The sequence below is a fragment of the Clytia hemisphaerica genome, unplaced genomic scaffold, assembly GCF_902728285.1.
Source record: "Clytia hemisphaerica strain Z4C2 unplaced genomic scaffold, Clytia hemisphaerica genome assembly, whole genome shotgun sequence".
In the NCBI taxonomy this organism is placed as follows: Eukaryota; Metazoa; Cnidaria; class Hydrozoa; order Leptothecata; family Clytiidae; genus Clytia; species Clytia hemisphaerica.
The window spans coordinates 302,203-374,291 of NW_027103871.1; the positions used below are offsets into that span (position 1 = coordinate 302,203).

At 34.4% G+C, this 72,089-nt stretch overlaps 1 protein-coding gene across 1 annotated transcript; it reads left to right on the plus strand.

Moving 5' to 3' along the window:
* The first annotated feature begins 3,319 nt into the window (after positions 1 to 3,319).
* On the plus strand, positions 3,320 to 30,230 carry LOC136808320 (uncharacterized). Its single transcript, XM_067064853.1, has 13 exons — positions 3,320 to 3,352; positions 5,059 to 5,109; positions 7,086 to 7,139; positions 8,079 to 8,102; positions 10,815 to 10,883; positions 12,199 to 12,246; positions 12,619 to 12,739; positions 13,010 to 14,014; positions 16,955 to 17,703; positions 19,784 to 19,970; positions 20,881 to 20,970; positions 29,443 to 29,629; positions 30,047 to 30,230. Exons 1-13 carry the CDS (start codon positions 3,320 to 3,322, stop codon positions 30,228 to 30,230), a joined length of 2,802 nt encoding a protein of 933 aa, XP_066920954.1.
* Positions 30,231 to 72,089: the final 41,859 nt, after the last annotated feature.

Below are 72,089 nucleotides of genomic sequence, written 5' to 3' on the forward strand. Positions count from 1 at the left end.
GCTTTATCTTGTTACGTCATAAAGTAAACATTGTACTTCATCGTAGTCATTTCAACTCATTTCACTTTTCCTTTAGATATCAAGATTTGAAAAACCTATTCGCTTGCACGAAGGGATGATTGACAAGCCGGTAATTTAGTTCTTTTTGGGGTAGTACTTAGGGAATTTCTAAATTTTAAGCTTAAACTTAAACAAAACTCTGAAATAGCTAAATGCGATTTCAAAAGTAGATACTTAAATTAGAATTAAAACAAATGTAGTCGGAACTAAGGAATCCCAAAAGAAAAAAACCTCCAAAAAATGAAAGGTTAACCAATGAGAATCTAAGAATCTGAGAAGTTTGCATGGGTAGTTATTACATGACTTCGAGTGCAATATTAGAGTCAAAAAGTGCCTAAAATGGGGTTTTTGTACTTAATGTGAAATTTGTTCTTTAGTTTTCCTGATTTTTTTACTACAGTGATACGAAATTGTAATCCTTAAAATGTAAGATCTTTTTAACAGAAAGTTTTTGATTTGTAGAAGTTATCTTTACCATGAAAGAAAGGATTGTTTTTGTATGTGCCCAAAACTTAGCATGGTTCCTTTTCAGCCAGTTCCTTTCAAAGCCAGTGTGGAACAAGCTTCATCTTTTCTTTTTTCACTCAAACATTTTCACTTCATTCAGCATGCTTCCGACTATCATAACATTTACTTAAGTAGCGTAAATTTTCCACCCAGAACATTCTTATTCCAATTCCTCTGCTTATTAATTATATGGAAAATATTTTTGAAAGTTCCCTCTTTTATTCTTAAAGGAAAAATTTAAAAAACTGTATTGTCCATCCATACCCATAATAAACTCTCTTCTGACTTTAAAAATGTGTATGGGAAGCTAATCAACAAAAATTCTGTGTTTCAGGCTTTTCTCATCCCACAGGAACAAGAACAAGATAGAAAAAAGGCATTGGTACCATCAAAGGTGAGATTCTTGACTATAAAATGGGGAAAATCGTCAAAGGGTTAAAGTTAAATAAAATATACTTTTGGACCTACCTACCCTTTTTTCATTTTAGATCATCGCAGAAATCAATGCCATCTTTAAGGTGAATATATTTTAACCCTATTAACCCCAAGCTTTTTTGATTTTTGTATCCCCAGGGGGGTGTCGAATCCATCAACTTCGATTATTTTTTATCTACAAGAGCTAAATGCCTATGATTTTCTACCTAATTGCTAAGATTTATAAAGTTGACGCTCTTTAATTCGAGTTTCAAGGGGAATTGTCGATTTTTATCGAATACAGGAGCGTATCGAATAGTGGGAAGTCTCCCCAATCCGATGAACACGAAGTAAAAGTATCTAATAAAATGGAGCTAGGAACAAAAAATATAAGCGAGGCTTGATTGGTTTAAAAGTGAAATCAGGAAAGTATCGAATGCCTTGTTGAAAACTTAAGTTTTATGGCAGAAAACTTTCAATATTTGCCCGTATTTAAAAGTTTTGAGAAATTAAATTTCGAAATTCTTTAATCCTCTGTTGGGAGTCGAATTGTCGTTTTTGATCAAAAATCTAATAAAAATGAGAAACTGAAACTGACTGAATACTAGAACTGACCTAATCATGGAAGGAAGACATAACTAACTAGTACATGAGAAATCGACGAAAAATCAGTTTGTTGCATTTCCAGTTCTATGTTAATTTATTGGACACATTCGAACCAATACACTCTTCTCGAGATGCATAAATTTATTGTTGTCCTCGTTTTCAAACAGATCTCATTGCTATAAAATTACATATTCACAATTGATAATTGTGTTGTTTACACCTCATGAGACATTTTGAATTTCAAGTACTTTTGTTTTAGAGTTTAAATGTATAATTTCATAGCAATGAAATCTGTTTGAAAACGAGGACAACAATAAATTTATGCATCTCGAGAAAAGTGTATTAAGATATTTACATTCTGTTTGAAGGTTCTAAAAGATAAAAGACTGCCCTTTAACATAATTGGCGGTTTTGCGTTTTTCATGAAGACTTTTTCTTAAAATCTATGCTGGAGATGAGTAAAATTTTCAAGATTTATTTTTCATTTTTCAAATCCACATTGTCGATGCCAATCACGTGTTAAATTTGAAAATCATTCAGAAGTTATCAGCGTTTCAAATTTATGAGTTTTAAGCGATTTTAGCTGGGCTTTATGTCATGTTTCACAATAAAGTGAATGTGTGAATCTCACAATAAACCTGATCTGGACGACCGGTAGCATCTACCCCCCCCCTCGGGGCTAATAGGGTTAATGAACTTGGCTAATGATTTTGTGTCTTTGTGGTCAATTTTGAGGCAATGCTTCCGATGATGTCATAATAATATTCTTGCATTTATTCTTCTATATAGGATGAAACGAAGAAAGCAAAAAAAGGTAATTTTCACTCCTCACTCCGCGAGCCAGCGAAATACAGTTTTAACCAATTTCAATGAAAAAATTTCAAAAATAAAGAAATGAGAGAATGTGTCCAAAAAAGGGCAAAACTTAAGCCTGTACGAAACCTAAAAGCTTTCGTGGTTTAGGAAAGTTATTTTTACATCGAAATTAGAAACAAGTTATAATGATAAATTTGATTTACAACTGTGGCAAAATTAATTTGGGGGAATGGACACTTAATTTGAACTACTTTATTATTTTCCAAAGGAAATGCGATGGTGGTTTCAGAAGGAGAATCAGAATCAGAATTATAATCGGAGGTATGTTTTCTTTTGGGATTTCGGGAACATTTAGGCATGGAAATGATTTTCAAATTGGGAGAGAAATGGATATCGATTGAAAATGCTGAGAAACATTGGGTTTTTCTAGAATTAGTCCGTGCCCCTCCCCCCCCTGTTGAGGATATCGGATATCCAGGGGGTTAATGATAATTGTTCAAAATTGAATATCAATATTGGGTTTAAATATCTACAAGAGACCGGGGTAAAGTTTCTTCCCACTGTTGAGGATAATGATTTTTATACTACCCACCCCCCCCTGGAATATGGTTGGTTTTTGGTGTCAATATTCCTCAAACTAATTTAATTATTCAAATGTTTATTTCATTCATCAAATTTTTATTTCATTCATTAAAAATAATTAATTAGATTAAATGAATAAAAATATCACCAGCCTTTCCAGAAATACCCCGTGCGCGAGCTCGAGTCTTCTGGTCTGGTTTTTATCATTGTAACACTCTCCTACGCGGCGTACATTAAACATGACGCTGGACAAGGCGCGAAAATTTTCTTTTTCTTCCACGAGGATAATGTCAGTAAATTACTTTATGCTGACTGACTGACTGACTTACTGACTATGTATGGCTCTGCTGTGGCTATTGGCCTTAGGGTAAGTTCTGGATAGGAAATTAAGTTGAGCCCTTCACTCCTTCTTGCCTGGCAATGGTTGAAGATTCTCCTCTAGCCCTTCAGCCTTTAAACTCAATGATCAGAGCAGATGAGATGGAGCGTTCATAAATTTACAGACCAGAATTCTGAATCACCGCGCGGTCTTTCTGAGCTACCGCGCGCTCTATCAAACAGCTTAGCAGCTAGATGGATGAAAAAATTCCGATGAATAAAACCTTGAATTTTAGGATGAATAAAAAATTATACTTGATGAATGAAAGATTACATTTGATGAATGAAAAATTACATTTAATGAACAAAAGATTGCTTTTTGATGAATGAAATACCTTAAGGGAACTTATTTTGGCGGGAACTAATTTTGGCGAGCAGCAAAAATCCTAAAAATTTTTAATTTTAGCGGGAACTTATTTTAGCGAATGGTGAAATTTTTTTAATTTTGGCGGGAACTAATTGTGGCGAATGACAGCGTAAATCTGTTCTATTTTGCCTTATTTTGAGCAACTTTGATGAATTTCAGGGTTTATTTAGGCAAGAAAAGAAAGAATTTAATTTTGGCGAGTGAGCAAAATATATCATTTTGGAGGGAACTAATTTTGGCGAGTTTTGTCTAAATCCGCCAAAATTAGTTCCCGCCAAAATAAGTTCCCTTGAAGGGATGACCAGATAAAAATTCAAATCAAGCCTAAAGATTCCTTCCATGGTCCATAACAATACCTCCAAATTTTACGGGCTGATTATTTTTAAAAGATGAGATATTTGGATTTGCTATTTTCAATTTCTGCTCAAAAACAATAGAATTTCAACGTGAGGTACTCTCGTGTGCCTAATAACCGTACAGACCAAAATAAACGTACAGGGGAGAGAATAAAATTGGAATTAATAAACGTACAGGCTGAAATAAACGTACAGGCGAGAAATCAGAGCTAAAATGAATAAACGTACAGGCTAAAAGTAGAACATCCAGGTCGAAACGACAGACTTAAGTATAGGTATATCTCCTATAGATCAATGACAAGTACTAAATACTGTAAATAAGCAAAACGTTTGAATTTACTCGTGTAACACTCGAAATCTCCCATAATACGTTCGAATGTAATTAACGGCCATTCAACATATCTTACTTGAACAAAAAATAACACATTTTTTGCAGTATGAATTGGGCGATATTGGGTGAAAATAAATAAACGTACAGGCGGGAAAATTCTTCAGAATAAATAAACGTACAGTTCCTAATAAGGTGCGTACAGGCGGGAAATTTGACAGTTGAGGTTGTTCTAAGGACCATGGAAGGAATCTTTTAGCCAAGTTTCATTTTTTATCTGGTTTTCCCTTTTTAAGGTAAAAATTTTATGAATAAAAACTTTAATTTGATGAATAAAATTGGTTTGATATTGACCCCAAAAACCAACCATAATCCAGGGGGGTAGTATACTTCGATACTTCGAAGAATCAATATCCTCAACAGTGGGAGTAAATTTTTCTGTAAAAGCCCGTTTCTATTTATATTGCTTATTTTAAGAATTGATCTACTTGCCTTGTGATTTTTTATTTAAATTCTCAAGATTCTCCAGATGGGAATTCATTTAGTGGAAATTCACCGGGGAATTTTTTATGAACAATTCGAATCAATTCTTTCACAACCATTTAAGTTTTATCTTTCTAAAATGTCTAATCTTTTTTTATTAGATTGCTTCTACCAGTCAAGGACGAGTTCGTAAAGAAGAGGTTAAGAAACAGGTAATTGACTTCTTTAAGATTTAGGATAACCGTTACTCTTCTGTGCTTAATTGTAGGGGGCGTGGAATAAGCAGGGGGTGGGTTAGGCTACGTCATATCTTCCTTCGTTTAGAGCGTAAAACTCCTACTCTTCGGGCTATGAGCACTGCTCTTGTTTTGAATATTGAAATTCTCCATATAAATCGCATGCGCACTGAGGTTTTAATGAAACAATAGAGAGTTTCGAAACCTAAGCCAATCAGCTGTGTTTTAAACTCTCTTATTTAAAATCTCTATTGATGAACATATTTTGTGAATGTTGTCTATTATGATTAAACCTATTAATAAACAATTCCCGGTGGGGGTCACTAGTGGCCGCCTATAGCAGTGCCTATAGACCAAGAGTAAGGCCTAAAAGCCTGGATCTGTCTATTGTGTAGACGAGGGGTGGGCACCCGGGAAGAAAAATCATAAAATGGGGGGGGGGGGTCATTTTGAGTGATTTTGGGGTGATTTTCGCAAAATACCCTAGGTAAATGAAGGTTTTGGCACTTTTTCAGGAAAATTTCATAAAATAGGGGAGGGGATCAAAAAATGCTGTGGGGTGATTTTAATTCTCCAATTAACAAACTATACTTGTATGGACATTTTTCATTTTAGGTACAAATCATAAAACTAAACCATTTGGAGGTAGTAAATAGTAATTTAAAATAACTTAAAAATCAAATATGAAAAATTTGATTGAAAAACGAAACCTTTAGACATTATTTTGGTTTAAAAAATATGAAAAAATAACCATATCTGAAAAAAGAAATAGGAAAACTAATATCCAACTTATTGTGATACACTTATAAAAAAGATCGAATTTGACCCATTTTCTCATAAAAACAAAGCCATGAACCAAAATCTTATGCATAAACACAAATATTCTTTAAAATTACTATTTCGTGAGCAAAAAAATAAAATACATAATCTCGACTAGAATTTGAGTAATTTGGTTAAGAACATTGACCTGTGCTTATAAATAGTGATTCTTATAGATAGAGATTTGGCTGAAATTTGCCCAAAAAATTCTTCCGAAAATCATGTTCGTCGCATCCGAGAGATTATAGTTACGCATCTTAGTACAAAAATTCAGAGAAATTGAACAAGCCAATATCGGTATGTGCTTATAAAAGAGATCGAATTTGGTCATTTTCTTATTAAAAGCACTTCTAGCAGTCGAAATTTCATGCCTAGACACAAGTATTCTTAATCTATGCTTGTTAAATAGTGATTCTTATAGATAAGCAAGTGTTTTTTGAGCCGAAAAACTTCATTTGCAAATATCTGTTTGAACAATCGTTTACCTATGATGGTAGGTAGTCTACTTTTTAGGCAAAAAATCAGAAACAATTGATAATCCAAAAACCCTTTTTAGCCGTTTTGTGGCCCTAATTTGCTAACTAACTATAAACTAACTAAGTAACTAAGTAACTAACTAACTATAAACTAACTAAGTAACTAACTAACTATAAACTAACTAAGTAACTAAATAAGTAACTAACTAACTAACTAACTAACTAACTAACTAACTAACTAACTAACTAACTATAAACTAACTAACTAACTATAAACTAACTAACTAACTATAAACTAACTAACTAACTAACTAACTAACTAACTAACTAACTATAAACTAACTAACTAACTATAAACTAACTAACTAACTAACTAACTAACTAACTAACTAACTAACTAACTAACTAACTAACTAACTAACTAACTAACTAACTAACTAACTAACTAACTAACTAACTAACTAACTAACTAACTAACTAACTAACTAACTAACTAACTAACTAACTAACTAACATGAGTTAATTTAAAGGACCTCCAGGTACGTCAAAAAAACTTCTCTGCAGTTTACAACAATATTGCAGCTTGTGACAGGCCATAAATCCAAACAGTAATTTTTAATGAATAAAGAGGATCTATTGCTTCCTTTTTTATGATAGGCGCGACGTTCACTCAAGAAAAGACTCCTTGATGACTATGACGATGAAGAACAGGTAACTTGAGAATAATAAATCATGAAAAATACTACATGTTTTTTATAAGCACAAAGCTTATTAGCATATAAGAAGGCTCGGATTTGCAGATTTCCTAAGCATTCTTTGCTGCGGAAAGACACGTGATGTACTTTTCAGCCAATAAGATTAAATAATTTCAAAGGGAAAACAAACACTGTGGTTTAACTCACTACAAGATTTTGTTTATTGAAAACACACAATTTTTCTTTAGTAAGTGTTCTGTTTTCCCCCAGTTCTGATGTCATGCCGTGGCGAAGAATAACATAAACACTGTCAGCCTGAAATATCTTTCATTTTTTTTCTGTTTATAAAGGTTTAGAAGTGGTCAAGTAAAAGTAAAGTGTATCTCAAAATAATTTGCAGCTGAGACAAGAGGTGGTTGTAACTTTTGATAGAATTCGAATCAAGTTGCGATTTTGTGCTCTTTGAAAAGATATTTGCGAGTGGAATATTATCAAGCAAAAAAAATTGAAAAAAAAAGAAAAATGAAAATGAAAAATGAAGAAGAAAAAATCAACTTCGTGTAGAAAAAGTCAAAAGTTACAACCACTTCTTGTCTCAGCTGCAAATTATTTTGAGATAAACTTTAAGTCAAGTAAAAAAAAAGACATTGTTCCCAAAACATGAATAAATTTACAAAATAATTCCCAAGATTTTTCGAAATTGGCTCGTGGTGAATTATAAGCATAAAAAATTATAAGCATGCAATTAACATGGGCTATGTCTGGATGCTTTGAGAGAGCTCAGCTTAAACATACATGAGGCCTGACTTAGGGGTAAACACTTGTTTATAATAAAAAACATGTAGTCATGTAGTAGAAAAGCTACTTTTCCTGGAAAGTTATTTTGAGGGTGAAGACTCAATGCGTGGAAAAATCTTGTGTTATACGTTTTTCAAATTGATTATTTTTTTTTTAGGATGGAAAGGTCAGTTCCGAAAAGGTCAGTTAACTAATTCGTCCTCATTTATAAGTTTTTAAAGCGTGAACATAAATTACTCCCAGATGTCTAAAGAAAAGGGGAGAATTGGAAAGACTTTGAAATATTAATAAACGGGGGGGGGGGGGCTATTTGTACTTTATAAACCCAAAAATAGGGTACAATCCAACGCTCATTTTCCCTAAATATGACAAAAGGGAGTTTCCCCAAATAAGAAAAACCGAGTTTTACGGCCAAAGAAGATTTTCCGGAAAAAACGGCTTCAGTCACTTTTTAGAGAACCTTGCCTTTTATCTTTATCCAAAAAAATTGAAAAAACTAATAAAGCAATTTCACACAAAGTCCAGAAAACCCCATTTTTAGGCACATTTTGGCCAAAATTTGCCCCAAAAAATTATTTTTTGAAAATCAGGCTCCATCAGAAATTAAATATTACCATATTACATCAAAGTACAAAAAATCAGAAAAAAATATCGATCAATCGCCAGAAACGCTCTTTTTCCCTAAAAATGACATAAGGGAATTTCCCCAAACAAGAAAAACCAATTTTTACGGCCAAAAAAATTTTCCGAGAAAAATTCCTTCAGCCACATTTTAGGGTACCTTGCACTCTATCTTTCTGCCAAAAATCAGGAAAAACTAATGAAGCAATTTTGCACAAAGTCCAAAAAAACCTTATTTTTAGGTATTTTTTGGCCCAAATTTGCCCCCCAAAATTTTTTTTCAAAAATCGGGCTCCGTCACTTTTCAGGCATTGCTATTTTGTATCATTGTACAAAAAATTAAAAAAAACTAATGAGCCAATCCCGAGAAAAGCTTGTAACAGACGAACGGACAACGGTCAAATTAAAGGACCTCCCGGTAGGTCCAAAAATGGCTTAGAGGGACAAATACTTCTTGGATTGGCTTGAAACATTTGTCCTTTGACTTGTTTAGTCTTTTAGCAGGCTAAAAAGTGCCATAAAGTTACAATTTATTTAAAGTTTGAAGTTTTACAGATTTTCTATTTTGTCAAGAAATTTTCGCGAGCATAAACTTTCGCGAATGGCCCTTCCTAGAATTTTTAAAGACATTTACTTTCGCGAAAAGGGCCAAAATTCGCGAAAATCGCGAAAGTTTCTGCTCGCGAAAGTTTGTACGCCTAAAGTACTCTTCTGTGCTTAACTGTAGGGGGGTCACTTAGCTATTTTTGGGAAAAAATCACCCCCATAAGATTTTATAATGACACCCCCCCTTTTTATGAAACTTTCCTGAAATTATCTTTTCAAGATAATCGATTTTATCACAGCTTTGAGATGACGATAAGAAGACTGGCTTAGTTTAAGGCTAGTCTCCACTTTTGTGCGACATAAGCGAAATCTTTTTGACGTTATGATTTTTAAGCGCGTTTAACTAGAGTTGAGAACTTAAGTTTTTACTCTGAGTTTTAACATGCGACTTAGCTTAGGATCTAAGAATTCAAAAGCTCAAAATTGTTTCGATCATGCTTGGAATGTAGGCTAGAAGCTACCGAACCCCTCCAAAATCAAAATATTCAATGGAAGAAAATGGAAGTGCTAAAACAGCAATTCTCGCCAGAACTTAAAATTCTGAAAAACGTTAAATTACACTAAAGTATCAACAATATATTTCGAGCACGATTGTAGCCCTTCAAGCTTTGAAAATCAATAAACGGGGAGGGGGTCCTAATAGGATACAAAAAACAAACGAAATTTTTATAATGGGGATGGGGCGTTTATTAGGCAACTGAGAGAGAATTGATTTTTTAAGAACTTCTAACAGCAAATTAACTTTTATCATTTTCAGCCATTGGAAAAAATTCGGAAGTTGAAATCGCAAGGTTTCTTTCAGCCTGTAAGTAAAACCAGTCCTACAGTCACACTACCATCTCCAACTTGAATTTATAAATTTATAAGTAATTAAACAGCTTAAGATTTTAATGCGCAAAACTTAATTAAAAAGTGCACTTTGTTTAGCTTGCTAATTTTTAAGATGCTTCAACTCTAACAAATTATATAACGTTGAAAATTTAATTCAGAGTACTAATTTTTGAGAAAAATATTTCAAAAAACTTTTAAGACTGATACACTTGTCAATATTAAATCAACATTTAAAAAATGGTACTATATATACCACCAGCCTTGAGTTATGTGGTTATGAAGTTGAGCACGATACATAATTTTCAAGGAGATTGGATTCGCCAATTTTTTCGCGGCTTTTCAGCAAAACCGTTAAACATGAATTCCCGCAAAATGCGAGCTTTTCAGATTTTTTTATAAGGTAGATCGATCCCGACATGATTTCAATAGTTTAAAGAAGCGTGGAAAAAACAAAAACTAGGATACTTGAATATCAACATTGTAATTAGAAATCGGTTCGTAGACTTCAACCTCGAACCTGTATACAGTAATAATAATAATAATAATAATAAAAAAGATTAGTTCATACTTAAGGCGAATGGACTTTTAATTGGCAGCAAGAAAGGACTTCTAACTTTTGATAGGATTTGAATTGAATTGTAATTTGCGCTCCTTGTAACAATATTTAAAAGACGAATGCTAGCAATCTTTGAAAAAATTTCGAAAATGAAGATAAAAAATCAAGTTTTGAACACTCAATCTTTAACCAAAGAACGATGAGAAAAATTTTTCAAAAATATTGACTTTAAAAAAGTTTATTAATGAAATCGAAAAAAAGTAAATCTAATTTTTTTAGGGACAAGAAATTGAAGATGGGTGGATGGATAAGGATGAAGATGGAGACGAAGCCTCGTTTGTGAACAAAGTAAGTATGGTCCTCTTCAACTCTTCAAAATTTTTAAATCTACATAGTGCTCAGCCTAAAATGTTTAAATTAATTATAAAAGAATTGCTTTACTTTTTCAAACTTTTATTGACACTCAATTTCGGAAAAAAATAAAAACTGAAAAAAAGAAGAAATAAGTCATGCTTGGACCTACCTGATAATAACATTTTTCATTTTAGCTGGACAAATTATAAAATTACCATTCGGAGGCAGTAAACAGTAAACTAAAATGACTTAAAAAATAAATATGAAAAATTAGATTGAAAACGAAACCTTTAAAACATTGTGGTTTAAAAAATATGAAAGAATAACCATATCTGAAGGAAAAAGGAAAGCTAATATCCAATTTATTGTGATATATGCTTATAAAAAAGATCAAATTTGACCCATTTTCTCATAAAAACAAAGCCAGGAACCAAAATCTTATGCATAAACACAAATATTCTTTCAAATTACTATTTCGTTAGCAAAAAAAATACATATATCTCGACTAGAATTTGAGTAATTTGGTTAAGAACATTAACCTGTGCTTATAAGTAGTGATTCTTATAGATAGAGATTTGGCTGAAATTTGCCCAAAAAAATTCTTCTGAAAATCATGTTCGTCGCATCCGAGAGATTATAGTTACGCATCTTAGTGCAAAAATTCAGAGAAATTGAAAAAGCCGATCTCAAGAAAAGCTAATATCGGTAATGTGTTATAAAAGAGATCGAATTTGGTCATTTTCTTATAAAAAACACTTCTAGCAGTCGAAATTTCATGCCTAGACACAAATATTCTTTTATCTTATGACTTCATGAGCAAAGAAAAACTCTATTTTGTCAAAAAAAAAAAGTGTTTTGGTTAAGAACATTAATCTATAATTCGTCCCTCACATGACTTAATGTTTAATCTCAAAATTAATTTAGAGTTTTACTGTGGTGGTTATATCTTTGAGATTGAATTTGCCTTTTTTTCATGTAGAGGAATAGTCGATGTTTTCATACAAAATTTTAGAAAAAAAGGCCAATCTCAAAGGCAGAACAGGATTGCAAGATTTCCAATTTTCCAAGACACTTATTTTGAGATTGAACCTTTAGTCATGTGAGGGACGAATTGTAAATAGTGATTCTTATAGGTAAGGAAGTATTTTTTGAGCCGAAAAATGAACATGGGTTGATTTACAGGACCTCCTGGTAGGTCCAAAAATGAAGACTTTACTTTAAGGCAATTAAAATACTTGGTGCTTTTAGGAGTGAATTGCGGCACTACACTAAACTGTTCTAAAATAACTATCAAATTCACTTTATTTAGAGCATTCCGTGTGATTCTGCATTGGCAGGCGACTTTCCTAGCATTGAGGTGAGTAACTATTTTAAAATTTCTAATAGGTTCTTTTCAAATGGGAAATAGACAGAGGTCGACACAATGTGAAAATCAAATTGAACATACAAAGTCTATCAAAAATTCAATTTCATAAACGAAATGGAACTTACTCCTCTCTGTTTGGTACTCAGAAATCAAGTGAAGGATCAATGGTAAGTGAAGCAATCCAGGGAAAGAGTTCTCCTACGCGCCCTCTCCTACCTTCGAATATATGGCTAATGAAAGAGGAGCTTTGAAGTCGCAGAGTTTCTTGCTTATTTACTTAGGAGTAGACAATGTTTGAAAAATAATTTTTTCTGGTTAAGACAGCGTCGGAATTTTTATCAAAACAATATTTGTAATATTTAGCTTACCCACGAAGACAATGATGATTATGATGGTGACGATGACGATGATAATGATGATGACAAGGATAATGATGATGATGTGAACGATCCTGACTTCATACCAAATGACAGTGCTGAAACCTGTAAGTAAAGAAAAAAATTCGGAACCTTTTTCGACTTAAATAATAAAGCCCTAAGATGCACACAGAATATATAAAAAAAGTATTGAAGGTGGAAAATCTTTTCAAAACAAATACTCATTTCATCTCATCTCATATCAAAAGTGAATTTCATATCTTTCAATTTTTTGACAGTCAATTTTGTTTGTGAAAAATATATATTTGTAATGTTTGATATGATTTAGGACATATCCTAAACAAACTTTCAAGAGCTCTTATAAAATGTTGTTTCAGCGGACGAGGAGGAGGAACAGGATAAAGATTTTGAAGTCACGTCTACACCGTTGCAGAAAAGTCAGTCACCAAGAAATTCAAATGAAGCAACGCAAATTTTCTCCTTTCACAATGACAGTCTTTCAGACAAGACAAATCAACCATATATTCCCGATGAAACAAATCCTACTCATTCAAATAAGTTGAATAATTCTGCTGATCATCAAATATTTGTAAAATCCACTAGCCATAAAAACGAAAAACTTGTTTGCGACAAGAAATACTACTGCCCTCTATGTCCGACAAAAAAATTCGTAAAACTTTATCGCCATTACGAGGACTCCCACCCTGAGACAAAGGAGGGTAAGCATCTGAAAGCTCATCAATATGAGAAAGGTGATTCGACTGCTACAAAAGCATATAAAAAAGCTGAGAGGGAACGGGTCATCGAGCCTTTGAGACGACGCGCAAACTACATCCACAACCTACACGTTCTTGAAACCAAAAAGGGAGAATTGATCGTTAAAAGATGCCCTGTTAAGGAGACAGACTATTCAATGTATCTGCCGTGCGAGTTTTGTTTACAGTTTTTTTACAAAAACGATTTATTCAGGCACATTACCAATTGCCCATTGAATAACAAGAATAACCTTCCGTCAAGAGTGCAAACTAAAGCTAGATTGCTCCTTCCACTGAGAAACGAAGCTAGTCTTGAACTCAACAAAATTCTGGTGCGCATGAGGTCAGATGATGTGGGCAATCTTGTTAAATATGACCCTGCAATAATAAAATATGGCAACACATTATGCAGAAAACATCTCAATAATGAAGACCAAGAATATCACATTTCAAATAAACTTAGAGAATTGGGTCGGTTTGTTATTGGGATGCGGAAGGAGTTGTCTCAACCGAAAGCCTGGCTTTTTGAACTCCTAAATCCACAAATTTTTTCTTCAGTGCTGAGCTGCGTAAGAAAAATGTGCGGTTGGAATGAAGAGAACAAGACTGTCGAGACACCATCCTTAGGTAAGATCTTTTTTGTTGATGATAAAAAAGAAAAAGATTAGATATTTAACATTCGTTTTCATAGGAAAGTCTGAATATCTGAGGCACAAATCATTGAGTTAAACCATTTAGTTAGGCTTCGAATTACGAAATCCAATGCTTACCTCATTACGCTTATTAACTACTCCAGTTATCATACCGGGTGCACCACAAAAAGGTTTCTCTCTTTTAAGTGGATTTTTTCGTGTTCGATGCATTTTTAAAGAATCAATCTTTTTGTATTGGAAAGAGGAAAGATAAACTCAAATTTTGAGGGGTCATTTATAAGATTTGGTTGATCGGATCAAAAGTTATGACAAAACGAACAAGCCACGTGCTGAATTGACCTACCTGACGATAAGAGTCAGATAAAAATAGAAAAATTGCCAAAAAATGCAGTGAAAAGCTTGAATAGATGTAGACATGAACATTTAAAGTCACAAACAGTTAGATGAACGAGCGAGCAAACGAGCGAGAAAAACTTCACGAGTAAATATTGCGCTCAACTGAAGAAGTGAATTTTCTCGAGTTCTATGAACCCTTAAAAGATCAATCCTTTTGCATTGGAAAGAGGAATGATAAACTTAAATGATAAACTTAAATTTCAAGGGGTCATTTATCAACTAGATAAAGGATTATGCTGGAATGAATAAAAATTTCAAATTGAAAATGCTCAAAAACGTTGAAAATCGACCTATCAAATTTTATAACCTAAAACTATTACTTTTTTGCAGGAATACAGAGTTTAAAATGGACACGAAAACAAAAGATGCTTGAAATAATTCTCTAAAAGGCTAAAAATTTTCATTTGGATCATTTCAAATTATTTTCTATGGAATTTAGCTTCAAGTTTTGGCTCAATGACCCCTAAAGTCAAAAGTAGAGCTGATTTCATCACTGTAGCCATTAAAGTCAAATACCTGTTGGATTTACAGGGCCGGCGAAACTGGGGGGGCCGGGGGGGCCATGGCCCCCCACTTTTTTGCTAAGGAAAGGCCCGTCGGCGCCAACCATGGTGGCGCCTCCTTAGACACTTACTATTTGGCCCCTCCACTTTCAAAATTGATTCGCCGGCCCTGATTTATCAAATTTTTCAGTTTTTCAGATATGTTTCTTTGTTTTATATAAAATCTTTTGATCCAGTCGACCAAATAATTTTTTATCCTTCCTCTTTGCAATGGAAAAGGATTGATTGTTTAGAAATTAATGAAACTCGAGAAAAAATTTTTCTGGGACACCCGGTATAAGGAAAAAGTCAGATGAAAATCTGCAAAAACAACAATTTTCGGCATTTTTCCAGCACTTTCAGCCGGAAAATTTTTTTCTCACAAAAATCAGACTCAGCTATGTTTTGGGCATTGCTAATACGCATCTTTGTGAAAAAAAACGTTTTTTCTGGCATATTTCTGGCATTTTTGCAAAGAGCTGGAAGAATTTAACTGGGATAATTTCTAAGATAAAACTAACACGCCCATATATAAAGAAGTTGAGCTTTGTGACGTTGGGATTATTTTTTTTATTCTTTTGACGTCAAAAATATCGTTTGAAAAGACAGATCAACGACTTCTTTTGAAGAGTTCTAAGATTTTTTTGGACGACGGTTTTGTTCGAAAGAAAAGCTGTTTTTTTATTTTTTTCCAATGAGAGAAAAAATTAAAGCATTTTAACAAATCATAACTGAGTTCATACTTTCGTTTTTCTAAAAAAGGTTATTATTTTTCTACATTATATGACTGGATTACCTTAAAGGAAGAAATTTTGGCAGAAAGAAAATTTGGCCGAAATCCCCCAAATTAAGTTCCCACCAAAATTAGGTAAAGGTAAAACCCTAGCTCTTACTGAAATGAGCCCCTGCAATACTGCCTGAAAAAAAACACATGACAGCACAGCTCCTACCATTTTGCGTTACACACATTTTTCATGAACTCATTTAGTATCTAGAGATGCTTCCTGCTTCCTGTCTAATCATGCTTTTTACATGCACAAGTGCTATGTTAGGTAGTTTCAAAGCTACTTCAAGACTTAAAGTTAAACAGATAGTGAAAAAATTGAGGACAGCTGTGTGTTTCTCTAGGAAAAAACAATGTGCAATAAAGAACCAAAGTGTCGTGCTGTAGGGCTGGAGGGGTTAATACACAGAAAACAAGTGATACTTTTATGGACCTACCTGGTTATCAAACTAATCAATGAAAATTGAAACAATGAAACACATAAGACATAACTGGTCAAAATACAAAAAAATTAAGAAAAATGAAAGCATATCTATTGGGAGAAACTATCAACACAATTGAAAAATACTTTTGAAAAAGAAATAAAAAATAAAAAGCTATTAAACGCTTTTCTTTATAAAAACAATCCACTATCAGAAAAATGCACAGCTTAATAAATAAGGTTTACAGAAAACTCAAACCATCGCACTCTACCGTGACATTTTCTCCCTTTAGAAATAATAATAACAATAAAAATAATAATATGGCTAAGAACTGCGGCACATGCAATGCAACCAACATTGAAACCTTTTCAAATAATAATGTTAGACAAAGTTTAATCATCGAACAACAACAATGTTGCATTTTGTTGTGTGTTGATTGATAAAAAAATAAAAGATAAAAAAAGTGCCACACCTTTTTATTTGAAACTTTGTGACGTTGCAGTACTTTTTTAAGAAAATTGACGTCAGAACTTTTTTCGTTTACAAATAGCAGTGTAGAGTCTTCTCTAATCCGAGTTTTTATATTGAAGATGAATAAGTCTTTCAGCCGCGGCGTTTAAATTTCAGAAACTTTGATACAATATATTATTGGGTTAGTGTGACATTTTTCCAAAACTCAAATAGTATATAAGATGAGGTAAAAAAAACTGTTTCTATTCCTAAAATTTGTTCTTAACGTGTCAAAGGTGTTTTCTTTAATCTCTCTTTAGGAATCAAGCTGGGCCAACTTCTGGTTAAAATAGCCTATATGGTAAAAGGGGAGGCATTGATGCAGGGAGACAATGATCAAAAAACCAAGACAGATGATTTTGTCTGTCTTATTGAGATGAAATGGAATGAGGAAATAAGTCGGGTTTCCAGAACAGAACTACAAGTGAGGAAATACAACAAGCCCCAGCTCCTACCCTTAACAGAGGATCTCATGAAGCTCAAAACCCATCTTGTAACAACTCGCCAGACCAGCTTCGATAAATTGGCTGCTGATAATTCAAATATTTCAGCTTGGAGGAGCCTCGCCACTTCAACTTTGGCATCAATAATCCTGCTAAACAGACGCAGAAGTGGTGAGGTTGCCAAGATGAAATCAGACCAGTTTGGTGACCATGCTACTGGCAACTTACATGGAGAAGTCAAGAAGTCTCTTTCTCCTTTTGAGGTGAAGTTGTGTGCAACTTTGAAAAGGATCGAAATAAGAGGGAAAAGAGGTCGGAAAGTCCCTGTCCTCCTAACAAAGCAAATGACAGAATCGATGGATATCTTGGAAAAAACTCGAGAAGATGTGGGAGTCCTTCCAGACAATCGTTATTTTTTTGCAGTGCCCACATCCCTCAGCTACCTACGTGGACCTGATGCACTGCGAAAACATGCCAACTTGTGTGATTTGCAATGCCCTGAGGCTGTAACTTCAACAAAACTGAGGAAACACATCGCAACCTTGTGTCAAATCCTAAACCTTCAGGTAGGGATTATGCAAGACAAATTTAATTCATTTTGTTCTACAGGAAGACTAAGAAAAATATGAGTTTGTTGGTCAGTATAATAATAATAATAAAAGTAAATATCAATGATCAATGAGCCACATTTCTGCTGTTTCCATTGCGATACTTTAAATACCTTAAGGGAAGAAATTTTCGCGAGAAGAAATTTTTGCAGAATTTAATTTCGCGAATCAGAGTTTCAAAATGGCAAATTTCGCGGAATTTAATTTCGCGAATGAGCCGATTTTAAAAGTTTCACGGAATTTAATTTCGCGATTGAGAAGAATTTATCAACTTAGATTAACTTTTAAGCATCACGGAGTTGTTTATATTTGTTTATATTTGATAAAAAATACACGTTATAATGCTTAAAAATCAATTGTGTCCATCTTTTTTGGTAATACCTGGTCAAAAACAACAAAATAAAAGAAGAAGAAAAAAAATAGAATTTCGCGGAAATTTAATTTCGCGATTTAACAATTTTGGTGTGTTTCGCGGAATTTAATTTCGCGAATTACGCCCAAATTCGCGAAATTAAATTCCGCGAAAATTTCTTCCGCGAAAATTTCTTCTCGCAAAAATTTCTTCCCTTAAGGTAATTAACTTTAATCAATTCATCTTAGTTCAGGAATGATTTGCTCTTTATTAACCCTTCGAGCATCTTGGGGGAGGGGGGGCAAAGGGACCGGTATGTAAAATACCAACCGCTCATTTGACTAAATTGAAATTTCGCTCTGCCTTGAATGGTCAATATCTGTCACTGGTGAAAGTCAAAAGCTCCAGTAGTTCCTGAGTTCCGGCAGGTGGTCAAAGTGTATTTTACAAACCAGTAAGCAAAGTACCAAGTATACTCAATATACAAAAAAAAATTTCTGTTTCTAGTCTCTTTTATTTGACAATTTAGCCTTCAGGAACAAATTTCAGTCAAACCAGTCAATCAGTCAATACATGATTTTGGTCAAGTGTACATTCTGGTAAAAGTCATAATACTTGTCAATTTTGAGATTTTAAAGAGGGCCCTCCAAGATGCTTCCCCTAGAAAAAAATATGAAGATGCTTGAAGGGTTAACTACAGTTAAAAATATCTGCAAAAAAACTTAAAGTTCATCCTCCAGATTTAATTCAATTCAATATTATTATTTCTTCAATTCTGGAAAAAAACAGGTCTGGTCGGGCCCGTAAAACAATTAATTGGTCATGCTTAAAGGGGAATTAACGTTTGGAATTAACCCTAAGATTTTTTTTCGAAACATTAAAGAGGAAGAAAAATGTGATCGAACAAAAAAAGAACCACTTCATAATGTCTTTTATTCATAGAGTTATTCAATCTTTAATTTCTCATGATTTTGACTCTACAATGGAGAAAAACTCCCCCTCTGTTGATTTTGTGACGTCACGTGTGTTCCAACTATTCTTACTGTTACACTACATTTGGTTGTAAAAGAGATAAAAAACACAAAAATTAATCTTTTTTAGAGTAGTTATAGCAAAACGTTGAAGAAATAATACTAGGAGAGTCTAGTTAGTATTCCAAAGGTGCAGTGAACTTTCTGACGGTAAAAAGAAACTCAAAAACTGCATTTTAAATCATCATTCACCACTCTTCCCTTATAAAAAAGAGAAACACAGGGCGTGTGCTACGTCACATTTTTTGTATCCATAGCAACGCAAGGGAATTTTCAAACAACTCTTATTCCGGATGTAGAAGAGTGAAGCCTTATAAACCATATATATTTGAAATTGTCTCAATGAGCTCTATTTGAATCTGTAATTTATTTGTTGACAATTTTGAAACGTTAATCCCCCTTTAAATAGAAATAATAAATAAGTAAATAAACCAGAATAAAACATACAGTTGATTTAATAATTTTAATTACATTTACAAATGGAGGACAGGAAGCTGTTTCTACAGTCTCCCTCCAAAGTAAAGCTTCATGTTTTGAATATTTATATGTTGGAAATAAGTTTGAGCTTATATTCGTCTCTTTAAAAGAATTAGCATTTATCAATTTTCTCCAATTCATTTATCAAAACATCTAACAAGAATTTTCTTTCCTACAGGAGAGAGAGTTGGAAATCTTGGCAGGATTCTTAGGACATGACGTCAAAATCCATCGCGAGTACTACAGGCTTCCTGAATCAACAACGCAGGTGGCAAAAGTAGGGAAGTTGCTCATGCTGATGGAAAGAGGAGAGGTAGGAGATTTTGCTGGTCAAACATTGGACAACATCGAAATGGATTTAAATGGTAATAAGAACTTAACTTTTCAGTTTAGAAGCTTCTTTTTTCCAGGGCTAAAGATGGGTTTGAGAAACCACTACTACTATTAAATTTAAGTCTGGATAACTTTGCCTTATCCCTGAATGAGAAACATTAATTGCACCCTTGTTCATCATCAAGAATCAGAAGATATCTTGAGAAACAAGTCATGTGTAAAATCCTTGATTGTTTTATCTGGTTTTATACTGAAGGAGTCAACCTTTAACTTTCAAAAACAATAACTTAAAAACAAAAATAATATATAGGTGATGAAAATTAATTGTCACAAGTCAAAATTCACAATGTCCGGAGGTAAATTTCCAAAAAATGTCATATCCTCCACCCCCTAATCACTTTTTTCAGGAAGAACCCATTGCTGCATCAAATGTGCAACAGATGATGTTTGTCACTCAATAAAAAAAATTAAAATTTCTAATATCAGCTTTGCCCTAAAGAGAAGCCACCCTCCAGAATATGGAATTCATGACAATCTACAAATCGTTTTAAACATTTCAAAAACGTTTTTGAAAAGTTGGAGAAAAAAATTAACTTCCTGGAAATTTTTTTTGTAAAATACAATATTTTTTTAAATGTCCTCACAAAATTTTATTTTCACGCAGTTAGTACCAAAATTTGGCAATTTTTTAGCAAGGGACCACCCTTCTTTGCAGTTAGTACACCTGAGTACTAAGCGATTTCATCCAATTCACGCCACCACGGTACTAACTGCTTGATATATAATGTGTATAATATTTCATAGTGATTTGGTTTTAAGAGGTTTTTTGACAGATTTTTCCATGCTTATGAATAGTTGTGAAGTTGAGCATCTTTTATTTATTTCAAATTATATGTACAGCTTAACAAGACAATTGCACTAAGAATAAATCTCTTTTTATAGAAATCAACTCTGAATGCGAGTCTGATGTAGATTCAACTGATGAGAGTGACCAAAGCGAAGATGAAGAACTTAATGAAAACAATGAAGATGGTAATTACTTTACAGTAAATGGCCCCAGAATGCATTAGCATTTGCTCTCAATTTTTGCGTTTTGCAAATAATTTAGATATTTCTTCACTAAGTTCAACCTAACCATCCAAAAAATCTTTCCCAAAGACTTTTTCCCCAAAATACCATTTCAAAGTGTCTTATTTTAATCCGAAAACAGGCTCAGAGCAGATGCTTAGGTCGAAAGCTAAATAAGGCTGAAAAAATGCTTGAGGGATGCTTATATCCTAACATAAATTTTTTGAGGATGCTTACAAAAGATAATGAATCAGTCTCACACAATATGCTTAAATTTGCCTATAGAATTCTTGGCTGAGTTAATGCCAATGATAAAAATTCAAATTCTACTTGAAACATTCGATTTGCTTTGCAATAGCTTCACAAAAAAAACAAAGTAGCTATACTACAAAGTAGCTTATACTTTTTTCATAGGCTCGAGGTAATGCTTAGCATATGCTTAATTTTTCCGCCTAGATATGCTTATAAGCGCAATGCTTATAAAAAAAACACGTCTCATCAGGGCTCGAAATAACAATATTTAGGTGGTCGGACACATTGTCCAATCAAAAATTGATTTGGGTCGGACATGTCCTAAGGCTTTTAAAGTAAAATGGGTCGGACATGTCCGATTGATTTTTATGTGGGGTACATTTCAAGTATAATACAAGCTTCTGATAGAATTTTACATTGATCACGAAGAAGCTAAACAAATGCCAATTAATGGTCAGAAGCCCATGATTTTTACTTGAAGCATGCTTTCATTTGTTGAGAAAACATTTTTTGTGTGTAAATAAAGAAGTAACTAATTCTATGTAAATTATAATTTCTTTTGGAAATTTCACAACGCATCTGACAAATTTTTTGAAGGAAAGTAATTGGGTCGGACATGATGTCCGACTAGAATCGATTTGGGTCGGACATTTCAACAATTGGGTCAGACAATGTCCGATGTCCGACCGTTATTTCGAGCCCTGTCTCATTATTTCTGAAGTCAATTTTATAAAAAATAAGTTTCCCCGTTGAATGGAGCCCAAAATTATGAACAAGAAAATGTACAACATCATACCCCTAGCTCGAACACAAACGGATATACAATGTTTCAAAGTTTTTGAAATTACCCAAAAATGCAAAATTCAGAATTGACATCAAAATCAGTACTTTATGTAAAAAAAAGGCCATAAAAGGAAATATAGATCACAATTTGTCATTTTTACGAAAATCGTAAGGTACAGGTACCCTCAAATTTGATATATTCAGAAAGCTGATGCATCAGTGCACCAGCATTCTGGGGCCATTCACTGTAGCTGTAGTAAAAAAAGCATGGCTTTACTCGCAAAATATTTGCATTGACATAAAAGCAAATCAGCCCTCGAATTTCAAAAAAATTTCTGTTGTCTTTTAACATTTTAGGTTGGCTTTAAGGTAGGACTTAGGTAGGATAAGGACTGGCAAATGCAGAGGCAAAAACAATTATTTAAATGATTTTTTGTGTTTTACAGTATAAGCACCTATCCATCTATATATTTCAGAAGTTAATAAAAAATCTCCCTACATAATATGTATAGCAGGATGCAATTTAAGAGTTTTTTATTGTCAAGTTATTTTTGATGACAATGAGGAAAATTAGACATGAAATTTAACTGAAAAAAAGAGTTAAGCATTCTTGATGACAGAAAATATGGATATTAGAGGGTGTGAAAGATCGGTCAATTAAAGATTTGATTCAGACTAAGGTCAAAATAATTATGACATAAATGCAGTAACAAAACAATTAGACTATTAAGAATTTCTCCAGCATAAATTTCAATGAGAAAATGATACATTGCCCTGTCTGTTTCTAGTTTAGCTGTGCAAGAAAAATATCCCTGAAAAAAATTACACTGGAGTAATGGGCTATTCCATTTTTAAACCATACAGAGCTATCGATGAACTTTTCCAGGGGTCTGAGCCTTGATTTTCCAAGGGGTTTTATTCCTTTTTCAGATTTTCCAAGGGGGTTATTGAAGTTTTCCATGGGGTTCTCTATTCATAAAACTGACATCAATAGTTATTTTCAAGCCTCATTTTCAAGAAATTTCACTTTCCAGAGGAGCCTACCCCATATTGTAAATTGTGGTAAATAGCTATTTTTATGAAAGTTGGAATTTATTAGTAAACGGTCACGGCTGTAACTATTTAGGACACTAGGTCCTATCGTTGTTACCAACTGAAAATAAATTGATAATAATAATAATAGGGGGTTAGTGAAAAAAGTTTGTGAATATACCCATGTATGTATAAATTTTTTTGGAATAGCCCAACAGTTATTGCAAGGATTAAATTTCGTGAGTTTCAGGAGAAGTGGGCTTATTTTTTTTTAAACAAAGGGAAATTTTGTCAAAGACTTAATTTCATGAATTTTGCCTGATTTTGCAAATCCAAAGGTTTTTAAAATTTTCATCAGGATTAATTTTCGCAAATTAACGTGGACCGTCAAAATTTAGAGTGTCCACTGTACAACCTAGAAAGAACAAAACGAACCTGTTTAAAACCCATTGAAATATACCCCAGAAATGGCAGCCTTCCCACCACATTCAGATCTGATTCGCTTGGACTCAACCAATCAGAATATCTGCATAAATCATCCTCAGATCAGAATGCAACAGATCTAGGTAAACCAGGCCGTAAACACAAGAACATAGTGTCCTCCAGGGTTTGTTCCCCCCACCAAATTCTTGATTTTTTTAAATCTCCCCCCTCTTTTTTCCCCCCTTATGACTTTTCAGTTTTTTAGTTTCCCCCCTCTTTTTTGCTTTCCCCCAGAAAATTCTGAAAATATCATTTCCCCCCCATATACCTGTATAAATTTCTCAAATTTCAACCTGACACAGACGTAAAATTTTGCTGCAAAAGGAATACTAGACAAAATAGACGAAAATTGGTTAATTTTCAATCATGATCTAATCACATGATATCATGTGGACTGACCTTGGTTGCTGAGATAAAATTGAAGTGATTTCACACTTCCCCCCACCAAATTTGCCAACTATCGATATTTTCCCCCCCTTTACTATTCAAATTTTCATTTTCCCCCCTCACCCATTCAAAACTGGAAAATTGATTTCCCCCCCCCCTTTATAAAGGGGGGGAAGGACACTATGAAGAAACATCAAAATCAAAAATAAGTTTACGGGCTGGATATCCAGGCTAATCCTAGCCAGTCACCAAAAGCTCATACTCATACAAAACCCTCCCACTCATTACAATTGATAGCATTTTCAATCGATGATCAATCGATAGATTGTCCTTTAGGCGATTGCGACGGACTATTGAATAAGTAATTCCACCAGCAATAATTATTTGCATACCTAATCCCACCAGCTTAAATTATGATACCTCCATACTTCAGTGGATGCAAGTGAAACCAGCGGGAAATTGGATATAACCTACAGATAGGATTTGTTCAAATTGGCACGCTAACAACTCTCTCGAAGTAGCACACGGTAATGTTGCAGATTTTCCCGCGCAGCGTGCCATAAAGTATTTATACAACTTTTTCGTAATACGGAACAAATGATTTCCGACCCACACGTCTTGGGGTAAGTAATTTATGCTGGTGGAATTACTTATTCAATAGACCGTCGCGATTGCCTAAAGGACTATTGGATATCTATTGGTTCGGATAATCGATAGGTAGGTAATCGATAATCAGGATTTTGAGGAATGCTTGATTAACTATTGATTGATTGATTAGTCATCAATTAAATCGATTAATTATCGATTGGCCTTTTGATGATCGATTAAAAAAGTACAATGTTACAATTTTAAATTTTTATAAGTTTTTAATTTTTTTAAGAATTTTTTGCAAGCAAATAATCTTTCGCGAATTGCCCTGTTAAGAATTTTCAAAGACATTTACTTTCGCAAAAAAGAGTCTAAAGTTGTAAAAATCACGAAAGTTTCTGCTCGCGAAAGTAGTTTTGTGATCCAAGCCACGATAAACTTCCAATATGAATATCGATAAACTCAAACTTATTTAGAGTAGTTTGTACGTTTGTCGTTTGCCGTTTGTACATTTGTATGCCTCTCCGCCAAGCTAAGCTCTAAATTGGCTCGTCTCCCTTTAGAGCTTAGCTTGACGGGTTGCCGCAACAAACGATAACCATGGAATTTGAAAGCCATTCGATGACAAAAACAAGTCGCTGGTCAATCAATCAACAATCAATAGCCTTTAATGACAAATTACTAATCAATATTTAATCGATGAAACAATCGATACACAATCGTTGAAAAATATCAATCGATTAAGTTATCAATCGGTAGTTTAAAAAATACACCTTTCCTGTATTTCGAAAAAAATATGCCTGCGCATATTTTGATCGATTGGTCATCAATACACCGTTTAGGAGTGTCGACTGCGCACGCGTCAAAACAATTTTTCATTGTTTTGATTTTAGTGACCGCTCTTATCTTTCCCGCGTAAAAAAAAGGTAGGTAAAATTCCGGTTCTCGTATAAAGGAAACCTAGCAGAGAAACGGTAGGTAAAGAACTCCTTTCAAACGACCCTGCCTATGCCCCGGACAGTCCGGGGCAAATGTCTGGGGTCTGAAATAAATAACTTTTTCCCCGGATCTACGTCCGGGGCTCCAATTTTTGCGCCATAAATTTACCCCGGACGTATATCGCCGAGCACACTTTAAAGAGACTTTTTTTATAAACTAGGCAAGGTTAATAAATTAATTAAAAATAAAAAAACTAACTTTACTTACCTTTCTCTGTCTGATCAGGATCCATTTTTCAGCTTTCGGTTAGATTTTAGAATTTGATTGCTGAACAAACCACGCTTGAGATTTAAGGTTCAAATACAGGCCTCACACACGAAACGCCAAAATCAGGACATTACAATATCTTTTGGAAGACGGCGTTTGTCCACGGAAGAATATTTCAATGAATTAGAAAAAAGCCCGTGCGGTCAGCAATTCTATAAAAAGCGACCGCGCGGGCTGTAGTCTCTCAAAAACAAATAATACGGCCCCCGGGCACGCATCAAAAAACCCCCGGACTGTCCGGGGCATAGGCAGGGTCGTCCTTTCTATCATAACTTCTTTTCCTCCTGCCTGATGAATTTTTGTGAAATTTTCAGGAGAGATTCATAAAATTATCATTGATATCATGTTCAAATATCTAAATCATTCTCTTTAAAGGAAAGAAAAAAATTGGCAATGTTTACATTCCTCTAACCTTCTACAGTACTAAAGTACTGCGCATTTTTACCTACCGTTTTCACGGTGGAACACAGTGGAGATAGCGAGACTCCTAAACGGTGTATTGAAAAGTGTTAACGATTATATCGAGTGGGAGGGTCTGGTCTAGAAGATTACAAGAGATCAATGGCATTGTTTACCTCCCAAAAATCTAAAAGATGACTTTTCCAATAAACAAGGTGTATCAAAATGATCGGTCGAACCAATCGAAATGATTGGTTGAACAAATCAAATCAAAGAAGGCTCGATTACTTATCGATTATCAGAACCAATCGATATCCAATCCATCAATTGGTTATCGATTGGTCATCAATTGGAAAAAGTTATCGATTGTATCGGGTGGGAGAGTCTGGTCTATCATGAATATGTATGTATATAAATTACAATATCACCTTTTTCTAATGACACTACCAACCTTAGTATATACATGAATTAAGTAACTTACCAGAAGAATGGGTTTTCTCTTTCTTCTCGTTCTCGTTCTCGTGTGTCTTCAATTGAAATTACTTTTTTCTTTGGGTAAAAAACACTACCAACTGAATACCGAAGTAACTGGATTCATGTCCACCATCTTGTCTCCTCTTCTCCACGTGGAGCCAATGATTTTTCAGGTTAGATTTTGTGAATTTCAAGGTTTGTCTATTGCTCATTCCGACATTTTAAATTTTCCGGGGGTTTTGTTGTTTGGAATTGCTTAGGTCAGGGTTGCTAGTAACGGCTTGTCACTGTGCCGGGTGCATACTCGGCGCCTTGGGCCCAGCAGGGTTGCTAGTAACGGCTCGAATTTCAGTCAGGTTAAAAAGGGGCAATTTTACCCATATTATAATAACATTACCCCCTTCTTTTTTGTCATTCTATATAAGCATTTCCAAATCTTATCTCTCGTCAACCGAGATTTCTTGTCTTTTAGTAATTCATCAAAACAAATGGAGACATGTTCTATCAAAAAAACTTGAATTTTCTGAGATCTTGTGTCTTCTCTAGAAAAACTAGGGTTTTCACCCGAAAAACCAGGTTTTTTACAGAAAACCCAGGTTTTTGGCAGAAAACCCTAGTTTTTCTCGAAATTGTGATTTTCGCTTGCCATAAACCTAGGCTTCACTTTTAGATAAAAGCCGCAGGGCTTTACAGATATCTGTGGATCTAGCCACAGATCTGTAAAGCCCGAATAGTTAGATATGCAACATTAAGCTTTCTCCCGCAAAAAAAAAGTGAAGCAAAAAATTGACTTTTTAAATTTCGTGCCCGCGGATAAGATCTAGCATTTTAATTGTTTTTGGAGCGCGAGATCAAAAAAAGTAGGCGGCAAACGCTATTTCACATCTCTCAAATTTTAGTCACGTGACTTTGGTAGGAAATCCTTCAAAACCTAGGCTTCACTTTTCGATAAAAGCCGCTATTCCGGGCAGATATCTGTGAGATAACTAACCTGAGATCAGATCCTGATTGTTTCGAAATATGGTAAAATGTATATCTGGGGGAAGGTACTTAGGCAAAAATAGGTGCTGGGTATGTAGGGATTTTTTCACCTTCCAAAGTTTCTCTAACATCTAACCTAAGGGTTACAAAAATCAGAAAATTTCAAAGTAGAACCATAGTATAAGAAAGCCGCGGCTGGAATATGTGCCACATTGTCTTTTCCAGTAAATTGCTGTTCCATCTCTGTCTCCGAGCTTTATAAGAACATCAACATGTAGTAGGGGGAAATTGTAAAGTCGCTCGATTTTTTTAGTCAAAGCAATTGTTATACATTTTTGGAAAGCTAAGGGGTAGGGGAATCAAAATAACTTAGGTGCCAATTTGTATTTGTAAGAGTTTTGAATTGTTTTAAAGCGCAGTAAATTTTTTGATAAAGGGGCATTTAGTGAAAGCTATGACTAGTTAGCTTACGAATTTCTCTTTTCATGGTCTTTCTAGTACCCTTAGAAAGACCATGAAAGGCAAAGATACAAACTTCGTTTTTTTTTCAGACAGAAAAATCCTAAGAGGTTTTTACTTTTTTTACTTAGTCCTACCGAAGAAAAGAAAAGTAATCAAGAAGACGAAACCAAAGACGATAACAAAAACCGCAAAAAAAGGTATTTATTCGGGCACTTTGTTAAAGGGAGCATTTTATTCTCGACAATATCTAACTCCGCGTTCCATTTTTGGGCTAACGCCAATTTTCCAACATATACCGGGTGTGTAAAAAAAAAAAACGCCCCTATTTTTCGATTTTTGACGTACAAATTTCTATCCAACATAGAAGTGAAATTTTCAGGGAGGATTTAAAATTTAATTTTTTACCCTTGGTGAGAATTATACATTTGTATGTTCATTTAAAAGGAATTTATGACGATTTGGCTGACTTACGTCAATTTTTCACTGTTCACAGATTTTGATAGTTAAATTTTCCCGTATGGAACAAGAAACCACAATACGCTTCGTTTTTACCTTCTTATTTTGTCTCACTACTTTTAAAATACCAAAATGGCATTATTTTTTTGTTTCATAGGTTAAGTTCTGTTCCAAGGTAATAATTGATAGATTCTAGCTAGTTCCAGTTAGGCCATTTTTAACGTCGATTGCGACGACAAAAAAAGACTCTCAAATCGTCAATGATGCAGAAACGAATTGATGTTATTTCCTTTTGTGCATGAAAATCCTTAGGTTTTCAATTCAAGTGTTTTGCAAAAAGGTAAAGAAGCAGAACAGAGTTTGTAGAATATAATATGATCGATTAAATAATGGAAATGAAACGAATTGATGAAATTTTGTTTTGCTAAGAAATGCTTTACATTGCCTTGAACACCTTGAGATGACGATAACACTGCAAAAAGATTCTCAAAACCCCTTTAATTTGAAAAAAAAAGATAAGTTTGACATTAAAAATGATTTTGGCTTAGTAGCAGTGTTCCCATCTACATCTCGCTTCAATTTCAATTTTACTTTAAAACTGTTTTTACAGCTGATAGGAAAGCTAGAATGTAAAGGTTTGACGTCTTCTTTGACCACATTTTCAGATGACGAAATTTCGCATTTGGTGATGACCCGCATCCAATAGTCCGGCAACCATAGCCGCAGAATATCCCTAATACATACAACTCTCTAAAATGCAGTACTGTTGCGTTGGAAACGAAATCATCTAGTTTTTTTCAACTGCAAAAAAATAGAAGACAGATAAATCCTGATTTTTCGTGAGAACCTATATTACTTTATCATCTATTTTAGGGACGACAACGAGGCGAACGACGTCAAGGGAAGGTATCGCCAAAGACAAAAAATTGATAGTGGAGCAAAGCGAATGCCTCCAGGAATTTCTTTTAACGTTCTCAACACCGGGCAAGGTTGATTGTGAAAAATGCATCAAAGATGCCAATGGTGCGTTGGATGAGTACAATTGGGAGCAAATCAAATGGTTCGTTTATAACCTCAATCGATCCAAGAAAAGAAAATTAACGAACATTGGAAAACAAGCAACCAAACAAAACAAAACAAAATAAGCAGTTTTTGTTGGGCTGAAGTCTTAAGTCTTAAGGTGGCACATGGGGAAAGAAGGTTTTTTTGCCACAAAATTGTTTATTTTCAAAGTGCTCTTCCACAAACTTGCATACTCTCAAAATAAGAGGAAAAAAAGCAATTTTTTGAAATTTTTCTGATGACGTCACTAATTATGCGCATAATTATGTATGCTAAAATCATATGGTATTTGTCAGCAAGGATATCTCTGGATAGACTTTTTCAATCTATGTAAAACTTTTGAATTTTGTTGCTAATAGGTAGATGAATGTTCTGTATGAATTACTTTTTGAAATTTTTGTCTCACTTGCTCCAGGTATGCAATCAAACTCGAATTTTCCAGGAAGAAATATATCAATGAATACATATTAGATTCTAACAGTGAAAATAGTAACGATTTCGAAAAACTGATTCATGCAAAACATGCTGAATACGTTGAAGAACTAATGTTGAAAATTTCAAGTCAAAAGCTTGAATTGTGCGGCCGCTATCTTTGCTAACGTCTCTAAAATTGAATTGGAGTAAATGACGTTTAAAGTTTTTTACTTCCAGTTTGCCTAAACTAATGCTTTTTTGTGCCCGATTCCAAAAGTCCAACGTACCATCAGTCATTAAAAGTTTTCAAAGTCACTTTGATCATAAACTAAAGGCGTGCCTTGTGAATTTTCATTTAATATCTGCACGGCAAATAACTGCTTGTGGTTGGCAGGGAAATTCCCCAATGACCATAAAAATTCCCCAAAAGCAAGTTCTACTTACAGGAAGTCTTTTCAGCTCAACTTTGAAATTGAGGTTTTTCCCCATGTGCCACCTTAAGCTAAATAAAGTAAAATCTTTTTTTTCATTGACTTTTAAATTTTCAGATTCAGTGCATCGAAATACGAAAGTATTAATTTTAGGTAAAACATCTTTTTTTTCTCGCAAATTTGAAAAAGAACTTCAAAATTTTTCAACTTTCTTTTCTTTTAAAAAGAGTTGATTGAAGTTAAAAAGAGAATTGAATTATTACACTTTCTATGCACGGATAAATTCTGTTTTTGCCAGTTTATTCTTGGTGGATAGTTTTGAGAATTTCTCTTTTATTTTTCTTCACAACAAATTCTTCGAAGGGTAAATCACTTGGAAAAAGGTGTACGATACTTTTTGACTTTTTGACTTTCATTTGACTTTTTGAATTTTTTCCGACAAAAACACCCACCGCCTTCGGGCGCCCAACATCTTCCGCCCAAATCTGTCCAAAAATGCCAACCACCCATAAATTTTGCTCCACCCATCCGCCCATTCAAGAAACTTTTTGACTTTTTCATTACTTTTTTCTGACTTTTATTTAACTTTCTGACTTTTTTCTAAGAATTTTGACTTTTTCTTTGACTTTTTGACTTTATTTTAGACTTTTTGACTTTTTCTTTGACCTTTTGACTTTTTTTTTGACTTTCTTGACTTTTTTTTTGACTTTTTGTAGAGGTGTACGATAGTTTTTCGAGTGATTTAGCCCTCGAAATTCTTGATTAGAAAGCTTTGAATATGGGCCCGATAAAAGACTAATTTGGAGATGTTTCAGGGGTATTTTGAGTAAATAATACTTTTAGCCAAAATTTAATTTAATAGCAGCTGTTAGTTTAAATATTTACTTTCAATGTTGTTAGTTTGAGGCACTTTATAATCTTTTGAGCCCAATCAGTTTTTGCTTGTTTATACACCCCCTTCTCACAGACCCAGTGGGCCCCTTCCCATTGGGAAAATTGGCCGAAATATCGTCCCCGGTGGAAAATTATCCTTCAATCTTTGCCCTACTGAAAATAATCAAATGAACCAATCCTCCCTGAAAAATATTATTCTATTTTTCCTAGCCCCACTGAATTTTCTGACTTCAAAACAAAAAATTGAAATCTCCAGCTATAGAAAATATGAGAATAAAAATTCTACCGGTCTGTGAGAAGGTAGTGTACTTTTATTTTAAATTGTTGACATTTTGACATAATGATAATTGTTGCGGGTGGGTTTACATCCTAAGCTTTCTCATTGGTTGAGATTTTATCACGGAACACAATTTTTTTCTCTACACGCTTTTTTTTCTAAGAATACCTTCTTCAAGAATATCAGGGTGAAAATTGGCCAAATCGTAAGAATACCTCCAGAGTGAGTTTCACAGAGGGTAGTCATTTTCTACTTGGTAACAAAAATAACTGGATTTTTTGTACGACTTGAATTGAAACTTTAAGGTAGAAATATAATTTTAGCTTAAAATATGCGCTAAATAACATGAAATTTACGAATAGGTCATTTTTATGCTTGTTTAAGTACATTAAGAATATTTCACCCTCAATTTCGGCAATTTTTTAAAGATACTTGACCCTCAGCCAAAGTACACTATTCTTATATCAAAAGGCATGTATCCATTCGACTTACGCATCGAATACTGTAGTTTGATTTTTAAAAATTCAATTTTCTACTCATTTAAAATGAATCTCATGCTCAATCTTTTTTTCCAAATCGATCTTCCCCTCGTTACGTACCTTGTCTTTATCAAAGAATCTACAGATGTAAACCCACCCTGTGATCTTAATCTACAAAAGTAATTATTTATTTATTTTAAGAACTATTTGTTGGTCAGAGCCTTTTAATATTTAGCGTTCCCAATTAAATTGTTTAATATTTAATATTTTAACAGAATTTTAACAGAAGTTAACAGAATTCATTTATTTTCATCCTGCTTTTACTCTTTACTTTTTACACCCTCGCTCCCTGGGCGAATATCATCGCCGTATTTATTTGGATGTTATTTGACGAGTTTCAGCCCTGGTCTTGGGTTTAAAAAAATATTATGTAATCACATTTCAAACACGCGTAGCTTATTGAAAATAACTGACTCGGGTAGCTTGATTCGAATAACAAAAAGAAAACCTTGCAGCCCTTATTAACCTCAATATTCAACAAGTTTTCACTACACTCCCAGCTGACACACAACGTTTTTTCAACGTTCGCCTAACGTTCCTAACGTTATATGAACGTTGAAACAACGTTGTGTGCCAGCTGCGCTTATCTGATATTCCGATTATTCATGACGTCATAATTTAAAAAAGTTGAATATCTCAAGAACTAATGCTCGAAACGTTATGAAATTTTAACCAATGATAGAACTCATCAAGAGGAGGAGAAATCTTTTTAAAAAAAATGAAAACTAGCTGATATCAGCATTTTATTGCAAAAATTCGAATTTCTGCAATTTTTGCTGTCGTCATCAATTTTGGGAAATACTTTATTAAACTTTTATCACTGGTCCAAATTTCATAAAGTTTTGGTTTATATTTCTTGAGATATTCAACTTTTCGTATTTATGACGTCATCAATTATGACGTCATAAGCAGGTTTTCTTAAAATATATCTAATTATACTGAGAAAAATCTTAATTTGTCGTTTCTGATTGTTTGATAACATAACTAGCCTGGATATTTAGACTGTGAACTATTTTATTGATAAAATAACATTATTATTATTATTATTATTAATGCCCTTAATTTTTCATTATATATGGCCCTTTAGTCAGTCTTCGACTGGCGGGGCCATAAATGAAAATTTGCGGGCATAAATAAAATCCGCATTCCAAGACACACCAAATTCTTCAGTTGAATTAAAACACATGATTGATCCTAGGCTGCATGCATCCCCAAATTAGTTTTGATATAGGGGATGCGAATCAGGCTCTAATATCGCTTCCGAGAAAATTACCGAATAGCTATGTATTTTGCAGAATTTTGGCGACTTGTATTTTTCAAAAAACTCGATGTGTATTGTTTGAGTTATTTGATGAAGTAAATAGAAATCAAATAAAGATTCAAATAAAAAGAACATATGGCTAGAAATCTCTCTTTCTCCTCTCTTTCTTTTTGTTTATCGAAATTAATTGAATTAGCAAACAAAACTCTCAAGATAACAAAAGACGACAAACTGTCAATCAAAGTTCTCTATCATTCAACTCTTTTTTTGGTTAGCAGATTTTTTGCTAAGTTCGGAACGGTTTTGTGAGCCTGATTCGCATCCCCTATATCAAAACTTATCAGAGGGGATGTGTGCAGCCTAGATTGATCCCGTTGTTGCTTTCTTGATCCCCGTGTAAAAGGTACTTGACATCGAATGTGTAAACCGACCTGAAAGGAACAGAAAGATTGATGTAGCATCTCATTTCAGAATGCTAAAACTACCCTTCATGATCGAAATAAAAAGGGTAGCTTTCCAATGATGTGTAAATTATTATTCTTTATTATAAGGTAAATGTGGAATTTGGTGTTGTGACGGGAATTGTGGGTTCGTGTTGGGGTCTTTGTATTGGGATTGGGGCCAGGGTTGAGATTGACGCTGGCGAGTTTGTGGTTTCAGACTGACACAGGGGTGTGAAGACTTACCGGGTGGTCCAGAAAAAACATGTCAAAAATTATTTTTTAAATTACACAAAAAGTTTTGTATGTAGGTCTACTAAAATTTGCACAATTAAACAATTAGACATATTCGAAACTTCGTGCAAAAAACTGGGCTTAAAGGATCAGAATTGAGACAACTACAAGTTTTTTAAGAAATAGTACAATTTTTCTATTGCAGGAAAATGATGAGAAATTAACGTCAAAAAATTTATGAGCGAAGCAGTTTTGCTATCGTGTGTGCGTACCTTTAACTATCTATCCTTTCGACTCTCTATAAGGCAGGGAGAGGGGAAAAACGTTTCGAATCTCCGAGTCGCGCGACACCAAAATATTTAGGGGATAAAATACAAAGGATATTCACCGAAATGGTAACTCAAATTACCTCCGTCATATCAAATTTGACGTATACGTCAGAATGATACGAAGAACGAGTCTACCCTCCGTGACCCGGTGAAGAATATCCCGGGAAATGATAAAACAAATTACCTCCGTTATAGTAAATTGTTATATTTGAATTTAGAACACAAATAGTGACGATCTATTAAAATTAGTCGTTTGTTTCTTATAAAAAAAACGTTAAGAAACCAAAATTTCATGCTCTTGAAATATTCTTTCATATTCAAGAATTTGTGGGAAAAAAAATTTCCATCTCATCAAAAAATTGAGTAATTTGGCTATGAACATTGATGTATGCTTATTAATAGTGATTCTTATAGATAAACATGCGTTTTTGAGCCAACAAAATTTTTTTGAAAAAATCTGCTTGAGCCATCTCTTTACCACTCTGACAACTGATGATCTCTTAATTCCAGTGTATTTCTCTATTTCCCGCGGTGACAAATGTGTACCGGGGTTGTCCTCTTGAGAACATAACATTCCATAACCTGGGTAATTGTGATTGCTTTCCATAACAATCTGACGAAATCGTAAGGACCACGTTCGTCTAAAAGGACTAGGAATGACAACAAAGTTGTGAATGAATAGGGCACCGTATCAGTTTTTGAGCTTCCGGCGCATAACAAGATTCTTGTTGTAGAATTTTCCGCGGGAGGATTATTTTCCTCAGATGTTTAATTTTCAAGCACCTTCAGAGGTTTACCGTCCCTGTCACCCTTGCACTGTTACTTCTGATCTTGTCTGTTATTGTCGGTTGTCTTTCATAACATTAATTGATGTCTACAAAAACCCCTGAGCAAGAAGGAAGCAAAAGTTGGAAAAACGAATCATATGAAAAAGTGCCTATATAGAAACGTCACCTTCTCAATCGATTACAAACACCAAAATATATTGAGGAAATATTGAAGGAATTAATAAAGGTTACAAAAATGGGCCATAAAACTTTTAACAGACAACATGGAGCATGATGAAACCTTACAACTGTTAAAACAAAAACACCCTGAACCTCTTGAAGTTGATGTCATAACAAACCCCCAAAAGCTTCTGTTCGACAGACATTATCAGAACCTCTGTACCTGGACCATCAGGATTGGACGGAGATGGATGGCGATAGAACAACTATTTCAAACTTTGCAAAAACAGTTTGTTCTGAAAACCACTCATCGAATTTTCTTGAAAGCCTTATGGCATCTTATCTGATCCCTCTGGACAGAACCCAGGTTTGCGTCCTATTGGGGTTGGTGAAGTACTCAGGAGGATGCCATGCGTTATGAACAGGGTGAATCCGAAGCAGTTTTATTGATTGACGCTGCAAATGCCTTCAACGCTGTCAATAGAAACATTTTTTGCACAACATTAAGGTAACGCTGTCAAAGTAATCTGCCCCCACTCTCAACTTTTGTTCAGAACTGCTTTCAGTCTCCATCTCGATCATTTGTTTTTGGGGGAAGGAGCTAGAATCAAAAGAAGGCACAGCCCAGGGAGATCCCATAGCTATGTTCGTTAACGCTATGGAAACAATCCCATTGATCATCAAACACGTATAGTCAGGATTCTACCGAAGAGCTGGGTATGCTGACGACCTCTTTGGTGCTGGAAAAATTAAGGAACTGGCCAAGTTCTTTGTGACACCGAAGTAAACCTTGATGCCCCCTGAGTATCGTGAAGAATTCATGACGGAAAAAGTTGAAAGTACTGAAAGTTCTCTTGAAAATAGCTAATTTCGCTCCTCGGGAAGCTTACACACGTTTTACTGCTGGATATAATCACAAATTAAACTACTCTTTGAGGACGATTTCAGATATTTTTGTTCGACCTTGAGAGAGTAGTCGAGATTATTTTGACAGAGTTTATCCCAGCGGTTACTAATGGTATTATTCCGACCGAAGTAGAACGAAATCTATTCTCTCTCTCCCACCTAGCAAAGGTGGCCTTGGTAGCCTAATTTCTAGCGAACAATCAGATATTGAATTCCAAAATTCCTGTTGAGTAATCGAAGCCCTATAAAAGGACATAATCGCGATCAAGACGCGCGGGGAGCCAGAAAACCGAACGAAAAGTCAAAACTGCGAAATCAAACATTAAACAAAGAAAGAAGGAGCTGATCGAGCGGAAGCTGAGAGACATTAAAGATTCAAACGAAATTTCAAAGTAGAAACAAAAGCGCTGATCGATCTGAACAACGAAAGTGGGGCCTCGATATGGTTATCTACTCTCCCGATCCAAGAAGAAGGCTACTTTAGGCGTACAAACTTTCGCGAGCAGAAACTTTCGCGAGGACGAAAAATCGTGAAACTCACGACATTTACTTTTGCGAATTTAACGGAAAAATATTTTTCGCGAGCATAAACTTTCGCGAATCAAGACATAAAATTGAGAATTTTCACATGAAAAAAAAGCTTAGAGGGACAAATACTTCTTGGATTGGCTTTCAAACATTTGTCCTTTGACTTATTAGTCTTTTAGCAGGCTAAAAAGTGTTTTAGCAGGCTAAAAAGTGGCATAAAGTTGCATTTTATTCACAGTTTGAAGTTTTACAAATTTTCTATTCTGTCAAGGATTTTTCGCGAGCATTAACTTTCGCGAATGGCCTTTCCTAGAATTTTTAAATACATTTACTTTCGCGAAAAGGGCCAAAATTCGCGAAAATCGCGAAAGTTTCTGTTCGCAAAAGTTTGTACGCCTAAAGTACTGTCTAGATAGACAATCATTCTGGGTCCTGATTAGAATTCGCTACGGGTATCAATTGTCACGTCTCCCAGAAAAATGTCCCTGCAGTGCAAATTTTAACCCTCTCCTGCAAAAAGGGAGGATTTGTTACCCAGAGGCGTAACGCACTACACAACGTTACCGCCAAACTAATGTCCGAAGTGCGTGCCACGACGTTAAAACAGAACCCTAGCTGAATGAACTCTCTGAGGAAAACTTACACGAACGTACAGCAAACGCTACATCAGAGGCTCGACTCAATATCTCAGCTCGCAACTCAGGTCACACGCCAAAGGGCATTCTTCGACATAAGAGGGTGTTTAACCCAACCACCCGGAGGTATGACAATTTGACTACCAAGAAGAAATACGAAATCAACAAACGTGAAAAGAAACGTCACTATAACGGGAGAGTTTTAGAAATCGAGCAAGGATCATTTAGCCCCAAGGTGCTCAAGAGAGAATGGTGTTTAAGAGACTGACAGATCTGCTTGCAGACAAGAGAAAAACAAACACCAGTTTGGTTGCCTTAATGGGTCAGAGGCAAAGTGAACTTTTCGATCATGAAATCGCTGATAAGTTGTGTGCGTGGGACAAGACACCCCTGGTACAAGGAGAATATTGTTTGGCACTATCCAGAAAGATGATCTCTAAGACGTTATGTCCAAAATCTCGAATTGAATTCGAACCCGGATAATTATTGATTCTATCTTTGATTTTTATTGATATATTTTTGTTCTGACAATGTACATTTTTATCTATTTTATCTACCGTTTTTTAAGACCAATTCGTCAACTGTGACCCTGGGAAATATATTGTTTCTACTCAATAAAAAAAGAAAATTATGAACAGCTGTTATCAAGTTAGCATTCCGACTCCGAGGACTTATGACACACCTTTTAACATGAACCTGCATTCCGAGGACTTATGATACACACCTTTGACACAAACCTGCATTCTGAGGACTCGTGACACACGTTTGATTTTAACCTGCATTCCGAGGACCTATGACACACCTTTGACATAAACCTGCATTCTGAGGACTTGATAACACATCGCTTGTTCAAGCCTACAATGTGAGGACGTCCTCACAAAGAAGGACTGAACAAGCGAAATCATTAATTTTGATATATTATTTACTGATGATTGATTAGAATTATAGATCAACTATTTTGAGTTAAATATGATTAAAAAGGAGCCTTCTACCTAAAAATTAGCAAAAATAAGAATTGACACAATTTGTGTCCAAACCAGCATACTAAGGACCTAACCTAAAAATTAAAGTAATAACAAAAATTGTCTTATTTACCCCTAAAATGAGGTTTAAATTCATTTTTAAAAAAGTTACAAAGTGAGGACCTGATCTCAGGTCCTCACTTTGCGAGAGGTCCTCACTTTAACGGTTACAACACACACAGGTCCTTGGTATGTAGGATTCGCTAACACACACACACACACACACACACACACACTGCCTTCCACTCTACAGCTTCCAGTTTCAAAATTACAAAAAGAAATTTTGCCGGCAATCATAAATCATAAAATAATGTAAGTTTTTTTTCCGGGGGTTTGCAAAAGTATTTCCAATAATGTAGATATTATATTTACAGTATTTAACCATAAACTGTGTATGTAATACACTTAGAATTATCTCATTTTACAAGAAATTTAGATATTTTAGTATCTTCTTGTGTTTTAAACGTCAAAAAGTATGCTTCAAATAGTCTTTTTGATCCCCGGTATTCATCAGTGCGGACTTTGGTTCGTAAACGTTCTGGCGCGTCCTTCTTTCAGCAACATAGAAAAACCAAGAGAAGTTCATCTTTCGAGAAGTTGAAAGACGTCGAAATACGAGCGTCGAAATTTTTGCTTTTTTTATAAGAAAATTTTGGCTCAGGCTGGGCTGTCTGGACTGTTCATAATTTTTCGAGGTTTTTAGGCTTAAATGTTCTTACGATTAGTTTTTTTCCTCAAGAAATTAAAATGGCTTAAAATCTCTTAAAACCCATTAAAATCAGCAAACTCGTGTTCTTTTAAAATTGTTCCTATAAAAAAGCGTGTATTTAAAAAATATTAAACATTAAACATTAAACGTAAAAGTGTAAAAGTTGGAAATTTCGAAACTTTTGAAATACAGAGAAGTTCATCTTTCGAAAAGTTGAAAGACGTCGATAAACGACTTTTCGACATCTTTTTGAAAAATTGAAAGTTCATATTTCAAAACTTTTGAAATACAGAGAAGTTCGTCTTTCGAAAAATAGAAAGTTGTTGGAAGATTAATTTTCAACAAAATTCAACAAACTTGTAAGTTCGTCTTTCCAAATCTTGGAAAAATAGAGAAGTTCATCTTCCTAAAAGTCGAAAGACATCGAAAGATGAGCTTCCAATATCTTTCAACAAATTTGAAACTTCATCTTTCGAAAATTTTGAAAATTTGTTGAAAGTTGATCTTCTCAACATCTTTCGAAAATAGAAAGACAAGATTTCGCCCAGTGAGTAGAACAACAGAGACTTTTGTCGAAGTTTTGACGTTGTTAGCAAGGTATTCCCAAGTGGTATATCATCAAAATCTATTGTTTCATTTTATGCTTTGAACGAGGCGGCAACGAAGCTAGATGTGTTATCTTCAAAAAGACAAAGGAGATGGATGTCCAGTCGTTTATATGTTCATGCTGAAACATAGGGCGCGTTCACACTGGAAAGTTTACTTAATTAAATCTATCAAAGTTAAACAAAGAGATTTATGATGGATGAATACACTGGTTTATTGCCCCCGGCCGCAGGAGCGCAGCGACGAGGAGGCACTCATAGTTTCACGCATAGATATTGGACTGGAATTTCGAATCTTTGCGCGTTTTGTTTTGTCGCGCAAGCCTACCCGTAGTTAGTCTCTTCCGTAAATGTTTCCGGGACGGCAGTTGCTAGCCTAAAAACTTTTTCTTTATAATAGCAGGCGCCGCGGGCATTTTACTCAGCTTTCGACAGTAGATTCTATTCCGCTTGTAGAATTTTGCCCGATTGGTCAACATGCAGGAAATGGAATGAAGAAGTTTCTGGAAGTTTTTTTAATAAATTCAAGCGCTGCAATCAAAATACTTGACACAATTTACTTTTGACTTTCGGATTAAGCAAGATATAGACATATACCAATCAGTGAATTTGCTGACAGTCAAATTACAATCTGTCTTCTGTCTTAGAATATGGACAAAAGTGATTATTGTATGTTGGCGGTTGAATTGGCAACGAAATTCCACTGTAACTAAATTTATTCGACAATCGTCATTCAACATACTCTACTCCCAACAAAATGCTTAAAAGATCTGTGTTATGGTACTTCGACAGTAAGTACAAATATTTTTTTCTTTGTGTACTTTTATAAGCCTTGGTTTTATTAATCTTTTATGTTTAGCCTGTGTTCTTATTGATACTTTCAGGCACTATTTGGGAAATTATTATCAAAGATTGAAAGAAACTTTTGTGAACTATTTTTGAGGAAATTTCAGTACACTCATCATAATATATAGGCGGTCATCAAAAAATTGTTCTATTCGCGTCACCCGCCCGCCCGCAAAAAAAATCTGGGAAAAGCAACAAATGTTCTTTTAAAGTATAGCTTTTTTCTCAATTGCTCTGACGACCATCGAAAAATTGTTTTGCTCGCGTTACCACCCGCCCCTGAGTTACTGGCGTGATAAAAAAAACCGGGAATGTTTTTGACCACCCGTTTGCCCGCATGCATTTTTAACACCCATTGCGACGTGAACAAAGCATTTTTTCGATGACCGCCATATCATCTAATTTCATGTTTCTTATTTTCCCTTTAAGCTTTTTATGAATGAGGATTCGTTTACCTTGACAACGCAATATTACCTCGTTTATTGCTACTATCATGAACTTCTAACGACTGGACGGAGAGCTCCTCATATATGCGCGTAGTTTTCATTGTTTCAAATAAATAGGATGATCACGTTCTGTTCACGTGATATTGCGTCAGAAAAAGTCGAGGTCTCGATAACCCAGTTGTTGTGATTTGTATGAATGTCGGGCAAAAAAACAATCTTTTTCGAAAGCACTCTGCCACAATCAGTGTGAAGTGGAAATTTTTGACATTCAAGCTTTTTCATCAAAATATTGACAACATCTATTGGAAGAAATCTTTTAAATACAGATTCACATCCAAATATAAAGGTAGGAGTTGGATGTTTATTTCTTTTTTCTATGAACAGTGCGTCACAAACCGCGATATTTCGATGGCACGGAAGCACTTCAAAACACCAGCTTTTTTGGAGTTTTGTCTCGTTTACCCAAACGCTTCAATCTCGCGTAGGCTTAGGGGTCAAGACTAGAACCCCCAATACGAGACATTTGCCTGACCGAAAAAAAATCATCATCATCAATTTTGTTAATTGTCAGAATCGTTTACTCACTGGAAATACGCAACTTTCTGAAGCATCGTTTTTTTTCGGCTGTGCTTCATTTTAAAAATAACGAAGATGAAAAGTTACCATCAATCTCGCGAGTAAAAGAAAGTATTCTGACTAGTCTATGAAAAATGCGCTCGCGCGGCGAATAGAATATCTCGCAAATTAATATATGCATAAAACTGACTAAATCCTTTCTTTTTTATGCTTAGGTGACGTCACCATCGATCCTGACTTGACAATGGAGAACCAGTTTGGCAATGCATAATTATTACGAGCGGTCGAGAAAGTTTGTGTGACGCAAAAATTGCGCGATAAACAAAGCGCTAGAAAAACGCCCACTAAAAATTGAAACTTGGAATTTATTGAATATTTCACTAATGAAGTATCAATTTTTTTGTTTTTGTAATTATTATAAATTCATAATTTTTAAATACTATTTTTTGAAAGTCAAAGGACAATAAAAAAGTGAATTTAAGCTGATTGGGTGGATATTGGGCGGGGACGGGCGTTTTGCACGTTCCGAGATCGGGAATTAAACGAGAGTAAAAGACGGGGGCGTCTTAGTATGTAATATTAATTCATTATTTTCTTATTTTTATTTTTCGCGAATGAAAAATGAATTTTTATATTTGAATTAGGGATATATAATATAATATATTATATTTGATTGTCAATGCCAAAAGATATTTCTTTACTTTACAAATAATCTGCTGTGTTCCTTCGCCACTTACCCCCAGATTGTTTTACTAGGCACATCGGTCACGTAAATAAAAACACGTGCATATGTTGAAGCCGACTGTGGACTGACCGAAATTGCAATTACATAAATTATTGTGGAAGTGAACGCTTTAGACGAATGTTTTGGAAATCAAAAAGACAACTTTTGTGAGAATGTTGAGTTTTGTTTATATGGCAGTTTGTGATGGACTGATGAAATGAGAGGGAAAAGTATGTTGTTGGAATGAGAATGCTGACAGGCTGATGAGGTTTCTTCATACTGACTCTCTAACTAAAATTATCAATTTTTTTTTGATTTTCACAAATCTTCCCTCTTATACATTACTGATAGTACAGGAAACAATTTAGCAAATGTGCGTTCGAAGAACTACTACCCTACTACCTTCACTGTCCTTCACTCAAATGTATAGAAAATTAAATATAGCTATACCAAGGTATACCTTGTCAAAATTGCTTTTTTAAAGAGAGTACATTTTTTTACATTTTTAGGATTCTCATTCTGTGGTGTCAACAACAGAAAATGGTTGTATCCACGACTAACATTTATTCATTGAACGGGATTTGTATGTATTGTAAGAGGAGCAGATGAGAGAAACTGATGTCAAGAAAGATGAATTACCTGTATTTACGATAAATCATACGTTATGATGTTTGACGTTACTCCCCAGCTGGATTGATCTAAATCAATGTCGTTAATCAACTGGTCAAATTCTAATAAAAAGCAAAGCTTTTAAGAAAGTTTGTTATTAAATCTCTCACACACGCAGAAAAAAATCGATATGCATTTCTTTAAATCATGACATTATAATGACAGGACTTATTTGGAAATGAATTTCTAAATTGAACATGTGATAGTTTGGTATATTATATATGACTTTCCTGAATATACTTTAAGTCAGATTGGTCAAACTTTGTTAAAATATTGGAAAATACACATGAAAGACTGAAATGGAATGATGGACTGAAATGGAATGATGGTCAGCTTTTTTGTTATTTTGTTTGCTGACAATATTGACACTCCCAGCGATGGTAAGGTCATAGCTGCACAATGACCAAAATTTGTATGTGAACATAAATTGGCAGTGACTCTGGAATGTAGTGGCAAAAATCAATTTTTATTTAGAATTTTTTTTTCAAAAATTTTGATTGGATTTTACTTATGTTATTTTTGGTAATGAAAACTTTTTTCTACTGTAATTAGGATGATTTTAATTTATTAGACTGAAACAAAGATTAATTTCAAAAGCTTTAGAAATATATTGGAGTCCAAAACAACAGTGCTGACATTCTGCAGAATGTATTTAAATTTTACTTTAATTTTGAGGTGGGATTTCGGTTAAGAAAGGGCTTAGCTATCTAGAAATTAGTTCAAACATATTTTAGCTGAATTTTATTGATTTACTAATTTTATGTACAATTTTTTTTAATGTTTACAGGATAAATCTCCATGCTGTAGAATTTAATCAAATTAATTTGATAAAAGTGTACACAATTTGATCAGTCTTTTTTTCACAAAGCAATAAATTACAGTATTTCAAAGACCTAAATCATGTGTGTGCATCATCTTTTTCAATTTTACAATTTCTGAAATGAAACCTGTTTAATACCACATTTCAACAACATTTCACAATTTTAATTTAGAAAATCTTTGGCCATTTGAAAAAAAAACACCTAATTTTTTCAGCAAAAGTACAAGTTAATTCCTCAAAATTTTTACTTTTTTAATTGAGCAAAAAGTTTTATGAATTTTAAATCTGAACAGGCAAAAGAAGTTTTCTTACGAGGCATTTTGGTACGCCTGGTGCTTAGAGTGTTATCAGTTTTTTGTTTAACCACTTGTTTAACCCTATTCGTACTAGGGGGGGGGGCTCTTTCTGTTCGGAGGTCAAACTATTGGTAATAGCTCCTGAAATAATAGAGCTTTTGCCGTGAAATTTTCTGTAAATTCCTAACTTTTATTTTGCTTCAAAATAAAAAAAAATTGACACCTAAATATTTTCACACCTTGAGCATGATGACATTTCTGACAGTAAGGTGTCACAAAAATTGACACTTTTCCAATACAAATTTATTTTGAATGTCAAATATATCGTTTAAACCGTAATTTATTGAATATTTAGGATAAAATAAGCATTTTAAACTCAGACAACTTTTTTCTAAAGCCTTTGTTAGAATACAATAGCTATTTATAAGAACAATGGAAAATTTCGGTTTTTGCTCACTTTGGGCATGATGAGTGACGTCATCAAAAAAAAAAATTGTCAAAAGTTACCTTACGTGACAAGGAGCTTGTGTGCCAAATTTCATCCAAAAAGACCCACTAGATCAAAAGTTAAGGGGTGGTACCGGAAAAGCCCCCCCCCCTAGTTCTGAACCGCCCCTAAAAGCCTAGTATGAATAGGGTTAACTGAATGCCATAAATATCTTAGATTTTATCATACACCCAGATAGACCTCGTAGTAGTAAGTACACCTAATATAAAATTGGCAATTTGTAATATTTCTACTGATTTTATGTATATAAGGGAGCAAAATTAATAACTTTTCCTAATTTGGGTAGAAAAAAGGAGTGACACAAAAACTGGCCAGAAATAAATGAAATTTTGAAAGCAAAAGTTTGGGTATGAAAGAGAAATCCCGAAATCAGACCAGACATTAAACTTGTTTTAATTTTTCTTTAGATGAAATATATTTACCAGGACCCTTATTAACTGGCACAAAAATCTTATTTAAAAATTATACAATTTTCCAAGACAATAATAATCATTTTAATATAGGAGCATGAGTCTGCTAATGTCACCCATTTTCGGTTTTGTCAACTTTTCAACTTTAAGGCTCCAGTGAAAAATCTAGGTGCATGCAATAATGATACCAGCTGATGTTTTTTATCAGTCTTGATACTGGCAAGCTTAAACAGTCATTTTTTCACTTTACAAAGTACACAATTTTTTTCAGGACAGCTTTTTACATCAAAATGTGAACGGAAAATGAGGTTTTTAGCAAATTGTCTAAGTTCATTATTTAATAATCTAGGCCAATCATGTCTGATCATACTTAATTTTTCTTTTTATTACAGCCAAGGGATATGAAAAACAAAATCTACAAAAAGATTTTTCAAAATGAAGTTTTTCCCAGAATAAATGCAAAAAGTTGCGGACATAACTTTTTCCGTTCACAAAGTTATGTCCGCACACAATTGATTTGCTAGAGAAGTGAAAGTGTTAATATCTATAGTTATTTGATTTTTAACCCTTCCCATCCATTAGAGAACCAAACCAAGTAACACTAAAATACCAGTTGTCCTTCATTGAAAAATATTCCATTTTGAAGTGAACAGGGTATGATTTCCGTTCACAATTTTGAGTTATGTCCGCACATTATTTTATCCTTTAAATTTTCAAAGGAGTTATTCTTACTCAGCTGAATCATTTTTCTATATCAAGGGTCATATTTGGGGTCATTTTATACAAATTTGAAGTCCCAAAGGCTATTGTTGGGAGACGGTGAAACAAATAGTTTCTCCAAAAATTAGTTATGTCCGCAACAAAAAGTTATGTCCGCAACAAATCATGAAGTTTTCTCAGCCCCCAAACACCATTTTTAGGTTTCTTTGACAAATTATTGCATTTGAGGTCATTATAAGTTGGTCAAAACCAGAAAAAGTCTGATAATTTTCCATTGGCAAGATTTCAGTTTTTTCACCTCATATCATATGTATTTCATGTTGCGGACATAACTATTTCATCTAAAATGTTGCTGATAAAGTGTATTTGCAAGCTGGCATGATGTTTTATTATATGGAAGTAGTGCTTAGGCTATTAGAAATAGAAAACAAATACTCTGATGCCAAGTTGAGGTCCAAAATTACAATTTTAACAGAAAAATAACCTTTTTGTTTCTTTGAAAATGATGGTTCTGAGCCTGCGAGCTTGAATAAAGGATAAATCGTGCATTAATTTGCATATTAAATTCATTGTGTAGTGTACACACAACATAATCTACTACACATTCACTTACAGACTGGTTAGAATTGCTCCAATTTGTTCAAAACAGAGTCATATTCTGTAGCAAATTGTATGTTGCGGACATAAATATTTAAAGTATTTTATCAGATTTTTGACCCCCTTAAGTGTCTTAAGCAGTTATGCTAACACTTTGACAATACTAAAGAGTTACATTTGTAAAAACCATGCATTTCCTTGTTTTTTTTTAATTTTTTGTGTCCTCTAGAGGGTCGTTCTTCTATTAGAAACATGAGAAAGTTCTAATATCATTGATAAGTCTTCTTTTGTTCTTTTCAAAGAAAAACATGTAATAACTGAAATCAAACCAAACCAAATCTTTTGGTTTTATATATATTTTATTTCTTAAAATACGAAAATGAGAAATACCCTTATAACTTATCAATGGATGATCCAAATGACATAACACTCCACTGATGTAAGGCACAGGTATTGACAGTTTAGAACACAAAAAATTGACTTCATATGCTGACGTCAGCAAATTCTGCTAGAACATTACTTAAATTACGAAAATGAGAAATATAATGAACCTAAATGGTATCTGCACGAAATTTTGCTCACAAACTTGTATTGGTAGGAGAAGGGCTTCTGAAAAATTTCATCTCGTTTTGCTGACGTTAGCACTTTTTATAAGAATATTTCTTAAATTCGTAATTTGAGAAATAAAATATTTCTCAAAATACTAATTTAAGAAATATGCTCGTAACTTTTGATTGGAATATGACAGCAAATTCAAATTTTGCAGTCTTGTACCACATCATACTCTGGAGTCTCGGTCCAAATTTGAAATCAATCCGATGACGTCATTGACTTATAAGGCAAAATCATCATTTTCGATTTATGCAGCCAAACGTGTACACTTGGCCAAAAGCTAGAAATGGCCATAAATTCTGAACTAGGAATAGCCAGTTGCCAAAATTTTGCTCACAAGCTGGTATTGATAGGAGGAGGGCTTCTGAAAAATTTCATCTCGTTTTGATGACGTTAGCACTTTTTATAAGAATATTTCTTAAATTCGTAATTTGAGAAATAAAATATTTCTCAAAATACTAATTTAAGAAATATGCTCGTAACTTTGGATTGGAAAATGGCAGCAAATTCAAATTTTGCAGTCTTGTACCACATCATACTCCGGAGTCTTGGGCAAAATTTGAAATCAATCCGATGACGTCATCGACTTATATGGCAAAATCATCATTTTCGATTTATGCAGCCAAACGTGTACACTTGGCCAAAAGCTAGAAATGGCCATAAATTCTGAACTAGGAATAGCCAGTCGCCAAAATTTTGCTCACAAGCTGGTATTGATAAGAGGAGGGCTTCTGAAAAATTTCATCTCGTTTTGATGACGTTAGCACTTTTTATAAGAATATTTCTTAAATTCGTAATTTGAGAAATAAAATATTTCTCAAAATACTAATTTAAGAAATATGGTCGTAACTTTGGATTGGAAAATGGCAGCAAATTCAAATTTTGCAGTCTTGTACCACATCATACTCCGGAACCTTGGTCAAAATTTGAAATCAATCCGATGACGTCGTCGACTTATATGGCAAAATCATCATTTTCGATTTATGCAGCCAAACGTGTAAACTTGGCCAAAAGCTAGAAATGGCCTTAAATTCTAAACTAGGAATAGCCAGTTGCCAAAATTTTGCTCACAAGCTGGTATTGATAGGAGGAGGGCTTCTGCAAAATTTCATCTCGTTTTGCTGACGTTAGCACTTTTTATAAGAATATTTCTTAAATTCGTAATTTGAGAAATAAAATATTTCTCAAAATACTAATTTAAGAAATATGCTCGTAACTTTGGATTGGAAAATGGCAGCAAATTAAAATTTTGCAGTCTTGTACCACATCATACTCCGGAGTCTTGGTCAAAATTTGAAATCAATCCGATGACGTCGTCGACTTATATGGCAAAATCATCATTTTCGATTTATGCAGCCAAACGTGTACACTTGGCCAAAAGCTAGAAATGGCCATAAATTCTGAATTAGGAATAGGCAGTCGCCAAAATTTTGCTCACAAGCTGGTATTGATAGGAGGAGGGCTTCTGCAAAATTTCATCTCGTTTTGCTGACGTTAGCACTTTTTATAAGAATATTTCTTAAATTCGTAATTTGAGAAATAAAATATTTCTCAAAATACTAATTTAAGAAATATGGTCGTAACTTTGGATTGGAAAATGGCAGCAAATTCAAATTTTGCAGTCTTGTACCACATCATACTCCGGAAACCTTGGTCAAAATTTGAAATCAATCCGATGACGTCGTCGACTTATATGGCAAAATCATCATTTTCGATTTATGCAGCCAAACGTGTAAACTTGGCCAAAAGCTAGAAATGGCCTTAAATTCTAAACTAGGAATAGCCAGTTGCCAAAATTTTGCTCACAAGCTGGTATTGATAGGAGGAGGGCTTCTGCAAAATTTCATCTCGTTTTGCTGACGTTAGCACTTTTTATAAGAATATTTCTTAAATTCGTAATTTGAGAAATAAAATATTTCTCAAAATACTAATTTAAGAAATATGCTCGTAACTTTGGATTGGAAAATGGCAGCAAATTCAAATTTTGCAGTCTTGTACCACATCATACTCCCGAGTCTTGGTCAAAATTTGAAATCAATCCGATGACGTCGTCGACTTATATGGCAAAATCATCATTTTCGATTTATGCAGCCAAACGTGTACACTTGGCCAAAAGCTAGAAATGGCCATAAATTCTGAATTAGGAATAGGCAGTCGCCAAAATTTTGCTCACAAGCTGGTATTGATAGGAGGAGGGCTTCTGCAAAATTTCATCTCGTTTTGCTGACGTTAGCACTTTTTATAAGAATATTTCTTAAATTCGTAATTTGAGAAATAAAATATTTCTCAAAATACTAATTTAAGAAATATGCTCGTAACTTTTGATTGGAAGATGACAGCAAATTCAAATTTTGCAGTCTTGTACCACATCATACTCTGGAGTCTCGGTCCAAATTTGAAATCAATCCGATGACGTCATCGACTTATATGGCAAAATCATCATTTTCGATTTATGCAGCCAAACGTGTACACTTGGCCAAAAGCTAGAAATGGCCATAAATTCTGAACTAGGAATAGCCAGTTGCCAAAATTTTGCTCACAAGCTGGTATTGATAGGAGGAGGGCTTCTGAAAAATTTCATCTCGTTTTGATGACGTTAGCACTTTTTATAAGAATATTTCTTAAATTCGTAATTTGAGAAATAAAATATTTCTCAAAATACTAATTTAAGAAATATGCTCGTAACTTTGGATTGGAAAATGGCAGCAAATTCAAATTTTGCAGTCTTGTACCACATCATACTCCGGAGTCTTGGTCAAAATTTGAAATCAATCCGATGACGTCATCGACTTATATGGCAAAATCATCATTTTCGATTTATGCAGCCAAACGTGTACACTTGGCCAAAAGCTAGAAATGGCCATAAATTCTGAACTAGGAATAGCCAGTCGCCAAAATTTTGCTCACAAGCTGGTATTGATAGGAGGAGGGCTTCTGAAAAATTTCATCTCGTTTTGATGACGTTAGCACTTTTTATAAGAATATTTCTTAAATTCGTAATTTGAGAAATAAAATATTTCTCAAAATACTAATTTAAGAAATATGCTCGTAACTTTTGATTGGAAAATGGCAGCAAATTCAAATTTTGCAGTCTTGTACCACATCATACTCCGGAGTCTTGGTCAAATTTGAAATCAATCCGATGACGTCATCGACTTATATGGCAAAATCATCATTTTCGATTTATGCAGCCAAACGTGTAAACTTGGCCAAAAGCTAGAAATGGCCATAAATTCTGAACTAGGAATAGCCAGTTGCCAAAATTTTGCTCACAAGCTGGTATTGATAGGAGGAGGGCTTCTGCAAAATTTCATCTCGTTTTGCTGACGTTAGCACTTTTTATAAGAATATTTCTTAAATTCGTAATTTGAGAAATAAAATATTTCTCAAAATACTAATTTAAGAAATATGCTCGTAACTTTGGATTGGAAAATGGCAGCAAATTCAAATTTTGCAGTCTTGTACCACATCATACTCCGGAGTCTTGGTCAAAATTTGAAATCAATCTGATGACGTCGTCGACTTATATGGCAAAATCATCATTTTCGATTTATGCAGCCAAACGTGTACACTTGGCCAAAAGCTAGAAATGGCCATAAATTCTGAACTAGGAATAGCCAGTCGCCAAAATTTTGCTCACAAGCTGGTATTGATAGGAGGAGGGCTTCTGCAAAATTTCATCTCGTTTTGCTGACGTTAGCACTTTTTATAAGAATATTTCTTAAATTCGTAATTTGAGAAATAAAATATTTCTCAAAATACTAATTTAAGAAATATGCTCGTAACTTTTGATTGGAAAATGGCAGCAAATTCAAATTTTGCAGTCTTGTACCACATCATACTCCGGAGTCTTGGTCAAAATTTGAAATCAATCCGATGACGTCGTCGACTTATATGGCAAAATCATCATTTTCGATTTATGCAGCCAAACGTGTAAACTTGGCCAAAAGCTAGAAATGGCCATAAATTCTGAACTAGGAATAGCCAGTTGCCAAAATTTTGCTCACAAGCTGGTATTGATAGGAGGAGGGCTTCTGCAAAATTTCATCTCGTTTTGCTGACGTTAGCACTTTTTATAAGAATATTTCTTAAATTCGTAATTTGAGAAATAAAATATTTCTCAAAATACTAATTTAAGAAATATGCTGGTAACTTTTGATTGGAAAATGGCAGCATATTCAAATTTTGCAGTCTGGTACCACACCACACACCAAAGTTTGGGTCCAAATTTGAAATCAATTCAATGACGTCATCGATTTGTATGGCAAAATCATCATTTTCGATTTATGCAGCCAAACGTGTAAACTTGGCCAAAAGCTAGAAATGGCCATAAATTCTGAACTAGGAATAGCCAGTTGCCAAAATTTTGCTCACAAGCTGGTATTGATAGGAGGAGGGCTTCTGCAAAATTTCATCTCGTTTTGCTGACGTTAGCACTTTTTATAAGAATATTTCTTAAATTCGTAATTTGAGAAATAAAATATTTCTCAAAATACTAATTTAAGAAATATGCTCGTAACTTTTGATTGGAAGATGACAGCAAATTCAAATTTTGCAGTCTTGTACCACATCATACTCTGGAGTCTCGGTCCAAATTTGAAATCAATCCGATGACGTCATCGACTTATATGGCAAAATCATCATTTTCGATTTATGCAGCCAAACGTGTACACTTGGCCAAAAGCTAGAAATGGCCATAAATTCTGAACTAGGAATAACCAGTTGCCAAAATTTTGCTCACAAGCTGGTATTGATAGGAGGAGGGTTTCTGCAAAATTTCGTCTCGTTTTGCTGATGTTAGCACTTTTTATAAGAATATTTCTTAAATTCGTAATTTGAGAAATTAAATATTTCTCAAAATACTAATTTAAGAAATATGCTGGTAACTTTTGATTGGAAGATGGCAGCATATTCAAATTTTGCAGTCTGGTACCACACCACACCCCAAAGTGTGGGTCCAAATTTGAAATCAATTCAATGACGTCATCGACTTATATGGCAAAATCATCATTTTCGATTTATGCAGCCAAACGTGTACACTTTCCCAAAAGCTAGAAATGGCCATAAATTCTGAACTAGGAATAGCCAGTCGCCAAAATTTTGCTCACAAGCTGATATTGATAGGAGGAGGGCTTCTGAAAAATTTCATCTCGTTTTGATGACGTTAGCACTTTTTATAAGAATATTTCTTAAATTCGTAATTTGAGAAATAAAATATTTCTCAAAATACTAATTTAAGAAATATGCTCGTAACTTTTGATTGGAAAATGGCAGCAAATTCAAATTTTGCAGTCTTGTACCACATCATACTCCGGAGTCTTGGTCAAAATTTGAAATCAATCCGATGACGTCGTCGACTTATATGGCAAAATCATCATTTTCGATTTATGCAGCCAAACGTGTAAACTTGGCCAAAAGCTAGAAATGGCCATAAATTCTGAACTAGGAATAGCCAGTTGCCAAAATTTTGCTCACAAGCTGGTATTGATAGGAGGAGGGTTTCTGCAAAATTTCATCTCGTTTTGCTGACGTTAGCACTTTTTATAAGAATATTTCTTAAATTCGTATTTTGAGAAATTAAATATTTCTAATTTAAGAAATATGCTGGTAACTCTTGATTGGAAAATGGCAGCAAATTCAAATTTTGCAGTCTTGTACCACATCATACTCCGGAGTCTTGGTCAAAATTTGAAATCAATCCGATGACGTCATCGACTTATATGGCAAAATCATCATTTTCGATTTATGCAGCCAAACGTGTAAACTTGGCCAAAAGCTAGAAATGGCCATAAATTCTGAACTAGGAATAGCCAGTTGCCAAAATTTTGCTCACAAGCTGGTATTGATAGGAGGAGGGCTTCTGCAAAATTTCATCTCGTTTTGCTGACGTTAGCACTTTTTATAAGAATATTTCTTAAATTCGTAATTTGAGAAATAAAATATTTCTCAAAATACTAATTTAAGAAATATGCTCGTAACTTTGGATTGGAAGATGGCAGCAAATTCAAATTTTGCAGTCTTGTACCACATCATACTCCCAAGTCTTGGTCAAAATTTGAAATCAATCCGATGACGTCGTCGACTTATATGGCAAAATCATCATTTTCGATTTATGCAGCCAAACGTGTACACTTGGCCAAAAGCTAGAAATGGCCATAAATTCTGAACTAGGAATAGCCAGTCGCCAAAATTTTGCTCACAAGCTGGTATTGATAGGAGGAGGGCTTCTGAAAAATTTCATCTCGTTTTGCTGACGTTAGCACTTTTTATAAGAATATTTCTTAAATTCGTAATTTGAGAAATAAAATATTTCTCAAAATACTAATTTAAGAAATATGCTCGTAACTTTGATTGGAAAATGGCAGCAAATTCAAATTTTGCAGTCTTGTACCACATCATACTCCGGAGTCTTGGTCAAAATTGTAATCAATCCGATGACGTCGTCGACTTATATGGCAAAATCATCATTTTCGATTTATGCAGCCAAACGTGTAAACTTGGCCAAAAGCTAGAAATGGCCATAAATTCTGAACTAGGAATAGCCAGTTGCCAAAATTTTGCTCACAAGCTGGTATTGATAGGAGGAGGGCTTCTGCAAAATTTCATCTCGTTTTGCTGACGTTAGCACTTTTTATAAGAATATTTCTTAAATTCGTAATTTGAGAAATAAAATATTTCTCAAAATACTAATTTAAGAAATATGCTGGTAACTTTTGATTGGAAGATGGCAGCATATTCAAATTTTGCAGTCTGGTACCACACCACACACCAAAGTGTGGGTCCAAATTTGAAATCAATTCAATGACGTCATCGATTTGTATGGCAAAATCATCATTTTCGATTTATGCAGCCAAACGTGTAAACTTGGCCAAAAGCTAGAAATGGCCATAAATTCTGAACTAGGAATAGCCAGTTGCCAAAATTTTGCTCACAAGCTGGTATTGATAGGAGGAGGGCTTCTGCAAAATTTCATCTCGTTTTGCTGACGTTAGCACTTTTTATAAGAATATTTCTTAAATTCGTAATTTGAGAAATAAAATATTTCTCAAAATACTAATTTAAGAAATATGCTCGTAACTTTTGATTGGAAGATGGCAGCATATTCAAATTTTGCAGTCTGGTACCACACCACACCCCAAAGTGTGGGTCCAAATTTGAAATCAATTCAATGACGTCATCGACTTATATGGCAAAATCATCATTTTCGATTTATGCAGCCAAACGTGTACACTTTCCCAAAAGCTAGAAATGGCCATAAATTCTGAACTAGGAATAGCCAGTCGCCAAAATTTTGCTCACAAGCTGGTATTGATAGGAGGAGGGCTTCTGCAAAATTTCATCTCGTTTTGCTGACGTTAGCACTTTTTATAAGAATATTTCTTAAATTCGTAATTTGAGAAATAAAATATTTCTCAAAATACTAATTTAAGAAATATGCTCGTAACTTTTGATTGGAAGATGGCAGCAAATTCAAATTTTGCAGTCTTGTACCACATCATACTCCGGAGTCTCGGTCCAAATTTGAAATCAATCCGATGACGTCATCGATTTATATGGCAAAATCATCATTTTCGACTTATGCAGCCAAACGTGTAAGCTTGGCCAAAAGCTAGAACGGCCATAAATTCTGAACTAGGAATAGCCAGTCGCCAAAATTTTGCTCACAAACTTGTATTGGTAGGAGGAGGGCTTCTGAAAAATTTCATCTCGTTTTGCTGACGTTAGCACTTTTATAAGAATATTTCTTAAATTCGTAATTTGAGAAATAAAAATATTTCTCAAAATACTAATTTAAGAAATATGCTCGTAACTTTTGATTGGAAGATGGCAGCAAATTCAAATTTTGCAGTCTTGTACCACATCATACTCCGGAAGTCTCGGTCCAAAATTTGAAATCAATCCGATGACGTCATCGATTTATATGGCAAAATCATCATTTTCGACTTATGCAGCTTAACGTGTAAACTTGGCCAAAAGCTAGAAATGGCCATAAATTCTGAACTAGGAATAGCCAGTCGCCAAAATTTTGCTCACAAACTTGTATTAGTAGGAGGAGGGCTTCTGAAAAATTTCATCTCGTTTTGCTGACGTTAGCACTTTTTATAAGAATATTTCTTAAATTCGTAATTTGAGAAATAAAATATTTCTCAAAATACTAATTTAAGAAATATGCTCGTAACTTTTGATTGGAAGATGACAGCAAATTCAAATTTTGCAGTCTTGTACCACATCATACTCCGGAGTCTCGGTCCAAATTTGAAATCAATCCGATGACGTCATCGATTTATATGGCAAAATCATCATTTTCGACTTATGCAGCCAAACGTGTAAGCTTGGCCAAAAGCTAGAAATGGCCATAAATTCTGAACTAGGAATAGCCAGTCGCCAAAATTTTGCTCACAAGCTTGGTATTAGTAGGAGGAGGGCTTCTGAAAAATTTCATCTCGTTTTGCTGACGTTAGCACTTTTTATAAGAATATTTCTTAAATTCGTAATTTGAGAAATAAAATATTTTCTCAAAATACTAATTTAAGAAATATGCTCGTAACTTTTGATTGGAAGATGACAGCAAATTCAAATTTTGCAGTCTTGTACCACATCATACTCCGGAGTCTCGGTCCAAATTTGAAAAATCAATCCGATGACGTCATCGATTTATATGGCAAAATCATCATTTTCGACTTTATGCAGCCAAACGTGTAAGCTTGGCCAAAAGCTAGAAATGGCCATAAATTCTGAACTAGGAATAGCCAGTCGCCAAAATTTTGCTCACAAACTTGGTATTAGTAGGAGGAGGGCTTCTGAAAAATTTCATCTCGTTTTGCTGACGTTAGCACTTTTTATAAGAATATTTCTTAAATTCGTAATTTGAGAAATAAAATATTTCTCAAAATACTAATTTAAGAAATATGCTCGTAACTTTTGATTGGAAGATGACAGCAAATTCAAATTTTGCAGTCTTGTACCACATCATACTCCGGAGTCTCGGTCCAAATTTGAAATCAATCCGATGACGTCATCGATTTATATTGGCAAAATCATCATTTTCGACTTATGCAGCCAAACGTGTAAGCTTGGCCAAAAGCTAGAACGGCCATAAATTCTGAACTAGGAATAGCCAGTCGCCAAAATTTTGCTCACAAACTTGTATTAGTAGGAGGAGGGCTTCTGAAAAATTTCATCTCGTTTTGCTGACGTTAGCACTTTTTATAAGAATATTTCTTAAATTCGTAATTTGAGAAATAAAATATTTCTCAAAATACTAATTTAAGAAATATGCTCGTAACTTTTGATTGGAAGATGACAGCAAATTCAAATTTTGCAGTCTTGTACCACATCATACTCCGGAGTCTCGGTCCAAATTTGAAATCAATCCGATGACGTCATCGATTTATATGGCAAAATCATCATTTTCGACTTATGCAGCCAAACGTGTAAGCTTGGCCAAAAGCTAGAACGGCCATAAATTCTGAACTAGGAATAGCCAGTCGCCAAAATTTTGCTCACAAACTTGTATTAGTAGGAGGAGGGCTTCTGAAAAATTTCATCTCGTTTTGCTGACGTTAGCACTTTTTATAAGAATATTTCTTAAATTCGTAATTTGAGAAATAAAATATTTCTCAAAATACTAATTTAAGAAATATGCTCGTAACTTTTGATTGGAAGATGACAGCAAATTCAAATTTTGCAGTCTTGTACCACATCATACTCCGGAGTCTCGGTCCAAATTTGAAATCAATCCGATGACGTCATCGATTTATATGGCAAAATCATCATTTTCGACTTATGCAGCCAAACGTGTAAGTGTAAGCTTGGCCAAAAGCTAGAAACGGCCATAAATTCTGAACTAGGAATAGCCAGTCGCCAAAATTTTGCTCACAAGCTTGTATTAGTAGGAGGAGGGCTTCTGCAAAAATTTCATCTCGTTTTGCTGACGTTAGCACTTTTTATAAGAATATTTCTTAAATTCGTAATTTGAGAAATAAAATATTTCTCAAAATACTAATTTAAGAAATATGCTCGTAACTTTTGATTGGAAGATGATGACAGCAAATTCAAATTTTGCAGTCTTGTACCACATCATACTCCGGAGTCTCGGTCCAAATTTGAAATCAATCCGATGACGTCATCGATTTATATGGCAAAATCATCATTTTCGACTTATGCAGCCAAACGTGTAAGCTTGGCCAAAAGCTAGAACGGCCATAAATTCTGAACTAGGAATAGCCAGTCGCCAAAATTTTGCTCACAAACTTGTATTGTTAGGAGGAGGGCTTCTGAAAAATTTCATCTCGTTTTGCTGACGTTAGCACTTTTTATAAGAATATTTCTTAAATTCGTAATTTGAGAAATAAAATATTTCTCAAAATACTAATTTAAGAAATATGCTCGTAACTTTTGATTGGAAGATGACAGCAAATTCAAATTTTGCAGTCTTGTACCACATCATACTCCGGAGTCTCGGTCCAAATTTGAAATCAATCCGATGACGTCATCGATTTATATGGCAAAATCATCATTTTCGACTTATGCAGCCAAACGTGTAAGCTTGGCCAAAAGCTAGAACGGCCATAAATTCTGAACTAGGAATAGCCAGTCGCCAAAATTTTGCTCACAAGCTCGTATTGGTAGGAGGAGGGCTTCTGAAAAATTTCATCTCGTTTTGCTGACGTTAGCACTTTTTATAAGAATATTTCTTAAATTCGTAATTTGAGAAATAAAATATTTCTCAAAATACTAATTTAAGAAATATGCTCGTAACTTTTGATTGGAAGATGGCAGCATTTTCAAATTTTGCAGTCTTGTACCACATCATACTCCGGAGTCTCGGTCCAAATTTGAAATCAATCCGATGACGTCATCGATTTATATGGCAAAATCATCATTTTCGACTTATGCAGCCAAACGTGTAAGCTTGGCCAAAAGCTAGAACGGCCATAAATTCTGAACTAGGAATAGCCAGTCGCCAAAATTTTGCTCACAAGCTTGTATTGTAGGAGGAGGGCTTCTGAAAAATTTCATCTCGTTTTGCTGACGTTAGCACTTTTTATAAGAAATATTTCTTAAATTCGTAATTTGAGAAATAAAATATTTCTCAAAATACTAATTTAAGAAATATGCTCGTAACTTTTGATTGGAAGATGACAGCAAATTCAAATTTTGCAGTCTTGTACCACATCATACTCCGGAGTCTCGGTCCAAATTTGAAATCAATCCGATGACGTCATCGATTTATATGGCAAAATCATCATTTTCGACTTATGCAGCCAAACGTGTAAGCTTGGCCAAAAGCTAGAACGGCCATAAATTCTGAACTAGGAATAGCCAGTCGCCAAAATTTTGCTCACAAACTTGTATTAGTAGGAGGAGGGCTTCTGAAAAATTTCATCTCGTTTTGCTGACGTTAGCACTTTTTATAAGAATATTTCTTAAATTCGTAATTTGAGAAATAAAATATTTCTCAAAATACTAATTTAAGAAATATGCTCGTAACTTTTGATTGGAAGATGACAGCAAATTCAAATTTTGCAGTCTTGTACCACATCATACTCCGGAGTCTCGGTCCAAATTTGAAATCAATCCGATGACGTCATCGATTTATATGGCAAAATCATCATTTTCGACTTATGCAGCCAAACGTGTAAACTTGGCCAAAAGCTAGAAATGGCCATAAATTCTGAACTAGGAATAGCCAGTCGCCAAAATTTTGCTCACAAGCTGGTATTGATAGGAGGAGGGCTTCTGAAAAATTTCATCTCGTTTTGCTGACGTTAGCACTTTTTATAAGAATATTTCTTAAATTCGTAATTTGAGAAATAAAATATTTCTCAAAATACTAATTTAAGAAATATGCTCGTAACTTTTGATTGGAAGATGGCAGCAAATTCAAATTTTGCAGTCTTGTACCACATCATACTCCGGAGTCTCGGTCCAAATTTGAAATCAATCCGATGACGTCATCGATTTATATTGGCAAAATCATCATTTTCGACTTATGCAGCCAAACGTGTAAGCTTGGCCAAAAGCTAGAAATGGCCATAAATTCTGAACTAGGAATAGCCAGTCGCCAAAATTTTGCTCACAAACTGTATTAGTAGGAGGAGGGCTTCTGAAAAATTTCATCTCGTTTTGCTGACGTTAGCACTTTTTATAAGAATATTTCTTAAATTCGTAATTTGAGAAATAAAATATTTCTCAAAATACTAATTTAAGAAATATGCTCGTAACTTTTGATTGGAAGATGACAGCAAATTCAAATTTTGCAGTCTTGTACCACATCATACTCCGGAGTCTCGGTCCAAATTTGAAATCAATCCGATGACGTCATCGATTTATATTGCAAAATCATCATTTTCGACTTATGCAGCCAAACGTGTAAGCTTGGCCAAAAGCTAGAACGGCCATAAATTCTGAACTAAGAATAGCCAGTTGCCAAAATAAAACGTAAAGGGAAAAACAACCAAAGCTCGGTACCCATAAATCAAATTGCCGACCCACACTATGACCCAACCCTTGATGAAGAAAAGCCAAAAATCTTTACTCACTTTTGGCACAATAATGAACCTTTTGTGGTGCATTTAATTCACAATGAAGAATGTGCAAGGGCGCAAAAGTGTATGCAGTGTGGAATGGCTTTCCCTCGTGGAGGAAAAATCAAAGTTGGCGCAGATATTGTCATTAAGCATAAAGAAAGGTATGTTTTTGACTAAATATGAAAGCAGGATAATTAGATAGAGGCTTAGATACCTTAAGGGAACTAGATTTCGCGGTAACCAATTTTCGCGTTTTTTGGTGTCTACCGCGAAAATTAATTCCGCGAAATGGAAGGTTTACTAGAAATCCTAGGAAAATTTAGGGAAAAGTGGGTGTCTAACTGCGAAAATCAATTCCGCAAAAAATACCAAATTCATACCCTCGTACCGCGAAAAAAATTTTAATTAAAAAATTAAATCAATTCCCTTAAGGTACTTCATCACATTTGAATAGAGGTGAACTATGAATGGACGAATCCCACCCCATCTCCATTTGTTGTAGTCGAATAAACTTCTGATGGCTGTCAAATTTTTCGGTTTTCCCGATTAGGTAAAGCCAGGATCTTAAAGTTTTTGTTGAAAAGTTTGTCTCTTCATCTCTTAAAATTCCTTTGTCTTTTACCAAAAGTCATTACGCGTGATATAATTGCTTTCACACGAATTCTGAATAAATCAAAATACGAGCAAATGGATCTGGAAATTTAATTAATTCACCAGTTTGTGGGAACGACCAAATGAAGATGATCCAGCAAATCCAATTGTAACGCGCATGCTCGGAAGAAAATTCTATTGCCCAAAGAAAGCATGCCTCATCCAACGCTTTCCTTACTTTTCAAAACAGCTGCTGGTATTAGGAGAAGACGAAAACGCGTTGGCACCTGACCACTGGGCATTTCTCAAAAGACATCTCCACTTCGAGAAGTAGCAACATTTTACCATGAAATAGGTACATGGACGTCAATTCATCAATACACCTTTTTTTAATAAGAATAGTGTACTTTGGATGAGGGTCAAGTATTCTTAAGAAAGTGCCAAAATTGAGGGTGAAATATTCTTAACGTATTCTTACTTTTTTAGACTTGACTATTTTACAAACATGAGAAATGATCAATTTGAGAGTTTTGGACTTTTGAGTGAACATTTGGGGTAAAATTATATTTCTTCCTCAAAGCTTCAGATGAGATGGAGTTTTTATAAGATACTTTAATAATTGGCCATTTGAAGTAATAAAAATGACGCCTTCTTTAGAAAAAGTAACAAAATTGTTTTATTACTGTTTAACGACCAAATCAAATGAGGGCTTGTAAAAACTCCATCTCGTCCCCAAAGCTTCAATTTATCTCTAACAAAGGAAGCAGTTTTTCTCTGTTAACCAAATACAAAATAACTGTATTCTTATCAAATTCACCTTAGAGGGTATTCTTAGGGTATTCTTACGATTTAGTCAATTTTCACCTTGATAGTCTTATAGAAGATATTCTTATGAAAAAGCGTGTATGAGCTTTTGTTGATCATACGACCGATATACTAAAAGTTGCGCTAATTTGGAGTAAACTTGAACATGAATCATAATGACGATCCTGTTACCTTATTGGTATATATTTTTGCGTGTTAAAAATTTTCGCGAATCGCGAAATTTTTTCAAAAAAACGTGTTTCGCGTGTATTAAATTTTGCGATTGCCGACTTCTGGAATATTTTCGCGTGTATTTAATTTCGCGATTTTGTAATTTTGAAAAATTTAAACATTATTAAATTTCGCGAAAATTGACCAAAAATCTCGCGAAATTAAGTACCCGCGAAAATTTGTAACACGCCAAAATATATACCAATAAGGTAGATGTTCTTCTTCATTTCAATTTTTTTCCTTTTGTTTTCATCTTCTTAATATCGTCAAATAATCATACGTTTCATTTAATGATGATTTTATATTTTCAGTCTTGGGCCCACTAGATTCGCCCTGAAGCCACACAAGGCTTATAATATAATGTAGCAAATTTCTGGCCTTTTCCAGAATATTTATTTCATATAATATTCGATTGTTCCTGTCCTATTTTGTGAGTTCAGTGGACGAGATGAAAGTTTTCATTTCTTAATGTTTATTATAACGTTTGTTTATGAAATATACCATGAATACTGTCGTTCAATTTGTGGCATTCCATTTATTTAGTAAAGTCCCAGGAACGAAAAGCTAACAAAAAACTCCACTTATTCAAACATGCATAATAATCCAAACATATACCTTTTGTAAACTTTTATGTGAACAATTTCTACATTTGTTTTCTATAATTTTGCAAGGACTTAAGTACAATTTCGTTCAAGTGTCAACTTTAGTCGGACAACTCGTGCATTTTTCTTGTCGAGAATCACCGTTTGTAAAAACAACAATTACGTGACAGCAAATCCCTTACTTATTCACGAGTTGAGAGAATTTGTCCTTGAAATAGTCACACCGGAAAAATTCCCCAATCAAATTAATTGCTGACAACAACCATTGTTACGCTTGCAAGATCCGTAAGTACTAGGGTTCGATAACATCGGGTATGTGCAGACCGGAATCCCAAAGAACATCCGGAGGCTCCGAATCTTTTTATGTTCTCGTAAAAAAACGTACTCAGCATTCCATAGAAAACGTTTCTATAGGAAAGATTTTATAACTAAGTAAGTGACCAAAAAGGTCAAAGTCTTTCCAACATAAGGTGAAGGTGTCTGTAGTTTTTGTGACTTTTTACTGGCTACCATTGACCTTTTTAAGGACTCCCTAAAGCTGTTTGACTCCCAGTGGGTGCATTTGGGACCATTGCAGAAATTCTTCCAAAATTTTGATCTATTTTCTCCAAAGTTTGATTGATTTCCAGCATATTTTGGTCGAAATTTTCAGAAATGATGACCCTTTGAAAGGAAAATTTTCGATTTTCATTATTTTGGGACGCTTTGAGAGACTAACTTATTAATTTGTACCCCTGGAATTTCTAGGTCGGCAATTGAACCCGAATCTTCGAAAAGGCGTCTTAACTTTAGACTACCAGGAAAGGCTTTATTTGAAAATATAAAAGCTATTTAGGCGGTCTGTCACTAGACCATTTTTCATGTTCAAAGTTGAGTAACGAAATAGTAACAAAACAGTGATGAAAAGCACCCTCAACCAACTTCCAAATACAGCTTGAATACACGTACATACACATTTCAAACTTATACTTTAATCGTACAAATTTTATCAAGACTAATTTTAGCATATATTAACGAGTCAGGAAAATCTTGATTTGTTTTTGATTTATTTTAGCAAATCACGATTTCAAAAAATTTCGCATGGATAAATTTTAGCGAATACTCGTATTACATTATTGATTGATTTCAATTTCTAGCATTTCTTTGCACTGAAACCCTTCCTATTGATAAAAATGTATCAAGGCAATATAACCAGAAATTTTGCAAGGATAAATTTTAGCGATCTGGCGATTTGGCGTGTTTTAGCGAAAATAGGGAAAACTCGCAAAAACGCAAAAACGCTAAAAATCTCACGTGTAGTAGGGGGAAATTTGTAAAATCGCTTGATTTTTTTAGCCGAAGCACTTGTTATACATTTTTGGAAAGCTAAGGGGTAGGGGAATCAAAATAACTTGAGTGCCAATTTTTTTTCGGACACTTTGTTGTGATTTTCGGACAAATACGACGGTCTCAGGCAAAAATCATAGGGTGAAAAATTTATGAAAATTTTAGCTTGAGAAAACTGAGACCTGTTATATATTTTTGGAAAGCCCTCAAAATATTAAGATTGGTGATATATTGCCAGTATAGGTGATTTCAGTACCATACTCGAGATATTGAGCTCCGAAAGCACAAAAACTGGACAAAACAGCTGTTTCTGGCTGAAAAACACTGTTTTTAAGGATTAATATCTCGAGTTAGGTAAAAAAAATCGAGCGACCTCAAAAAAACGAACAAATTCCCCCCTACTAGTGGTTCGGAAATAAGTTCTCGTAGTTAATCAGCTTCGTAGAGCCCAAAGGAAGGCCAAAAACCGAAATATGCTGATATAAATGGATATATTCTTATAAAGAGTGCGCAACACGAGATAAAATTATTCAGCAGCCCTTCCCATACCAATACGAGTTTGTGAGCAAAATTTGGGCGACTTGCTATTCGTAGCTCAGAATTTATGGCCATTTTTAGCTTTTAGCCAAGCTGACGCGTTAGGCTGCATAAGTCAAAAATGATGATTTTGCCATATAAATCGATGACGTCATCGGATTGATTTCAAATTTGGACCGAGACTCCGGAGTATGATGTGGTACAAGACTGCAAAATTCGAATTTGCTGTCATCTTCCAATCAAAAGTTACGAGCATATTTCTTAAATTAGTATTTTGAGAAATATTTTATTTCTCAAATTACGAATTTAAGAAATATTCTTATAAAAAGTGCTAACGTCAGTAAAACGAGATGAAATTTTGCAGGAGCTCTCCTCCTACCAATACGAGCTTGTGAGCAAAATTTTGGCGACTGGCTATTCCTAGTTCAGAATTTATGGCCATTTCTAGCTTTTGGCCAAGTTTACACGTTTGGCTGCATAAGTCGAAAATTATGATTTTGCCATAAAAATCGATGACGTCATCGGATTGATTTCAAATTCGGACCGAGACTCCGAAGTATGATGTGGTACAAGACTGCAAAATTTGAAAATGCTGCCATCTTCCAATCAAAAGGTACGAGCATATTTCTTAAATTAGTATTTTGAGAAATATTTTATTTCTCAAATTACGAATTTAAGAAATATTCTTATAAAAAGTGCTAACGTCAGTAAAACGAGATGAAATTTTTCAGAAGCCCTCCTCCTACTAATACAAGTTTGTGAGCAAAATTTTGGCGACTGGCTATTCCTAGTTCAGAATTTATGGCCATTTCTAGCTTTTGGCCAAGTTTACACGTTTGGCTGCATAAGTCGAAAATGATGTCAGCCATATAAATCGATGACGTCATCGGATTGATTTCAAATTTGGACCGAGACTCCGGAGTATGATGTGGTACAAGACTGCAAAATTTGAATTTGCTATCATCTTCCAATCAAAAGGTACGAGCATATTTCTTAAATTAGTATTTTGAGAAATATTATATTTCTCAAATTACGAATTTAAGAAATATTCTTATAAAAAGTGCTAACGTCAGCAAAACGAGATGAAATTTTTCAGAAGCCCTCCTCCTACTAATACAAGTTTGTGAGCAAAATTTTGGCGACTGGCTATTCCTAGTTCAGAATTTATGGCCGTTCTAGCTTTTGGCCAAGCTTACACGTTTGGCTGCATAAGTCGAAATTGATGATTTTGCCATATAAATCGATGACGTCATCGGATTAATTTCAAATTCGGACCGAGACTCTGGAGTGTGATGTGGTACAAGACTGCAAAATTTGAAAATGCTGCCATCTTCCAATCAAAAGGTACGAGCATATTTCTTAAATTAGTATTTTGAGAAATATTTTATTTCTCAAATTACGAATTTAAGAAATATTCTTATAAAAAGTGCTAACGTCAACAAAACGAGATGAAATTTTTCAGAAGCCCTCCTCCTACTAATACAAGTTTGTGAGCAAAATTTTGGCGACTGGCTATTCCTAGTTCAGAATTTATGGCCGTTCTAGCTTTTGGCCAAGCTTACACGTTTGGCTGCATAAGTCGAAAATGATGATTTTGCAATATAAATCGATGACGTCATCGGATTGATTTCAAATTTGGACCGAGACTCCGGAGTATGATGTGGTACAAGACTGCAAAATTTGAATTTGCTGTCATCTTCCAATCAAAAGGTACGAGCATATTTCTTAAATTAGTATTTTGAGAAATATTTTATTTCTCAAATTACGAATTTAAGAAATATTCTTATAAAAAGTGCTAACGTCAGCAAAACGAGATGAAATTTTTCAGAAGCCCTCCTCCTACTAATACAAGTTTGTGAGCAAAATTTTGGCGACTGGCTATTCCTAGTTCAGAATTTATGGCCGTTCTAGCTTTTGGCTCAGCTTACACGTTTGGCTGCATAAGTCGAAAATGATGATTTTGCCACAGTTTTTATTTGACGTCAGTTAGTCAACACGCATTTTGTGCAGTTCTTCAAAAATGGTTGAAATTTAGCAAAATCAAAAACATGAACGAAAAAACCGACAAAAAGAAAGAAAAACAACCATTTGAAGAAGCTAAACAAAACCAAACATGCACTCTCACCTCCTGCTCAGATGACGATGACCAAAACCGTCTAAAATGCCGAAAATGCCACCGCATGGTACACTACGAGTGCACACAATTACCGCTTTATCAGCTGCAAATTTTTGCCAACACTTATAACGAACAATATCTATGTCAGAATGCGTGCGGATAACACGATCTCTAATGAGTAAAATAGGTGAGAACTCGTATCATATGATGCAGAGGGAGATTGAGAAGAAGGACGACGTCATTAAAAAGCTCAACAACCAGCTAGCCAAGAACCGCAGCCTTAAGAACGATATCGAAAACATCTTAACCAATAAGATGGCTGACTTTGAATAAAACCAAGCAGATTATAAAAGAAGAAATAAAACTAACGACGAATTACATAGAAAAATCATCAGAAAAAACATACGCTGAAATAACTAAGAAACACAAGGATAATATCAAATCAGCAGTGAGAGAACACCAACAAGAAAACAGAATGAAGACCAGAGACATCGAATCAAGAAAACGAAATATTATTATACATGGAATGGTGGAATTAGAGGTAGATAACAAAGAGGAACAACAGGAACAAGACAGAATAGATATTGAAGGTATACTAGGTAACATTGGCGTCCAAGATATCAAACCGTCCCACATCATCGCATTGGACAAAACAGAAAGGGCTACATTGGCGTCCAATCAAGTTGATCTTAAAATATAGAGGAAAAAGAACGGATAATGCAAAATCTGCATAAGCTGAAACGATTCAATGAAATTGGTGGCTTTAGCATTACAGACGACTTCACCATCAACGAAAGAAAAATTATTAAAGATATGTGCCAAAAGGCGAATAAGATGAATTTTAAAAATGATGATTTCGTTTGGCATGTAAGAGGAGCCCTAGAACAAACCTTCGCCTAGTTTCGAAAACCTAGGACAAAGACCAAAACAACGTCTTCTCTGCCCATATCTTCTGACGACTGGACGACAGATGAAGAAGTAGACAATATTGTTAAATCTAATTATTTCGTAGAGGTCGATAGACCTGTGAAATATAATTCTATGAATATAAATCGATGACGTCATCGGATTGATTTCAAATTTGGACCGAGACTCCGGAGTATGATGTGGTACAAGACTGCAATTTCGAATTGCTGTCTTCCAATCAAAAGTTAAGAGCATATTTCTTAAATTAGTATTTTGAGAAATGTTTTATTTCTCAAATTACGAATTTAAGAAATATTCTTATAAAAAGTGCTAACGTCAGCAAAACGAGATGAAATTTTTCAGAAGCCCTCCTCCTACCAATACAAGTTTGTGAGCAAAATTTTGGCGACTGGCTATTCCTAGTTCAGAATTTATGGCCGTTCTAGCTTTTGGCCAAGCTTACACGTTTGGCTGCATAAGTCGAAAATGATGATTTTGCCATATAAATCGATGACGTCATCGGATTGATTTCAAATTTGGACCGAGACTCCGGAGTATGATGTGGTACAAGACTGCAAAATTTGAATTTGCTGTCATCTTCCAATCAAAAGTTACGAGCATATTTCTTAAACTTAATTAGTATTTTGAGAACTTTTATTTCTCAAATTACGAATTTAAGAATTTCTTATAAAAGTGCTAACGTCAGCAAAACGAGATGAAATTTTTCAGAAGCCCTCCTCCTACAAATACGAGCTTGTGAGCAAAAATTTGGCGACTGGCTATTCTAGTTCAGAATTTGGCCGTTCTAGCTTTTGGCCAAGCTTACACGTTTGGCTGCATAAGTCGAAAATGATGATTTTGCCATATAAATCGGACGTCATCGGATTGATTTCAAATTTGGACCGAGACTCCGGAGTATGATGTGTACAAGACGCAAAATTCGAATTTGCCTGTCATCATCCAATCAAAGTTACGAGCATATTTCTTAAATTAGTATTTTGAGAAATATTTTATTTCTCGAATTACGAATTTAAGAAATATTCTTATAAAAAGTGCTAACGTCAGCAAAACGAGATGAAATTATTCAGAAGCCCTCCTCCTACCAATACGAGCTTGTGAGCAAAATTTTGGCGACTGGCTATTTCTAGTTCAGAATTTATGGCCGTTCTAGCTTTTGGCCAAGCTTACACGTTTGGCTGCATAAGTCGAAAATGATGATTTTGCCATATAAATCGATGACGTCATCGGATTGATTTCAAATTTGGACCGAGACTCCGGAGTATGATGTAGTACAAGACTGCAAAATTTGAATTTGCTGTTATCTTCCAATCAAAAGTTACAAGCATATTTCTTAAATTAGTATTTTGAGAAATATTTTATTTCTCAAATTACGAATTTAAGAAATATTCTTATAAAAAGTGCTAACGTCAGCAAAACGAGATGAAATTTTTCAGAAGCCCTCCTCCTACAAATACGAGCTTGTGAGCAAAATTTTGGCGACTGGCTATTCCTAGTTCAGAATTTATGGCCGTTCTAGCTTTTGGCCAAGCTTACACGTTTGGTTGCATAAGTCGAAAATGATGATTTTGCCATATAAATCGATGACGTCATCGGATTGATTTCAAATTTGGACCGAGACTCTGGAGTATGATGTGGTACAAGACTGCAAAATTCGAATTTGCTGTCATCTTCAAATCAAAAGTTACGAGCATATTTTTTAAATTAGTATTTGAGAAATATTTTATTTCTCAAATTACGAATTTAAGAAATATTCTTATAAAAAGTGCTAACGTCAGCAAAACGAGATGAAATTTTTCAGAAGCCTTCCTCCTACCAATACGAGCTTATGAGCAAAATTTTGGCGACTGGCTATTCCTAGTTCATGAATTTATGGCCGTTCTAGCTTTTGGCCAAGCTTACACGTTTGGCTGCATAAGTCGAAAATGATGATTTTGCCATATAAATCGATGACGTCATCGGATTGATTTCAAATTCGGACCGAGACTCCGGAGTATGATGTGGTACAAGACTGCAAAATTCGAATTTGCTGTCATCTTCCAATCAAAAGTTACGAGCATATTTCTTTAATAGTATTTTGAGAAATATTTTATTTCTCAAATTACGAATTAAGAAATATTCTTATAAAAGTGCTAACGTCAACAAAACGAGATGAAATTTTTCAGAAGCCCTCCTCCTACCAATACGAGCTTGTGAGCAAAATTTTGGCGACTGGCTATTCCTAGTTCAGAATTTATGGCCGTTCTAGCTCTTGGCCAAGCTTACACGTTTGGCTGCATAAGTCGAAAATGATGATTTTGCCATATAAATCGATGACGTCATCGGATTGATTTCAAATTTGGAACGAGACTCCGGAGTATGATGTAGTACAAGACTGCAAAATTTGAATTTGCTGTCATCTTCCAATCAAAAGTTACGAGCATATTTCTTAAATTAGTATTTTGAGAAATATTTTATTTCTCAAATAACGAATTTAAGAAATATTCTTATAAAAAGTGCTAACGTCAGCAAAACGAGATGAAATTTTTCAGAAGCCCTCCTCCTACCAATACGAGCTTAATCAAAAGTTACGAGCATATTTCTTAAATTAGTATTTTGAGAAATATTTTATTTCTCAAATTACGAATTTAAGAAATATTCTTATAAAAAGTGCTAACGTCAGTAAAACGAGATGAAATTTTGCAGGAGCTTTCCTCCTACCAATACGAGCTTGTGAGATAAATTTTGGCGACTGGCTATTCCTAGTTCAGAATTTATGGCCGTTCTAGCTTTTGGCCAAGTTTACACGTTTGGCTGCATAAGTCGAAAATGATGATTTTGCCATATAAATCGATGACGTCATCGGATTGGTTTCAAATTTTGACCGAGATTCCGGAGTATGATGTAGTACAATACTGCAAAATTTGAATTTGCTGTCATTTTCCAATCAAAAGTTACGAGCATATTTCTTAAATTAGTATTTTGAGAAATATTTTATTTCTCAAATTACGAATTTAAGAAATATTCTTATAAAAAGTGCTAACGTCAGTAAAACGAGATGAAATTTTGCAGGAGCTCTCCTCCTACCAACTACGCTTGTGAGATAAATTTGGCGACTGGCTATTCCTAGTTCAGAATTTATGGCCGTTCTAGCTTTTGGCCAAGTTTACACGTTTGGCTGCATAAGTCGAAAATGATGATTTTGCCATATAAATCGATGACGTCATCGGATTGATTTAAATTTGGACCGAGACTCCGGAGTATGATGTGGTACAAGACTGCAAAATTCGAATTTGCTGTCATCTTCCAATCAAAAGTTACGAGCATATTCTTAAATTAGTATTTGAGAAATTTTATTTCTCAAATTACGAATTTAAGAAATATTCTTATAAAAAGTGCTAACGTCAGCAAAACGAGAAGAAATTTTTCAGAAGCCCTCCTCCTACCAATACGAGCTTGTGAGCAAAATTTTGGCGACTGGCTATTCCTAGTTCAGAATTTATGGCTGTTCTAGCTCTTGGCCAAGCTTACACGTTTGGCTGCATAAGTCGAAAATGATGATTTTGCCATATAAATCGATGACGTCATCGGATTGATTTCAAATTTGGACCGAGACTCCGGAGTATGATGTGCGTTACAAGACTGCAAAAATTCGAATTTGCTGTCATCTTCCAATCAAAAGTTACGAGATATTTCTTAAATTAGTATTTTGAGAAATATTTTATTTCTCAAAATTACGAATTTAAGAAATATTCTATAAAAAGTGCTAACGTCAGTAAAACGAGATGAAATTTTGCAGGAGCTCTCCTCCTACCAATACGAGCTTGTGAGCAAAATTTTGGCGACTGGCTATTCCTAGTTCAGAATTTATGGCCGTTTCTAGCTTTTGGCCAAGTTTACACGTTTGGCTGCATAAGTCGAAAATGATGATTTTGCCATATAAATCGATGACGTCATCGGATTGATTTCAAATTTGGACCGAGACTCTGGAGTATGATGTGGTACAAGACTGCAAAATTCGAATTTGCTGTCATCTTCCAATCAAAAGTTACGAGCATATTTCTTAAATTAGTATTTTGAGAAATATTTTATTTCTCAAATTACGAATTTAAGAAATATTCTTATAAAAAGTGCTAACGTCAGCAAAACGAGATGAAATTTTTCAGAAGCCCTCCTCCTACCAATACAAGTTTGTGAGCAAAATTTCGTGCAGATACCATTTGGGTTCATTATATTTCTCATTTTCGTAATTTAAGTAATGTTCTAGCAGAATTTGCTGACGTCAGCATATGAAGTCAATTTTTTGTGTTCTAAACTGTCAATACCTGTGCCTTACATCAGTGGAGTGTTATGTCATTTGGATCATCCATTGATAAGTTATAAGGGTATTTCTCATTTTCGTATTTTAAGAAATAAAATATTTCTTAAATTACAAATTAGAAATATTTTATTTCTAGAAATATTTTATTTCTTAAAATACAGTAAGCCAGATATTCTTAATGATAAATGATTGCTTTTTTATATGTACCCTGTGATTCTTATGCAATTTGTTTGAACAATAGAAAGATTCGAATTATAGAAAGTATTTTTTTAAGGGNAAACCAGCTGCGCTGGAAGGTCAGCCAACAGTTTAATGTTTATTAATAGATGCACGGGAATAAAGATTAGATTAAAAGTGTTAATAATAGTGCGAGGTTGAGTATAAAAATCAACGCGACAAACGGGCTTTGATCTTCGATCACGGGATCTTCAACTAATCAATCATATGCGACAGGTATCGTTTTCAACACTCAAATGATGAATTCCACTCCATGTCCAGGTCATTTTTCGAACCACTGACACATTTATTATTATTGGCCGACACATAGACCGCTTTTAAAACTTTATTCGGCATCTCTAAAAAACTTCGAAGGGCGAGAAGTATGACTTTACAGTATTAATTTTTACTCGAATTAATTTTACACAATATGTACCTTATATATTGACTTATTATATCGTTGCAAATATTTTATATAAACATTCTATATATCTTGTATGTTTGTAAGAATTTTATAAGAACAATATATGAGGCTCAAAAATTAAATACGCCAGGTTTTCAACAATTTATGGATCAGATTAATAAAATATGGTACAGTATAATGGAAATACATTTCGCTAAATGCTCAGAGCGCGACGGCCCATTTTCCCTTTCCTTTCTTTCACCTTACCTGTTTATTCTACTTTCTGAGACTTAGTTTCTCATTTCTGACTGAGTTTTCATACCTGTCAATCATTTTTCCATCAATTTCGACCAATCTAATTTTCGCACCGAGTGGGATTCGAACCACCACCAAAGAAAGACCTTCAGATTCGGAAACCAGCGCTCTATCCATTGAGCCATCGCCGCACATCAAAATTACGCAATTCACAACACATTACTC

What these genes read in the sequence shown, in the direction of transcription:
- LOC136808320 (XM_067064853.1), top strand. Translation starts at nt 3,320, where the DNA reads ATGTATGGCTCTGCTGTGGCTATTGGCCTTAGG. An exon ending in AAATGACAGTGCTGAAACCT is followed by an intron (nt 12,740 to 13,009) that starts GTAAGTAAAGAA and finishes ATGTTGTTTCAG; the next exon opens with CGGACGAGGAGGAGGAACAG. An exon ending in TGTCGAGACACCATCCTTAG is followed by an intron (nt 14,015 to 16,954) that starts GTAAGATCTTTT and finishes ATCTCTCTTTAG; the next exon opens with GAATCAAGCTGGGCCAACTT.